This window comes from Mesoplodon mirus, assembly GCF_964341445.2.
Source record: "Mesoplodon mirus genome assembly, chromosome: 16".
NCBI classification, from domain to species: Eukaryota; Metazoa; Chordata; class Mammalia; order Artiodactyla; family Ziphiidae; genus Mesoplodon; species Mesoplodon mirus.
In genome coordinates, this window is record NC_138992.1 from 36,174,898 (window position 1) to 36,246,986 (window position 72,089).

Here is a 72,089-nt window from a genome sequence, read left to right on the forward strand (position 1 = left end):
TCATCATTTCTAAAATAATCTGAGAGCTTATTACTCTTGTCAAAAACTGTCCAAGTCAGACAATTTCACAAAGCAAACAGAGAAAATTCCCTTGATCCAGAATTTTCAAGATGTAATGCTGTGTCTCACTCCCTCACCATGAATGGATTCAGAGTAGGAAAAAGTTAGGAAATTGGATCAGTTACCTTGTATCAGTAAAGCTATCAGAAACCTATAATGTGCTTGTGTGTTTGGCATAATTTTCTCTTTTATCAACACATTTCACAGCACATTCAGCTTCTTTTACACAGAGTGGAGAAAAGCTCAGTTCAACAGATGTTTTAACAATACTTTCAGTCACAAAGGCAACTACAGTTTGGCCCCTGCCTTCAACAAGCCCATTCTCTAATGAATGATAGCAATAGATGAACAGATAAGTGCTATCAGAGAGATGGGCAAGGACTCCAACGGAAAATCAAAGGAGAAAAGGTTACACAACCAGCGAGTAAGATCTCCTGGAAGTAATGTTATCCAAGCAGAGTCTCAAAAGATGAAAATCTTCCTTCCTAGCCAGGTAAAGAAGGGGTGAGAAAGAGAAAGTGTTTTACACAAAGGAAAACATAAGCTAAGCACAGAGGCAAGAAAACATCATAGTAAATTCTGGGAGTTATGTATAGTCTCATATTTCCAAAATAAGTGTCAGGGAGGTAGGCAGGGTATAGATTATTATATTCAATGCTAAGATTAATTTTCTTCTGTAGGTGATGGGGAGTTATTAAATGTTTTTTTAGGGAGAAGTAATCTGTTGATGTTTGTGTTTTAAATAGATGACTTTGTTGACTCTGGAAACCATACTGACACTGATATAGAAGGGGCAGTTTTGAGAAATGTTAGGAATAAAGAGAGCATGACCTAGTGGGATTAAAAGAGATTCCATGTAATTTTCAAAAGTAGTAATAATTGAAGAATGAAATAAAAAGGAAACTCAATAGGGAGAGAGTCAAGGTTTCAGAAAGCAGGAAGGTTAGGTTTTTTTTTGGTTTTGTTTGGTTAGTCAGTTTTATTAGAACTCCTATGAAAGATAAAGTAATTAGAGAACAGAAATGAGAAAATACAAAAATTTTAGGAAAGAAATTACCACATGGAAAATAAAGAAATAAAGCACTGATAGTACAGCCAGAAAAATCCTGATAATGAATCTGAGCCAACCAAAAGTCAAGTGCTAACCTGTACCAAGGAAACCCAACACACAAAGATCTTCATTAATGATACAGAGCTGAGGAGTAGACAGCAATCCTCCTGGTTAAGGAGATGATGTAATTATACTGAAGGAAATAGAAAAACAGATGAAAAATTACACATTTTAAAGAAGTCAGCCAGTAAGTAGGTGAAAACATAAGTTAGCTGCAAAGATCTCTGTATCTCCAAGAGATCTGGTATTCAAACCTCAATCTACTAGATTTTTTTTTTCTGTAAATGGCTGCCATAAAAATTCTATTGCCAGTCAGGCACTTTAAAGAGGAGGGAAAAATTTTTATTTGACTTTAAAATAAATAGAATTTCTTAAAATAGGACTGCATGGTTTCCTGTCTTCAAAACATTCACGACACCATCTGCATCTTTGAGGGTTTGGACAGGTATTTTTATTGCTTTTGTAGATGCTCCAACAAAATATCACACACACACCAAAAAATACTTTACAAAACTGTTTTAATTACTTATTCTTCCAAAATGAACAGATTAATGACCAAAAGAATCAAAGTAAAGTGGTGCTGAATAGGAAATCCAAACAACCAAAAGAAAAAAAAAAGAATACTGCAGGAATTGGCAGCAAAATCTTTTCTTGCTCTTGAAAAACAGAGCCAAAAAACTTAAGCTGATGTTGGATTATTGTGTGCAAACAGGTCCTGACTCGTTCACCAAGTGAAACAAAAGCTGTAAATGTTTTTCTATCCCTCTTCTAACATTTTGGGAAAGGTTCTTGAAAGGAAAAAAAAAAAAACCTCAATTTAATTAAATCACACACATACACACACACACACACACACACACACACAGGAGCACACTTTTTTCCCTCTTTAGGAAGAGTTAAACTACTTGAGTAACCCCCACTTATATAATTTTGAATCACAAAAAACATGAATTATCTTTAATGCTTAACAAAAGAAGGCTCCAGTCACTATAATGGGATCACTTTTTTTTTGATAAGGAAAACAATAAAACAAATGATAATTTGAAAAAAATATGCAGGAATCTATAGTGATATCATAAATAAGTAAAATATAATTACCTGAATGTGATCTAAATTGTTAAATTTAAATTGCTTTTGTACTTTTTTATCTTCAACTGGCTAAAATTCCTCTTTTGGGTAAAATATCTGTTGCTTATAAAAAATAATGCAATATAAATTTTATTTATCTGCTATAGGGCAAAATATAATTAATCAAAATTATATAATTCAAAGCACTTGCCATTACTCAAATGTCCCCTTATTATATGATTACATTTGAATAATTCAAATTGTCATAATACAAAATATGGAATTCACAATATTCAATCTCATAGGTTAACTGTCAATTTAAAGAATTACTTTGAAATTTATTTTCAATTATCCGGTTATAAATTTTAACTATTTTATATGTAAAACTTATAAAAAGGCAAATAAGTATAAAAAACAATAGACCGGATTTGGGGGAGGGGGGAGGATTCCAAGTAAGAGAACCATAGAAAATGAGAAGCTTCAAAAATAGATTTACAAAAAATAAGTTATTATTAGACTCTATTGAATTTTTAAAATGTGAAAGATAAAGTAACTGAAATTTATCAGTACATATGCAAGATAAGTAACATCAATGGCAGCTGTTACTATTAACTGTTTACTCTGTGTTAAGTACCGTGCTGGTCATTTTACATCATTTCATTTAATCAAAACCTTACATGAAGGGCCTCACGAACCGTTTATACATGTAGAGTGCTCTGAAATTTTCAAAGAGCATTCTGTAATTATTGCATATGATCTTCATATTATGCTATGAAATAGACAAAAGGCAAAAGCAATTATTAGCCCTATGTAGATTACACATAAGAAACTAAAAGGACAGAAGTCGGCGGGCAGCCGGGAAGGGTCGGAAAAAAAAAAAAAAAAAAGAAACTAAAAGGACATAAAGATTAAAATCACCGAGTTAGTAGAAAACAGAATTACAGACTTAGTTGTCTAACTTCTTATACTGAATCATTATCTACTACATAATATCAGAGAGGCTTAGAGATCCTAAATGATTTAGGAAACAGCTTAAAGTTAATCAGCAAGCACTCACTGAGTTTCTACATTGTACAAAACACTGAAGTATCTGTGTGATAACAAAAGAAATAGAAAAAGAGAGGAAAAATTGGAAAAAGAAAAAAGAGAAGATTCCATTGAAGAACTTAATATATGGCTGAGAACACATTAATTTTTAGAATAATTATAAAATAATATATCATTCAGTGCAAAATAACAGTTGTGAAAAATTACCTGATCTATTGGCGTAATTTAACCCTGCTCAAATCTGATGGTAATAAATTACGTATCATTTATTTATGTGGATTAATCAAATCTCAGAATATTTTATTGTACTAACCTAATTCTTTTGCTAAACAGAATCCCTATTATACAAATTATTGCTACAAAGAAAAAAACTAACAGCTAGAATATACCAGGCAATCTTTCAGAAATTTTAATTCTAACAATATTTGTTATAATAGAATGTTATTTCAGTTGAACATGTAAGGAACCAAAATATTTATCAACCTCCCCCAAAAGTTATTGAGTATGAATGGAAAAGTTTAAATTATTAATGACCATACTTAAGATAAAAATTAAGCAAACATTACTATGGGGAAGAAAAACTCTGTACTATTAGAAGGCAAAAAAAGAAAAAATGTGATATATATACAAATAATAGTTGGCTCAGAGTATTATTTGAAGAATGGTAATAAAGAATAAGTTAAAGAAAGTTTACAAGATATAGATCTTATTTTTTAGAAAAATAACACCTAATCAAAGTTAAGCTTCATACATGCAGACAGGCACATACAAGCAGTTAGGAGAAAGGCACTATCTGTTTGTGAGATGATAATTTCAAGATAAAATTATTTGAGAAATGAATACTGAGTTTAAAATAGTGGCGTTTGAAAAAAAGACAAGTCAGGACTTGATTCTATAACTTCTAAGAGAACTAACACATTGTTATTGTGGGTTTTTTTTTTTAAGCGAATGGTGACTTTTGCCTCTTCTCATGTATGTTTTACCTTCATCTTCTAATTACTAATAATTTTCTTCTAACTCCTTCAACAGTTCCATGCAACTGCTGTAGACAAACCTCACTGATACGGTAACATTTCTGAAACTAGACTGAGAACAAAGCACTCAACCAATATTATTTGAGCACCATCTATGTGCTGAGCACAGACCTAGGCACTGGGGAATAAAAGTTAAATAGAACAGAGTAACTGCTCTCAAAACAGAGTTTAGCTCAAGCTTTTCAAACTTCAGGTTGTTACCTTTTGGGAGTTAGTTAGGACTCAATTTAGTGGGTTTTGGACCAACTATTTCAAAAGAATAAAATAGATTAGAACAGAATTTAAAAACCCATTATACTTCACACATAGTGAGGTAAGTATTGTTTCATGAAAATTTTGTTTCAGTTATGTATATATGTATGTGTGTAATGAGTCATAACATAAATTTTTTTTTCATACTGTGGATCATAGTCAAAAGTTTGGAAAAAAAAAACAACTTTGTTTAGGAAAATACCTGCAAGAAAATTTCACAGAATGGTTCATCCTATAAGGATGTTCACAAGCTGGTAACTTCAAATGTTCCAGTCTATATTAACTGACAAGACTGAATAAATGTCTTACCAAAGAGGTAGTCAAGCACAAGCAATGTTCTTCTTTTGAAAAATGTTATCTTTATTTAGATCTCCTTTATTAAAATGTTCACCAGTCAATCACAATGTTATGCAGTTCCAACCAAATATTTTTACCATTAGTTAATACAACATAAAGTGAAATGAATATGATCCTTCCCTAACATGCTTGGGATTCAGAAGAGGGGGTTTGGGGACATAGTTATATTATCCCAGATGATACTCAGAAACATTATTCTCTGAGTTGATTTTTAAGAGTTATAAGTTTTCTTCAAAGATGGTAAACCACTTTCATACTAATCAAGGAGTGCACGGTATCAAAATATTTACATTATGAAATGCTAAGTAATTTAAACAGTCCCAACAAAAGGTTGAACGGCCAGTCATACCACACTTTTAGAGGCTGATTCATTCCAGCTAAACATATCTGAGCTCCACTGAGCTTGTTATGTTTACTTACTTTTTAAATTATTTAAAGGAAACTCCGACTAAATCCTAAACAACTTGAAGTCAGAGAACACATCTTATACAATGCATTGCATACACATAGTGAATGTTAGATGATTACTGTTGAATGCATTGTTGATATTTATTTTCTGTTTTCATTTTACCAAAATACCTGAATCAATGTTCCAGATATATTGAGAGATCTCTTTCCATTGAGAGAGAGTCCCTGGAAAATCTAAATCCATATGAACAATGCCTTTGTAATACTTAAACAATTAAATCCAGTACGTGTTATGGGAATTATTTTGTCCTAGCAAATACAGACACAGATCTAAATTACAGAAGAAGAGAGTTTCAAGGTCATTGATCTTACCCTTTCTCAAGGGGGAAATCAGAACTTAGAGAGGTTCAGTGATTTACACAAAGTTATCCAGATAATCTGTGCATGGCTAGAATAGAACTCAGGTCTTACGATGCCCAGTGGTATCCTTTCCACTCTAACACACACTTATTTTCAGTCTGCCTCCATTTCAAATTTTTTTTTCATTCTATACTATGGGCAAAATACTTCCTAAGTCATCTAGGGATTTAAAAAATTAAGACAGTCCTTGGTATCAAGGACTTTAAAAATGCAAAATATACACAAAAATACTTTCATAGATTTATGGGGAATTAAGTTTTCACAAACTACTATAATAATTCAATTCAAATCTCATATCCTCTGAAAAATCATTCGTAACCACTTCAGACTGAAATACTATCTTTGGTAGTAGAAAGAGCACTAGATAGGCAATATGAAACGTGGATTTGTGTTGTGGCTCAACCACTAACTAGATATTTGAAAAATAATTATTGAACTTCAGGTTACTGATTTGTAAACTAGGGAGCGGGTGCAGAAGTAAATGAGCTTTAAAGGCTCCTTTCAGATCCATGCAACAACTGTCTGTACCAGCCCAGCCCAACTCTACACCTTAAGGTTGTTGTAACTGTCCAGGACTCTCACCTTTCCCTTAATTCCTCCTTCTATTCCAGTGGCTTTCTGGCCTCTTTTTTCAGGCTATCTCTTACCCCTTGAGAACTAAACTCTCTTTCCCTGGTTCCAATCCTCAGTGCTTTCTAAAGAATTTGGTTTGTACAGATCCTCTGGTTCTTCTTATGCCTGAACATGTCAGGAAAATACTCCTACGTCATCAGCCTCTGGCCCCTGGAATCCAAGACTGAGTACCTGCCCATTTGCAGGGACACCCAACAGAGACACCAAGTTTGAGGCGTCTTTCCAAGTACTGGTTTGAGATATTTCTCCTATTTTTATATCAGTTGTTATTTAAATACTTTATCACTTAACTTTTTGTATGTTATACAGATCCACAATCCCCAAAACTCTTGAGGTCAGATACATTTTGGAAGTCAGAATTTTTCAGCTTTCAAAAAGTAATATAGCACATATGTAAAGCATAACACCGTCATAATTAAAATCATTAATATATCTGAAGTTAAACATATGAATATTCCTCTTAAGTGAAATAAATGAAGAATATAAAAAGCTTCACATCAGTTCAAGTCAGGTTTTCTACCAAATGAGTTAACCTTGGGTTAGATTTTACTGCCAAATATGTTACAAAAAGGGGCTTCCCTGGTGGCACAGTGGTTAAGAATCCGCCTGCCAATGGTCTGGGAAGATCCCACATGCCGCGGAGCAACTAAGCCTGTGCGCTACAACTGCTGAGCCTGCGCTCTGAAGTCCGCGAGCCACAACTGTTGAAGCCAACGTGCCACACTACTGAAGCCCGCCCGCCTAGAGCCTGTGCTCCTCAACAAGAGAAGCCACCGCAATGAGAAGCCCGCGCACCGCAACGAAGAGTAGCCTCTGCTCGCCGCAACTAGAGAAAGCCCACGTGCAGCAGCGAAGACCCAACGCAGTCCAAAGTAAAATAAATTAATTTTTTAAAATGTTACAAAAAAACCAAAATAAGTTTTCTGGGATTTCAGAATTACACATAAAAGGTTGTAATCTAATAAATTATGTGAACCTTAGTATGACTGTATATATCACAAAGGTAGAGGTTATGTCTTTTAATTCTTCATATTTCTAGAAAAGTACACAACACCCAATAAAAACAGTTCATGTTTATTTGAAGAATTCTTCACTGAGAGCATACCACATGCCAAAACTATACTCAAGAGTCATGAGGCATTAAAAAATCTAACAATACCTAGAACCTGCCTTCAGAAGCATTACAGTCTCAAGGAGAGCAAAGGATAAAACAAATGTTAAAATGTAAGTCTGTGATCAGTGCCAAAATTACTGATTCAGCAGTAAGGATGTCAGAATTGGGAGTAGTAAGTTTAAATTTGAAAACTGTAATTTATTTTAACAAGCGCTGTCAATATCTCTCAACTGTCAAAGTGGGCATAATGATTTGTAGTCTGGAGAGGAAGTACCGTGTAATATAGTAGGAGAATTCTATTAATCACTAAAGCCTAGATAAAAATCACTGTAACTTTTGCTTTAGATATATGGATTTTCAGGCACAGTTTCATTCACACTGATTCCAGGAATAGACACTCATAAGGATGACTCTACAGACTTAAAAATGAAGGAGGGTAAGACTGTGGAGAATCAGCACCATATCACTACACAGAACTGCCCTAGATGAGACAGCCTAATTCTGTGCAGAGAGGAAATTATTTTTGACAAAATGAAGTTTGAATTCAACTGTTTTTTGTGGTCAATTGGGCCTACCTTGAAAGGAGTGGTAGATTCTGGTAAAAGTTAGTATCTTCTTAAGCCAAGAAAAAATCAGACAGAAATGAGACACAGTCACTTAAACCACACATTATTTGTAAATCTCTAAGCAACTTCAAAGATACAAGTGATCTAGTATTGGTTGTAATATATTCAATTTATTTTTATGATAGAACTTATCTGGCATCTTTTAAACCAAAATGTTAAATATTCCTCAGAGGTGATAAATATGATTATATCTATTTTACAGATGAAATCCTTGAACCTGGTGATACTGAATGGCTAAAGTTCAGTTAGATAATCGGTACATTATAATAAGCTTTAAATACAAGAATCTTAATCCAACTTCACTAACCACTAGAATTAACCACTAACTACCAATAACCAAACTTAGACAAAGCAATTTGAAAATTTATTGACCTTTTTCCCCAATATATATATAACTATCTTAAGTGGTCAAGGAAGTCAAAATAATGAAATTGATTTGTTCATAAAAAACACTTCCTAAGCCTTACATGTCAATTCTTTCAATATCCGGCACATAAAGAAGAACTAGAATAAGCAAGCTATCAGACAAGAGGTAAAGTCCATTCTGTTCTTTCTTGTCACATCCCCTACACAGTAAAAAGCAGCAACATTAAAGCAGTAACATGCCAGTTTGAAATTTATAAGCCAAATAATGATCACTTGTTTCAGATAGGACAATTGATTATGACAAAGAAAAATTATCTTTGTATTATGATTCTCCTAAAGAAGCTGAATTCATTATCTGATATCAAGTGAATTGTGAAGTATTTTTAGAAGATTTTTTTTCTATCAACTGAATAAAGAAAAGGAAACATTCTACCTAGCTGTCTAAATGGGAAGAACAACCTGGCAAAGACTGTTACTGGCAAAAATGAAAGGAAGCCTATAAGTGATATCAGATGACATCTTCTATGGGGTTATTTTAGTAGTGATACCATCTGACATCTTCTATAGGGTTATTTGGGGTGAGTGTGACATTTTCTTAATGAGAAGATTAGGAAGTTGCCCCAAAAGAGCCTTATATAATGCATAAGGCCAAGGAACATATGGATAAAGAGTTGCTGGAGAAGTGTAAATATGACTCTTGAAGTAGTAAATGAAGGTTAAACATTAACAGCTGGTCCAGGGGAAATGAAGAGGGAATAAAAGTAAGCTGTCTGTTTCAGACTGGTGTTTCACTAACCAGTAAGTCATCTTTATCTGTTTTCTATTTTAGGTCACCTGGCCAAAATATATTACATTCCAAAGTTTAAGGAAATAACTCTTAAAAGTTGCTTTCATGTAGTTAAATTAACCCCCAAAAAAGACATTTTAGGATTGTGACTTTAAATTTTGAGCTGCATAGGGTTTTGTTTTTTTTCCCCTTTTTAAGAAAGCAGTACCGGGCTTCCCTGGTGGTGCAGTGGTTGGGAATCCGCCTGCCAATGCAGTGGGCATGGGTTCGAGCCCTGGTCCGGGAGGATCCCACATGGTGTGGAGCGGCTGGGCCCGCGCGCCACAACTACTGAAACCGTGTGCCGCAACTGCTGAGGCCCGCGCACCTGGAGCCCGTGCTCCGCAGCAAGAGAGGCCACTGCAGTGAGGGGTCTGTGCACCGCAGCGAGGAGTGGCCCCCGCTCACCGCAGCTGGGGAGGGCCTGCACGCAGCGACAAAGACCCAACGCAGCCCAAAGTAAATAAATTAAATAAATTTAAAAAAAAAGAAAGAAAGCAGTACCAACCAACAAGCACCTACTATATAGCACAGGGAACTATATTCAATACTTTGTAATAACCTGTATGGGAAAAGAATCTGAAAAAGAATAGATACATATATGTATAACTGAATCACTTTGCTGTACACCTGAAACTAATAGAACATTGTAAATCAACTACACTTCAATTTTTTAAAAAAGCAGTACAATTTTAGCTGTAAACATATCACACTACTGCTTCTTAAGGACTCACAATTTGTGCTTTTATATATTAAATCTTAGACTAGAAAAACCATCTATCCCCTCCTCCCCCAACCTTCCACTTCAAAATTATATCACAACTTTGCTTCTGCATTCTCTAGCTCAAAATCCATTCATTTGGTTCAGGAACACCAAGTCTTCCATGCAACTTGAAAATCAAGATATTACCAGTTGCTGATTACTCCAGTTGCAATGCAGAGTTAATTGAATTAAATGTAAGAATCAAATGTCTCAACAAACTTACTATTCAATACTATTCTGAAGAGCCAGCTTGTAGTGCTCATTCTGCAAGGGTATGGCATAAATTTCAGCCAGTAAGTGTATCTGTCCCTGGCACACTTCTGGTAGTAGTGCATACATAAAATTACTGGTGTGAAGAGCAAGAATTTTCCACTGAGACCAAATCATATTCTCCCATTGAGATTAAATCATTTCCAATTTTGGAAGCTGAATAAATGAACTTAAGAAGCTCCCTTTGCCTCAAATCGTGTTTTAGGGGTAAAAAAAAAATAGTTGCTTATGACTCGGGTTTTTTTAAATCTTGCCATTCAAGTGCTAATTTTTTCCAGTGTTAAAAAAAAAACTAGAAAACTGTAGTAACACAAAATGTTAATCAGTCCTCCATTCTGGAAAATATATACAATGGTATTGTTATATCGTACACCTTGTAGTCTGGAGAAGAAGTAGTATGTAATTTGGTAAATGAATTCTGTTAGCCATAAAATGTTATACTGAAAATCCCTATAACTTCTGTTCTAAATATAAGGTTAATGTTGAAAGTTGCAGTAAATATAATGCTATGTCATGAAGTAAAAAATTATAAACTACCCCTAATGAAAATGATTATGACCAATACTGAGCATGCAACTTATTTTGTTAGGGCAAATATATATTTGCTTATAAATTTTACCATAAAACTTATAATCAAGTTTTGTAAATTCATATTGAATAGTACATGTATATAGTTTTGGTTTTATTCATTTAGTTAACATTAATGGAATACATGGTACAAGGCATTATGCTAGGTAAGATGTCTCTACCCACAAGAAGCTTAAAGTCTAGGAGGCAAGATTAAAAACATACACAAATAGGAAGCAATTGGAATAGATAAAAGCTGTAAATAATGAGAGACATACAAAGCACCAGGAGAGTTTACAGATGGTAGAGATCAGAGAACTTCACAGAGGATGTTTAAACCATAAACTCTTCCTTTTCCTAAAAATTCATGCAGGTTTTAAGTTTAATATCCTGAGGTCCTGAAATAGTAATTTGTTAACTAGAACAGGTTCACTTCCAAATCACACCATGTAAAATAAATGATAGTTTTTTAAAATAGAGGCTTTGTTTGGAAATTAGTTCTTCCATATATTAGACTAATCATTAACAGAATAAAATGTCTTTTTATAGCCCACGCATTTTAGTCATTTTACATTTATAATCACAGCTGAATAATTTCCAAAATGGCATAAAACACTTTAAAAACCAAAGTCCAGTTGTACCAGTTTCTACCAACAGGCAGATCTGAGACTGAAAATACATACAGATTAAGGCAGCACCATTCAATCCCTTCATAGCCCCATCATCTGTACAGAACTCAAGAGTTTACACTGGCCATAAACACGATGAGTTCAGGGATTTCCTTGTACTTCTGATCGGAGTTTTCAGAAGATTATTCACTGGTTTGATTTGGTCCTACACTTATGACGATAAATTAAATAATACATTTCATTGTTTTGCATAACTGCTCCAATTCTAGTGGATTCACTAATGATTCACAGATCACTACATATTCGCAAATAATAAGATTTTTATAGTTTGATAAAGGCCATCCCAAACACAATATTTTTATAATTATACTGATTTTCAATTATATATTGGAATTAACTTCTTTTTTTTTCTTTTATTTATTTATTTATTTATGTATTTTAAAATTTTTTGCCTTAAAACAAATTTAATCAGTTATACATATACATATGTTTCCATATCCCCTCCCTTTTGCGTCTCCCTCCCACCCTCCCTATCCCACACCTCCAGATGGTCACAAAGCACCAAGCTGATCTCCCTGTGCTATGCGGCTGCTTCCCACTAGCTATCTACCTTATGTTTGGTAGTGTATATATGTCCATGCCGCTCTTTCACTTTGTCACAGCTTACCCTTCCCCCTCCCCATATCCTCAAGTCCATTCTCTAGTAGGTCTGTGTCTTTTGGAATTAACTTCTTTTTGTTCCTGTTACTGATATGTGATCTTACAGATAGCAATAAGCTAAAATAGTTCTGTATAAACCCTTATTTCCAGAAAAGAATTTGAACCAAACCCTACAAATGAGTTTGTCTTATAAGAGTGTTAGATCCCTAGGATCTTTAACAACTGGCAGTGATAGGCGAGCCCTTTGTAAATAGTCAAGAATCAGAATTTCTGCCTTACATCTTCCTTTTAAAACCATCAGCGAATCTGAAATTTTAAGATTTTCTACTTACAACCTCTTTGGCTGACATTTCATCCTGTTGACTAACCCAGCACACACACACACACACACACACACACACAAACACACCCATTTTAAAGTGGAGAGGGAGATGAAGAAGGAGCTGGTCTGAATCGGGTCACTCAACTACAGGAGCCCAGTCCTACAATACGAAAACGCCACCCCGAAAATCCTGTTATTCTGTTCTAATTCGTCCGCACAGCGCCTCCTGCCGGTTCTGAAGGCCGCCGCTTGCCGCGGGGTTGGAGGACTGGGGCCGGGCTGCCTCCCGGGCTCCACCGCCCTCCTCCCGCGGGCCAGCCGGGCGCGCTCCGACCCTGCTGCAGAAGGCGGGAAAACGCGGGCGGCCTCCAGGGTCCGGAGCAAGTGCCCACTCGGGGAAGGAACAGAGCCCTGAACGCTTGTGTGCGCCCCAATGACCCCGGTAGGCCTCCGCTCCGTCTAGGGCGAGGATCCAGGATGCGGCGGCTTCGGCGTGGCCTCTACTGCGCACCCACGGCAGGCCCGCCGCCCAGGGCTGCCCCCACGCAGTCCACACCCGACGCCTCAGCCGGGGCCCTCGGGGGGTCTGTCCGCTCGTGCTGACCGTCCGCTGCCAGCCCCGGGCTTCCCCCTGCCTGGGCCGCGCGCCGGCCTCTCATCTGTGCCCACGGTTCCCGGACGCCGCTAGCTCCCGGCGTGGGGTGCGAGCCCTCGCTGCCGCGAGCAGTCGCTATTCCCGCCCGAGTCAGTTCTTCTGCTTTCCCGCCACCTCCCGCGGGGGCCTCCCAGGCGCGTTCCCTTCTCACTCCCTCAATGCGGTTATCAACGAGTCAGCACAGAAGTAGCACAAGCAAGCGTTAACCGAGGAGACTCGCGCCCGGGCCTGGTCTCCCGCTGGGCACGTCCGCAGGTTCGCGCGTTTCTCCCAAATCTGGGCCAGCGCCTAGGTCGCCGCAGAAGCTTCCCTTCCGGCCCGTGGTCAGGGCCGCGAGACGCGGACACCCGCGGTCCCGGGGCGCGCGGGGCCTTGCCGGGGTCGCGCCCACCTTGCTTCCGGCCTGCGCGCGGAGAGGAGGGCTGTCTAGGAGGGTGACCACTTGGTTCCGGCGGAGGCCGTCGCGCCCCTTGTTCGGTGTAGGCTGGAGAGCTGAAGGCTTGCGCACAGCTGGCCGCGGTGTGAGCGGCGATGCCGCAGCCAGACGGCGCTTGACCCGGCGGGAAGGCATCCCGGGAGCGTCTTCGGGGGCTTGAGAGACTTTCCTAAAGGAAGAGGGCACTGAGGAGAGGCCTCCCGGACACAGACTAGGCCTCTCCCTCCCCGCCTGCCTCCCTCCCAACCCGTCCGTCTGGGATCTCCTCGAGGTGCTTCCCTGCCCCGCCCTTTTACCCCTCTCTCCCTCTTTCCTCTCTCCTTCCTCTTTCGCCACCTCCCCTCCCTGCTCTCTCTCCCACGTCCCCTCCAACACTCTCCCCCTCCTTCTACCCTCTGCAACCGTCTCCTCTTCCGACCCTCTCTCCTCTTCCCCCACTTCCGCTCTCGCCTGCGTCCTCTCCTCCCGCGCCCCCCACTTAGATCTATTTGGCACTCACCACCTTTCATAACCTAATGTTTCTAAGTTTATATGGAAGTAAACTCTCCCCGGATATGAGGCTAATATCATCCTTTAACTACAGTACATAATACAGTTTCTGGTATACAAGGGGCGCTGCATAAATATAGAATAAACTCTTAAAGGGAAAGGAAATGGATCTCCACACGCAGGAGTTTTCCTCCGTTGGAAAAGTCGAAGGTCCTTGTTCTCCATCGATGAAACCGGAGAGTTCTACGTTGGCTAAAACACAAGACCATCTATCTCTGACCCGGGCACTGCCCAGGCTCTGGAGACTCAAAGGGCCGGGGCTGTCTCTTGCCTGTGGCGCACGGGGCAGTGAGAAACTGGGGACAGGGGTCCAGGCCCCTAAAATGCCGCATCGTCGAGCAGGTCGCGCAGACGGGTCCCGCCATCAGGGCGGTGGGAGCGCCCTGACCCAGCCGCATCCCGAGCCCCGAAGCTGAGAACCGGCGCCCAAAGGTAAGGCCAGCCCAGCTCTCCGCAGTCTCTTCCTATTGACCAGTTCCTGGAAGTTGTCTCGCACCAGGCGCTGGAGAAGGGCGTGCCTCCGGGTTTGGAAGACGGTTCTGCTGCCCCCGCAGGCACGGCCCTGGCTTTCCCTCTGCTCCTCACCTCACTTTTTGGTGAAAGGCTCCAGATGAACAGTGGCTCTGTCCAGCTCCAGGCTCCTGGTATCCGCGAGTCTGGAGTCCCTTGGCGACATTTCTTACTCTCCCAAGGGCAAGATATAGGGAGCCACACCCCAGCCCTGAGCGTCGAGCACGTGGCTTCTTTCTGCTCTGTGTGTTAAATATGTATTTGTATATATATATATATATATATATAACATATATATATGTTTATATTATATATATATATTCTTGCATAAACAAATGTATTTCCTGTGGGCACAAGTGGAGAGAGTCTTCAAGGTAAAAGAGATAGTCAAGACTGGAATTTGGGGGACTTAGAGCCACAATACAACTCTTGCTCTCAACTGGTTAAGTCAACTGTCTTTGGGCAAGTCACTGACTCCCTCTTTCCTTGCATTGCACCATTTACTAGATAAAGTTGTCAGGTAAGCCATATGATTCCTATGCTCTTTTTCCAACTCAGAGACTCTCCCCCGTAAAGAGGCTTTTTAAAAATTTTGATGACCATTTGAATTAGTTGGTTTTGCTTTTCTTCTTTTTAACTCTTTTTATGTCTGTTACATTCAGAGAAAGAGAGGTGAGAAACAGCTTAAGTTAAAAAGGAGAAAACATTCACAGAAGTCTGAAAAAAAGAGAGAAAGAAAAGAAGTGAAGAGGTCAATTAATGTAATAACAATAATTTTTAAAGTATCCAGTTTCTTTGGTGAAAATAAAACCAAACAGAACCCCTTAAGACTCAGTCTTGGTTCAGGTTTACAAAAGAGCACTGAAGCTCAGGTTTGTAGAGGGCAGGGTGTGTGTTGGCTTGGTAGGTCCCAGTCACACTATCTCATCTCCCTAGATTGCCAACTGGAATACTCTGCATCTTAACTGCTTGTTCCATACGGTGTGTCTAAAAGCTGTTGTGTCTTAATGTTCCTAGGGTGAGTGGTGGAACCTGGCCATAAGTAAAATGGAGAAAAAAGGACCAGGTGGGGAAGAAAGAAATGAGATTTAAGGAATCTCCAGCAATGTGGCATCTTAACTCAAATTTTCTTTAGCTTCTTAGGTTTACATACAACTTAGCCAAGGGTTGAAATCTCTCTTCCTGAACTCATTCCTTCATAAACCAACAAACAGTCTGTCTGCATCTGTTATGAACTAGGTACTAGGGGTTAGGTGCTGGGGACCCTATATTGAAAAACTTTGGGGTCCAGTTTACAAACTAGTGAAACAGATGGGTGGTATGGAAAGTACTGTTACATAGCAATATATGGGTGTCATGGGGGCATTAAGAAGAAACACCAGAGTCAAGATCAAGGAAAAGCTCTCCAGAGAAGTGCCCCATGAGCTGAGCTTTAAGGAAAGAGTTGAAAGGGGGGCACTTGGGCAAGGGGGTGGCAGAGGGGGGGAGGGAGGAGGGAGGAAGGATGGGCATCCAAAGGACATGTCTGAAGGCCCAAGGCTAGAAATATCTTCCTTTAGAGAAGTACAAGTAATTCTTTAAAGCAGATACAAAGCATAAAGATGAAAAATAAAGGAATAGTGGGAAATACAGCTTAAGAAGCAGGAAGAAGCCATATCTTGAAGGGCCTTGTGTACTGAATTTGAACTTGGTCCTGAAAGCTATGGGAAGCTCTTGAAAGATTTTAAGTGGGAGACAGATGATACAATTTGCTTTTTAGAAAGATCATTTTGCCAGTAATGTTGAGGGCACATAGGAGGTTGAGTAGATTGTAGGGAAACCAGTTAGAAGACTATTGCAGTAGTGCCTGATAGAGGTGATGAGAGTCTGAATTCAGGCAGTGATCGTGGCTGTAGAAATGACATTGAGGGAGGACAGGGAGAGAGGGAGGGACTAATAGAAGAGATAATAAAAAGAGACTTGGGAGAACCTGATGACTAACTGAGTGTGAGGGATGAGTGAGAATGAGGAATAGAGAAAGATTCCCAGGCTTCTAGGTTAGGTATCTGGAGATTGGATGGTGCCATTTACTGAGAGAGAAGCCAGAACTAGAACAGAAAGACGATGTGTTCAGTTTGGGACATATTGAATTTGGTGTGTCTATGAGACATCCAAGTGGAGATGTCAGATAAATGGATATCTGGGTTTGGAGTTCAGCAGTGATCAGGGCTGAAGGTAAAGACTTATAAATCACCAGCATAAAAGTGGTAGCTGAAGCCCTGGGTTAAGGAAAGTGCCTAGTTAAAAAACAAATTTGGGGAACACAATTTAGCAGGCTATCCAAAGAAGAGGAAGCCTTCAAAGATATTAAGAAGGAATGTCCAGAAAGGCAGAAGAAAAACATAATGATAAGTGCCATTTTGGGGAATACCTATTGTCTTCTAGTCAATGGCCTGGGACCTTTATATACATTATTTCACTGAATTCTTATGGCAACCCTAGAAGGTAGATGTTTTTAAACAGAAAAACTTAAGTTCTGAGAAGTTAAGTAATTTGACTGGAGTATGTTCAGCCTCTGGAGTCAGATGAAACCTAGATTGAAATCCCACCTCCCAGTAGCTATGGAATGTGTGCAAATTTGTAATCTCTCTGAGTCTCAATTTCCTCGTCCACATAGGACACAAATAGAACCTACCTCTGTGTATTGTTGTGAAGATTAGATGAGATAGCATATGTAAAGTGCCTGGCGCAGAATTAGTACTCGATACCTGATAGTTATTATCCTTAATAATAACCATAGCTACATATAACTATGCTAACAAGTTACTGTCTCTTCTTTAGCTCCTTGGCCTGAAAATGTACTCCCAATTCTCACCTAAGGTCCTTAGTGTACAACTGAGACCTGAGCCAGGCTAAACTATTATAAGGCTTTGCTAAAGACTTGGGCATAGCTAGATGGGAATGAACAGAGAGAGCAACGTACAACTTGATAATCTGAAAGGGTGTCACTTCATCTTAGGATCCCCTACAGGGGTACTGCCTTCCTGCCTAGCCCTTGGAAGAAGCCATTTTTCCATACCACCAGGGAGCATCATCAAATAGTCAGTATACCTAAAAGTCCAGCAAGAGTGTGATCCCACAGGGAGTCAGGAGTTCTCACCCAAGTCCAAGACCCACCTTCCAAGATCTTGATATCGGTCTGAGGAACTGCCCCTTCCGGATGATTGATACGGACATGCTCACTTTCTTCAGAGAGCGTCATGTCTATCTCTATGAGTATGGCTTTACACTATGTCCTCAACAGTAGAGCCTTATTAGAACACAACAAAATAAGCCCAACATTCATATGAGGGTTACACCCTTTTCATAATTCCTAGAAAAGATGAGACTTCTTATACAAACTCTTCTTAATCTTTCATAACCCTTCTTCTACTCAAAAGTCACTCTGAAAAGTGAGTTTGGATAAAGCCAGAAACTGACTATAGTCCAAGTATAACAACAAGACGTATAGCAAAAGGGACCTACCATATGGAAAGTAAGAAAAAGGTTTTGTCAGTATAATCGAGAAAGAACCATAAATTTATGTTTTCAAAATTAAAAGATGTAAGTAGATATAAGAAATGAATAAATTATTGGTTAGTGTTCACTCATGTGTTTTTAATCCTGTAATATGATTAGGTATTTCAAAGTATAGAGACTTTTGATCATGGCTTTAGTAGAATTCATAATGGCAGTTCTTTTATTTGTTTCTTCACACTTGTTTCAAGGAATGTAGAGACATATTTTGCCCTAGGGCTCCAGTCGGTTTACCTCTAAGGTAGGGATTCTATGCAGATTTTTTGAGGGCTCAGCACAGAGCTTCAGTAAGCAAGAGACTCTAAGTTGTGGTCCAGTTTGCAACATTCTAAAGCCATCTCCATTAACCATTTTTATGGTAATATTAACCTGTGAAGCATAGAAAAGCTGAAATGTATTTCATTGACCCACAACATCCATTTTTCATGGGAAATTATGCTCTTTAGGTTAAAAATTTTAATGGCATCTGTCAGGATGGCAATAGGTCTCCCCCCAAGAAAAAAAGAGGAGAGTTGTTGTCAGGGCAGTATGGGAAATACTGGGTTATACTTTGTTAATCAGATCTCTTTCCTACTAGGCTTCTTAGAGCCATGTTGACTGTTAAAGTGCATTGTGAAGTTTCAGATGTATTTGACTACAAAATTCTTTTTGTCCCAGAGAGTCTAAAGAGACTTTTTTGTCATGGATTATGCTTTAAAGGAAACTTACTTGTTGTAACTATCTGATCATTACTGGGATAGCATGCTTGCATTGGAGAAAGTCTTGTGAATGCTCCCTATTCATTGAAATCCCATTTACCTTCTCCAGTGAGTATCCATTATCCCCTCCCTTCCTCTCTCTCTGACTAGGGAACCTTCTACATATTGCCATAGACACAACATACTTGGATCATAATGTTTATTTACTTATTCATGTTTTTCTTTTCTTTGTCTCTCATACTAGATTAAGACAGTGCCTGACACTTGGAGATACTCAAATATTTGTTGAATGGCTGTCAAATGAATGAGAACTATTGGAATAAATTCAGTCAGAGGAATTTCTTGGTTGCAGATATGTCTCAGGGATTTTCATAGGACCTCAGGTTGTATAAAAGTAAAAAGGACGCCCCCATTGACACACCCACTAGGCAAACACCTATTCCATATTCTTTCGTCCAGGCAAACTTAATCATTACCAAGAGCTCCTGTGAGTGGAACCATAGCTGTATAATTCCATTGGATTGTTTCCATAAGGTTTTAGCTCGAGAGAAAACATGACTAGGGAAAAGGAATCCTTAATTACATCTTAAAAATATGATCAAAAGCAACATTTAAGAAAAGTGTTTCCAGGGAAGAGCTGAGGATGACACCCAGTTTATAATAATTCGTTTTCCCAAACCTCAGAGCATGTGATCAAAGCTGATATACATTATCTCAGGCTTGGTACCAGAGTGACTCATTTTTTCTTACTTTTTTTGCAGTTATTATTTGGATGAATTAATAGATGAGGAAGAGCCAAACCTGGGCCAACCAAGTGTACACTGTAAGGGTCCTGCTGCCTGATCTGTAATAATTTCTTTTTTTTTTTTAATGAAGAAGCTGTGGTCTTTGGCAGATTGAGATACTATCACGCAATTCAGGCCCTTTTAAATCAAGATAGGAATATAGCAAGTTAGAACTTGCAAGAGGAGGACAATGGAATCTCCTCAGTAAATGTGTAGGAGGTTGCAAACAGATTTGTTATTAGGCAAATCAGTGTGGTACAAGTACTCGTGACGAACTGTGTGCTCAACACTGGGATCATTCAGTTAATCTGGGCCAAGGATTTAAAGGATTCATACCCAGTAAGACTTCAGCTCTAAGCAGTTAACCCTCCTTCCTACCATACCACCAGAGAAGGAAATAAAGCAACGAAGCTTCTAGTTCCCTCTCCCTCCTCCCATAAGGTGTGCTAACATTGATTCATTGGTAATTGTTGACATATCTCCCAGGAAGACTGAAAATTTGCTGAATTCATTGACACATTTGGATGAGAGAGATGAGAACTTCTTAGTCTAGAATCTAAGTAAAGAAAGAATAAGCAATGCATTTTCCTGAGGACCTGGTGGTGTGGTGATACCATTCCCTAACAATTCTAAACATTTTACAAAGTGCAACTCAGACATCTCATCTGTTTATGTAAGAGGAATTCTCCTCCCTCTCCCCCTCCCACAACTTTACAGCTTAGGGGAAGTAGAGGACAGGATTGAGGGCAATCATTGGAAGGTGCAAAGAGATGGATTTTGAATTGAGCATAAGACTTTTCTAACACTTGGCATTATATAAGAATGGAACCTGCAACTTCGTAAGATAGTGAGTGCTCCTTCCATTAGTAATACTATATGAGGGATGGACAAAGTCATTTCTAGAGTTCCTTTCCAATCCAAAGACATCTATCTCTATTCTTGAAGCATAATGAAGACCACCACTTTGAACATAGGCTAGCTCTCCTGACTAGCAAATTCGTGCCCATCAGCTTTGGTCCTTAACTTCTTTGATAAGTAATGTTTCCTTCTTCATTGGTGTTGAGAACTGGAGAGGGAGGTGGGGTTGAAATAAAGCACCTTCTGAGCAACTAAAACATCTTGAACTGCATATTCACTGTTGCATATTTTACTACTAAATTTAAAAGTTGCTCTCTCTTTTCAAAAGGAGGAACCATGCTGGAATAAATACTCTTTGTTTACCAGAACTGTGAGATCCCCATAATGAGAAGAAAGCTGATTGGGAATCATCATATTACTCTACAAAACCATTTTTCAACTGATATTTACTAATAGTCTTCTAAGAAAGGCCTGAAAAATGAATTCTTAATCTGATGTTTTCCAACCCTATTACTATTACAGCATATATTATTTTTAATATCAAAGAATAAGATTTTTTTTGACTTATGTAGCGAGGTGGATGGACCTAGAGTCTGTCATACAGAGTGAAGTAAGTCTGAAAGAGAAAAACAAATACCGTATGTTAACACATATATATGGAATCTTAAAAAAAAAATTGGTTCTGAAGAACCTAGGAGCAGGACAGGAATAAAGACACAGACATAGAGAATGGACTTGAGGACACAGGGAAGGGGAAGGGTAAGCTGGGACGAAGTGAGAGAGTGGCATGGACATATATACACGACCAAATGTAAAACAGATAGCTAGTGGGAAGCAGCCACATAGCACAGGGCAATCAGCTCAGTGCTTTGTGACCACCTAGAGGGGTGGGATAGGGAGGGTGGGAGGGAGATGCAAGAGAGAGGATATATATATATGTATTGTTGATTCATTTTGTTATACAGCAGAAACTAACACAACATTGTAAAGCAATTATACTCCAATAAAGCTGTTAAAAAAACAAAAACCTCTCCTTGCAGGGAATTCCCTAGTGGTTCAGTGGTTAGGATGCCACGCTTCCACTGCTGGGAGTTTGATCCCTAGTTGGGGAACTAAGATCCCACAAGCTGCATGGCATGGCCAAAAACAACAACAACAATAACAACGACAACAAAACAAAAAGAATAAGTTTTTTTTATATAACTTTAAATTGGCTCCTGACTATTTTAGGCATAAGTTAAATTCTTCTAGTCTTTAAACCCTATACTAATATACATGATTTGACTCTATCAATTGTACTTTAACTTTTTTTGTTTTTTAACACTTATTGGACACTTATTATATGCCAACCATTGTGCTAGAAGCTTTCACATAGCTTGCATTTGGATAAATAGTTCTAGGACAGTGAGTTAGCAGAGGAGTTTAAATTACTAGTTTATATGAAGGCTTCAGAGAATTTGTAAAGCTAAACAGTGCATGTAATAGTAATTACAATAATGATAAATATCTAGGGTCCATATTGCAGTTTATATCTTTCAAAACACTTCACTGTACACTCCTGTACTTATTGGATTTTCTTCTCTGCTTCACTGTTTTTTGGGTTTTTTAAAATAATAGCTTTATTGAGATAAAATTCATACACTATAACTTTACTGATTCTTAACCCTACTTAAACAGTAAGAGGTAAACTTGATGTCAAAGAACAGACAAGAGTCCATGTTTCACTAATATTTAAATTCAAGTATGTTTTAAAGACAAATTAAGAAGAAGAAAGTATTTTGAGGCAAAGTTAGAAGGACAAAGTTTGAAGAGAGAACAAAATGTCTGAAAAATGATATAAGAAAAGAAAGGTTGATGATATAAAGTATATATATCGGACTTCCCTGGTGGCACAGTGGTTAAGAATCCACCTGCCAATGCAGGGGACACAGGTTTGAGCCCCGGTCCAGGAAGCTCCCACGTGCACCAGAGCAACAAAGCCCGTGCACGTCACAACTACTGAGCCTGCGCTCTAGGGCCTGCGAGCCACAGCTACTAAAGCCTGCGGGCCTAGCGCCCGTGCTCCACAACAAAGGCAAGCCACCACAATGAGAAGCCCACACACCACAACAAAGGGTAGCCCCCACTTGCCCCAACTAGAGAAAACCCGTGCGCAGCAACGAGGACCCAACGCGGCCAAAAATAATAAATAAATAAATAAATAAATAAATAAAGTATATGTATCAAGGGAGTGCAGCGGGGGGGTGGGGAATGTGAAGTCTGGAAACTAAGTTTGGTTTGGTAAATATCAAGAGGGCTGATCAGGAGTTTTGAGAGAAGATGGGACAGATTAAGAGACCAGCCAAGTTAATTTGGAAATAAGCCAGCTTCACGTATAATAAGCTAAGAACTATCTGAGCAGATTGGTAATTCAAGGAAGTGGCCAAAGAAAGCTTGCTGCACAGGGAGCAAAGATAAATCAAAATAGACTGATTTCTGAAGTTTAACTCGGGATAAAAATAACTTTATATATTTTTTTGCAATATGAAACAAAGGCAAGTGGCAGATAGCCTATAAATTAAAGATTCATGCCGTGTTTCTGCATTCTGTGTTTTGAGTCCAGTCTAAAGTGGATGATTCACTAGGAAAACCACATTGAAAAAAATGTTGCTAGTTTAATACTAAATAGTCTATTTTAAAAGCCAAATGTAATTATAGGATCCAGTTAAAACAATGCTTTTAAAAAATCACATGCAGAGAAGAAACAATGTATTGTATTTGAACTTAAAATATGACCTCTTAAATTTTACCAACTGTTCCAAATATAACTGTAGCTAGAATTAATGTAATGATGATCAGATTATTTTGTATTCATTTTAAATGTTACAAACTTAAAAATACCCAGTGGATTTTTCACATTAGAATTTCACTAATTGTACTTAGTGTTCTTTATGAAATGAAATTGCTGTTTTTACTCAAGGTGGATTTCAAGCACAATATAAATTAATTCATGCCACTTTAATTAGAGCATAATTAATTAACTAACCAAACAAATAGTATTATTATTATTACTAAATACAATGGAAAAATTTCAAGCTCCTTTAAGTTTTTAATCACTTCGTACTACTAATACATCATATTTTCACTTTTCAACCAAATTACTCTTTTTATGTTATTCTGAATAATCAAGCAGGTTACTTTTGTTAAACCTGTTTGAATCAGAGTGTATATGTAGGTTAATTTAGTCATAACTGAGATTTCAAAAATTACCAAAATTCTGGTCATTTGTTAATTTAAAAATTAGTTTACCTTTTTAGCATTTTACAAGTTATTTACATTTATGTACTCTTAGTAAAAAGAGAAATTGAAAACTTCACTCATTCAGACACTTTGAGAATGTTAAGATACCTAAATATGTAAGAAAACAACCCAACATTTAAAAATCTTTTTTGAATCACATATGTCTCTGAAAACCTGATGAAAGCTACAGCTTCCTCTTCCCAGAAAAAAAATACACGTGTGTATATGCACGTGAAATTTTGCTTAAATTTCACAGTTTATGGACTCTCTGAGATCTGCCTATGGACCCACTAGAAGTCCATGAACTCTGGGTTAAGAACTCTGCAATAAACCTACACTTTGCTTTGGCAAGATGGAAAAGTTATCATTAGGAATGATTGTTTAAGCTCTCGTTCTTTAGGGGCATGTATCTGAAATGAATGATTTTTTTAAAAAAATCTCCCTAAAAAACTTTGGCTCAGTTATCCCTCCTGTTTAGCCTTAAAATGAGGACCAATTTCCTTTGGGTCAAACCCCAAACTCTTAGTGTCTTGACTTTCTAAATGCTTGACAACTATAGACACTTTAATGAAATCCAAATGGGTGAAATTCAACACTTCATTCTGATGTTCTTTACAGATGTTCTTAATAAGGACACTGAAGAAGTCCTTAGAAGCCTAGCTTCACACATCAGCCAAGGAAAGAAAGAACTCATTGGAAAATTAAGATAATAAGTAATTCTGGAGTCTTCCTGTACCAGTCAATATTGAGCACTTACAGCATAACCCTATAATCAGCTTCGTAGGGAAGTATGTAGTGACAGGGGTAAAGTCTGCTGATAGACTCCTGGGAAGCAATAGTGTTAGACCATACTATGTTCTGTTGTTGACTATTTAAGTTCTGCTTAGAATAATTTTCCCCATAAAGACTTCATTTCTATAAGTGACTGGTTTTTTTTTAATGAATACAGGAAGAAGAAGCTGAAGCAATTACCTTTGGTCATCATAATTTTAAAACAGTTATTTTAATAATAGATATGAAGATAATTAATAGAAACTATACAATTGCTGGAATTTTATAAGTAGAATGGATGTCTTAACACCACGTAGGTAGATTAGGTCACCATAATCATTCTGTTCTTCCACTGCATTTACTTGCTAACAGTGGATAGAAGCTCACCTGAAATCTGTCTTCAAAGCTCTGAATAGAATAGTTGCAGTCTGGAGAATTATTTTCCTGTACATTCTTTGAGACTATCTGGAGAGAAGGATTTGCACACTTAGATGGACACAAAAACTTACATGAAACATTTTTATCAATAAATTTGCAACTTTGAAGGTGAAAAAAGGCTCAATTTGTCTGACAAAATATTAGTGTTATGGGCCCTCTTCTTAGAACTTTCAAGAGCAGTGTTGACTTTATAGGAATGTGTGGAAGTGAAGCACATCAACCTGAAAAGAAAGATCAGAAAGAAAGGTACTCAAGGATTTTGCACTAGATTAGTCAGAGTTCTGAATTCTGATCCAGAAGCTGTCACTCTTATTTCCCACAGAGCCTTAGGCAATTCACTTCACCCCACTACCATTCACCTCTTTCTTCACCCATGAAATGAAGATAATCCTGATCTACCTAATAAGAAAGTTGTGTAAATTTAATGTCATGTTCAAAATATTTCAATAATTTTAAAGCTTATTTAGCTAAGTTTTAGCATTTGATAAATTTGTGCCTTTTGCCTTATATCTTCAGTTGAAGGTGGCTACAAAACAAGTGAGACATTGTCAATGAGTTTGTGACTAACACCATGAATAATTAGAATAAGTTAATAGGTGACAAGGGGAAAATAGAAGCATGTGGGAAGGCAAAGAAGGAAGGCAAGGTTCTAGAACTGTCTTCCACCATGGGAAAATCACTTAACTTTTCTTTGCCTCAATTGCCTCATCCTCAAATGAAATAAAATACTCCATGTTGTCCTTAATAATACCTGTTTTTGTATATTTGCATGTGTATATTTTTATTTGGCCTCTCTCCAGTAGAATGTAAGCTTTAAGGGCGTAGAGAATTTGTCTTTCTGGTATATCAGTGTATCTCTAGTTTCACAGAGTAGCTGCTCATTAAATATCCAGTATTAGATGGTTCCTAAAGTACCCTTCAACTCTAAAATCTGATTCCTTTTTTTTTTTAGAAAATGTGTATTATGAAAATTTCCAAGCATATAGAAAAGTATAGAACCTAATATAATAAACGCCCCTACATGCATTACTCAAATTTGCCGTCTTCACAATTTTTATATTTGCTTCTGATTTTTTTAAAAAAATATCATAAATACAATTGGAGTCCCCTTCAATGTGTACCAGTTCCCAGTTTCTTTCCTCTTTCTCTTCAGAGGTAACTACTATCCAGAATTTGATGTTTATTATTTCCAAGAACGTTTTATACTTTTACTACATTTATATAAACTACATATCATGTCTTCAAACTTTATATGCTTGTTATTCTGCAACTTTTTTTCATACATTATGTGCTTGAGATTAATTCATGCTGATACATGTAATGCTAATCCATTTTAACTACTATTCCATTATGTGAATATTCATGATTTATTTATCCATTTTCCTGTCAGTAGACATTTATGTTCTTTTGACTTTTTCCTATTGTAAACAATATTTTGAACAGTATTCTCACCCATGTCTCTTTCTACAGATATGCTTGAGTTTCTATAGTGGAATTGCTTGGTTGAAGGGCTATGCCTCTTCAAATTCGCTTGTCTAAGCTACAATATCTGATTCACTTGCCTATATTTTTATGGAGGTAGTTGGTCTAGTTATTTCCCTTTTCCTTTTTTTTTTTCTTTTCACCTGGGTAGGAAATGAAGTGTTAACCAAGTTGACAAGAGCATCATCTTTTTATTTCTGACCTTTTCTATCTCTAGCCAGACAGAAATGGGGCAGAAGCCTTAGAGAAGTCAAGAAGATTAACATAAAATAAGGAAATTCAGATGTATCTAGATCAGAATCACATAAAAACATGGCCATGTCCTGTCATCACATAATGATATTTACAACACAGCACTGTCAATGTGCGATGTTGCAAAAACACAGTGCCACATGGTAAATATTGCAGACGCCTGTGAATAAGTCCCTCTGAAAGCTTAAGACTATGACCCAGTTCACAAGTGAAGTAATTTTTAGGATAGAGAAGCACTGACTTTTCAGACCATAGCAAAATAATGGGAAATGTTAAATTCTGACCCATAGTACTAATTGAACTACTGTTTTAACACTGTTCTTAAATAGGCAAAGTATCTTAGTTTAACTTGACGTTCCAAATTCTTGATCCTGTGCAATTCATTTTGCCTTGAATTTCAGATGATCTATTTGGAAAGGTAGGATATAGGAAAAGTTTTTCAGTCTGTCTCTACAGTTAAACAGCTACTATATTTCAAAGGATATTTCTTCATTCAATAAATATTAAAATATAACAAAGAAAATGAGAGCATTTGTATTATCTACTTAATGTAGTTTCTTTGTCATAGATTAATTTTCTTGTTTAGATAAAAGATGTAGGGCATGAACAGTACACTTTCACTGAGAAGTTTGCCCTGGTAAAAAGACAGGAGCTATTACATTCTATCTTGTCAATGATCCATGGATAATGGGTCACCAGGGGATTTAAGAACTGTATCTTTCAGTTTTTGCCAGGGAGGTATATCAGTGTGCACTGATGTGAACCATAATATGACACACCTTGAAGAATCTTCAAAACCCTCAGGCACTCTCTCAGCTGCTGTCATTAAGATATGGGACTAAAGGTTGTCAGTTAAAGATGGCATTTTATAAATAACTTCAGTAACAGAATGTTTTTTCCTATTTCTCCATATTAAATCCTAATGAAAGAATTAATCCTCAGGTTTAAAAATCCTTAGAGTTTTTTTCCATTACCTTAGAAGAATACCTATTTGTGCTGATATTGAAAAAAAGAACCAATATAGATTGTTTTATTGTTAAATGGGATGGGGAAAGCAAGTTGCAAAATAATATTATAATGTGATCATATTTGTGTGTGTATGCTTTTAAGTATGTGCTTACATTTGCATATCCACAACAAAATGTCTAGAAAGATATACGAGAAATATTAATAGTGGCTACCTTTGGGGAGTGGAATTAAGAGGGTCATTAATGAAGGAGGGAAAAATAAAAGACTTTTACTTTATACCCTTCTATAATATTTGAATTTTTTTACAATAAGCATGACTGTTTTATCATCTGAAAAATAATAAATACATTTTTTTCAATTTAAAAACATTACTTTCAATCAACAGTCTTCTAAAGAGTCTCTAAAAGTTCAAGTGCTGGACTTCCCTGGTGGCGCAGTGGTTAAGAATCCACCTGCCAATGCAGGGGACATGGGTTTGAGCCCTCATCCAGGAAGATCCCACAGGCCACAGAGCAACTAAGCCTGTGTGCCACAACTAATGAGCCCCCGCGCCACAATTACGGAAGCCCGTGTGCCTAGAGCCTGTTCTCCTCAACAAGACAAGCCACCACAGTGAGAAGCCCGTGCACCACAACAAAGAATAGCCCCCACTACTCCACAGCTAGAGAAAAGTCCACAGGCAGCAACGAAGACCCAATGCAGCCAAAAAGAAAATTAAAAAAGAGTTCAAGTGCTTTAGGAAGACAAATCATATAACATTTTTAAGTAGAGCTTAATTTGCAAACCCACATTTATTTTTACTGAATTAATAAAATAATTTATGGGAGTGAAGTGATATGGTTTCTTGGTATTTTCTAGCTTTTGTGAAGTCAACAATACTTACCTAACAATGCATGTATGCTTACCTCAATCAGAACTATACATCCTACAAGCTAGAGAAGACCTTATTATGTGGAGCAGATTTTCATTTTATAGGTGAGAAACTGAGTCTCAGAGAGGTTAAATGTCTTGTCTGTAAACAGTTCCAGAGCTTAAAAAAAATTAAATCCATCTTCTGACTTCACGTCCATGGCTCTTTCCATCACAAAATGGCCTCCTGCTCTAAAATGTTAGTGTAATGGAAATATAAATAATCCAAAAAAAAAAAGAAAAACCCAATTTCATTTAGCTCTGATCTTAAAACCAGCATACACCCACACCTCAACACCTAAAACATTACTCATAGCAAATTATTGCTCTTCATACAGAAGCCGAAGTAACAGGTCATCTGGTGACAATATTTCAATATGCCAATTGAAAAAAGAAGTAAAAAAGTTCTCTGTGACTGTCTCATTTCAATCAATTATCACATTCTCTTTCTTCTCCTGCTTCTTAAATTAGTGAGTGGATTAACTGAACAAAGAAAGACAAAAAAATAAAACATCAAAGCAAAAGGTATCTACTCATGTAAAAAGGAAAAGTCAAATTTGTGGACAGCAGCAATAGAAAAGAAAAAATAGATGGAGAGACCATGGAAGAGTAGTAGGAACCAAGAAAGAGAAAAAATTGACAACTTCCAGGACTGAGAAAAAAAAAGGGGGGGTTGAGATTTGTTTTATGTTTCTTATGGTAGGCACATAGTAAACGGCTGATGGATAAGATAAAAGGGATGATGATGTCTAATGCAGAAGTTCTCAGTTTCTAATACATGTAAGAACTACCTGAAGTGTTTGTTTAAAATACAGAGTCCTGGGTCTTTATCACCAGGAATTCCAACTCACCCACTGAATTAGAGAGGGCCCAGAAATAAGTACCCTGGGTAATTCTAATGATCACACCCTGGAGGAACACTGAGCTGGAATTATTGGAGCTCTTAAAGGGGAGGAAAAAAAGGACCAGGATACAGAAACCTAGAGAAGAGAAAAGATAGGAAAAGGATGTTTGAATAGAAATCAAGGAAGAAAGAAAAGAAAAGAAAAGTTAAAGTAAATATGTAACTAAATTAAAGGAATGGTTTAGAAGAAGCATGAGGGTGGATGTGAAAAGTGACAAGCAAAGACTGGTCAGAAGCAATAAAGCAAAATGAAATATAAAAATATTGAGGAAACTAAGGCTTTATCTTGGACTTTAAAAATAACCTTTATTACTGTTTTCCTTTATAGCAGTAACATATATTCATTGTGGAAGAGTTGAAAAATAAGAAAAGGAGAAGGATGGACCCTTAATTTGTTACTTGTGAATAGCTCCTGTTAACATTTTGGTATATCTTCTGCTAGTCTTTGTTTCTGCTTAGTCTCTTGAAGGTTTTGTTTGGTTATATAGTTTACCCCACTATCCAGAAGTAGAGCCTTCTGAGAAACCTTTCCTAAGAAATGGTGTAAAGCAAAGAAGCAATTACCTTAGCACACATCTTGCTAATGCACACACAAAGTAAGTTAAGATAAAGCACAGATGCTCGGAGACAGAGTTCAAAGCTATGGCCGCTTGATGCTGAGATGCTGAGTCTAGTTCCTGGAGAAGGACCTTGGTGGTGCCACTCTCCCTGCTCAGGGTGTGGCACTGCCTTTATAACAGCTCCTGCAAAACAAATGCTGAATGCTATTTTCTCCTTTTTTTCGGAAAAGTGAAAATCCTCTTCGGATTTCTTTCCAGTTAGCAAGAACAGGTACTAATGTCGGTCTTTTGTGAAAGTGAAGTGAAGTAAAGCGAACTTTCAAAAAGCAGGGGATACCTGTATATACCATTAAATATCCTGCTTTTATAACATAAGCATCTTCCAACATACGGTTATTAATGGAAACTTCATTTTTAACATCTGCTTAATATTCACAATAGTCAGTTCTCCTTTCTTCCTTGCTAACAGAGCTCAGGTCTTTCAGGCAGTCAAGAACTTCTGGGAATGCTGGCACCATTTGGTGCACAGAAGGTGAGTTTTATGTAGTCTAAGTCAATCACGGTGTAATTCTATTTCCCTTGTTAGTGATTGGCTAAGGAAGGAGCAAGCGACCTAATTCTGGCCAATAAGATATGAGGGCAGGTCTACAGACTGGATTTATGGGAGAGATTCTTAGTTCTTAAAAAGTGGTTAACAAGAAAGAGGTAACCCCCTTTTCTGCCTATGGGATGTGTGTGAGAAGGAAACACTAGAGCTGGTGGTTGGCACTATTGCATCCATCTTGTGGCCATGAAGGGAGCCAGCTACACAATGAAGATGAAAGAAGAGAGAAGTAGGAAGAATTGGGCTCTGGATGGTCTTGTCACTCCAATCAGTCACACATCCCTGGACCCTACCTGAGACTGCTTGTTGGGTCAGAAAATAAATCCCCTATTGTTTAAGCCCCTTTAAGTCAGATTTTCTGATTCTTGCAACAGAAAGCATCCGAACAGATATAGTATTATAACTTCCTACACAATTTTCCTCTTGTAGGCTACTTGTGTTACTTACAGTTTTTCACTATTGCTTTTGCCTTGGATAGTTTCAAGAAATAAAAAAGTTACACAGCCTAGATAGTAATGTAATTTGTGTTGGGGGGAAGAAAGCAAGCAATAAGAAAAGAAACAGGAATGAACTTGAAATATCTCAGGTCATCAAAGCTGAATCATTCTGAATCTCCACTCCCTTTATTGCTCATTGCTGTCAGCAGAGGTGGTTATCAGTGGCAAGTTACATTTCAGAAGGAAAAATTGGGAAATACAGTCTCAACATAACACGCTATTAAGGGTGAACATAAATAATCCTCCGAAATACAAAAGCTATTCCTGTTTGCAGTGTTACATGGTTTCATCAACTTTTTCTCTTTATTATAATAAAATTACTTTGGTAATAAGAAAGGCAGCCCGTTATGCCATGGTTATTCACTTCTCATGTTAAAATTTGCTGTAGATTCTACACTGTGTTTAATCTGAATGCACCTAGTCTATCACATTGACAACATTCAATAACTTATGTTTCCCAAGGGCCTTCCAGAATCAAAACTGGGGCTAGGGTCCCTGACTGAACATGATTTAAGTGAAGAAGTTCAAATGTCTATGCTAATATCTGACAAATGAACAGTAGAAGAAACCTCCAGTAACTGCCTCTGGTTTCATCACTAGTAATGGTTGGGCCCATTTATAATTTGAGATTTTAAATATGTTTACTTTTTAAATATTTAGTTGTCTTAGAGTCAAATTTTGGAAAGCTTCCTCATGTAAGAGAGGATATGCCTGTCAAAGTAATAATTTTAATCAGTACAGTTATCAAGCTCTAGTAGTACAAGGACCTACATTTCAATATCAGCATCAATAAGTACACCTAACGCACATTCAGAATTTCATATTAACAATTGATTACAATGTAATTCATTTATAGAACTTATTTTTTAAATCCCCCACATAGATTACAAAATGAGACTAAAGTCACAACTAAATACTTTACTGTTGTTCATGAAGTTCTTCAGCACTGTGGTTATGACTCGTGATATTTCCCACTCCTGGTCTCTGGCCAGGAGTATTGATTCATGAGTTGACTATGGTAGAGGGTGTAAGGAAAACACGGGCTAATCTAATTCTCAGATAATGACTCTTTTCTAAACCAAACCCCCCCCCCAAAAAAACAGCAAATCAATTTCATAAGCTACAAGATATCATTTCCCCCATGATGTCTCATAAGTTTGTCTCATGTAAGAATCATTTCCTGCATACTTGGATGTGTAAAGGAGAAGAAAACAAAACTCAGAATGTGGAGAGGAACCCACTGTTCAAAAGTGTACCTGTCATCATGAAGAACGTGGCAAGAGTCTGCTCTGAGACTGGATCCTTTCTGAATCTAGATGGACGCTGGGTTTAAGAGTCCAGATTGAAGAGGGCCATTAATTTAAGCCCTATTATAGGTTTTTAAATTATCTAAGTAGTCAAGATTCCAAAAATGTGCCACTAGATGCAGAAAGGCAGAAACTGATCATGAAAATCATTGGAAACTAGCACAGGGCTTGGCACATGAAAAGCACATAATAAACATTTGTTAAAGAAATAACTGCATAAATAAATTATAAATAAATTTACCTGAACTTTTGATAGCGTGTATATGGGAAGGGAAACTGCTTTCTCCACCTTCTCTGTTTTTCCTCATTGACTTCTGATTTCCATTTTTTTCAATAAAAATAAATGGAGAGGAAGAGTATTCTGGTTACACCTATCTGTATTTCCCTGTGACAGGGACTTCAAGGGTATGCCTAAGCTTGGTATCGAGCAAGGGTCAATCTTTGATAATTCGACTGAACCCTGTGCTATGGAATTGTGTCGCTGGTAGTCGGTTGGAGTGGGTGGGGCAGTGAGGCTGACTACATGGAAAAAGCCTGCTGGATTAGGGGAGCTCTAGGGACAGTCAATGTGTAACCCTGCCCTAAAGTATTCAAATCTTCTGTGCCAAGGTGGGCAGGATCTTGAGGGAGTAGGGGTAGGGAGGTCACTGAGTTAATTCTGTACAAACAAAAGAAAACAAACAGTTTCATTCCTCTAAATGCCACACACACATGCATCCCCACATTCCATCCCTGCCCCCCCTCCCCGGTGAAGCCTTTGGGCCCATCCCATGTTGGGAAATGCATTTGTGTGAGCATTAGACACACAGACTTAGTGGGTGGACATTTTGTTGGAGAGAATTGATCTCTCATGAGAAGGAGAAGTGACTTCCAGCCAGCACCCTGCAAACAGAATAAGCCCTGAGTCAGGAACACTTTTTGAAACCTCCTCGTAAGTTGTTTTGAATAAGGCACAGGTGAGAAATTTTGAGTTTAGTCCTCAAATCGCTACCTACTCTTCTGGGGGATTCTAAGGTACAAACATAGGGCATTTTGTCTGGTGTCTCCCTGATGATGAAACATGCCATGCCCACACAAATACACAAATGAAAAAAAAAATCTGAGGATAACTAGTTCATCCTGTTGCTCAGTATTAAAGTTTGCAAGAACAGGGCCACTGGGCCACAAGTTCCTCCAATGTTCCTTCTTGAAGTGAAATTATTTCCCTTCTGGACTCTGCAATAGTACTACTGTTTGTCTGCATCCAAAGCCTTCCACTCAAATCCTACATGGGGTTGTCATTATATTAGTGTCATATTCCACCAGAATCATTTGGGAAAGAACTGAAATGCCTCAGAAGGTGATTACATATTTGCCATGAGCTCTATACACAGAATAACCTGTACTTCTGGCATTTTCCCAGGGACAAAAGGCCAACCAGTGATGGAAACCTTGCTAGTGACCTAACTCAGTTTGCTTTGCAGAGAAATACGAACCTTCTAGAAAAAAAGGTCTCCACCCTTGGGAAAAAATATTTTGTGCAAACATAGCTGAGTAGTCTCTCCTTTCTGTTCTTGTCCCCCATCTTCTGAAGGTTGTACCTGCCTGAATTCTTCTGTAGAAGGATTTTAGACTTTTCCCCCAAAGGTGGGGTAAAGTCTCTGTCTATAGAGCTAAATCATAGTGTTCAAAGTCTAATGGCAAGAGAAGTTGCCCATCATAAACTATGACAATAGGTTAAGGACTTCTAAAAGTGAAGCGGTGGGAAGCTCCCTTCTCTTCTTTTTCCTTATGCTTCTTCCCACCTTGTGTTTTCAAATGGGTCAGCCACTGGAGTTGCCTTCTTATTAATAATGATTATTATATTGCTTTTATCTGAAGGAATAATACACAACGAATTAAAATAAACAAAAGGGGAGGAAAAACCTCATGGGTATCAATTTTAATATCTTCAAAAAGCAGAAAGACAGCACAGTTGACCAATTCCAAAATGCCACAGTATGAAAAGGGAAGAGATGAAGTTTCAGTAAGAGAACTGTGAGAAGTCTTACTTTTGAAACCTCGGGATAAAGAATGCCCTTCAATATTTAATATTTCAGAGACATGCCACTCTTCCAGAATCCAGAGGAAAAACAGAAGTCAAATAGCAAGGCACTTTTGCAGGAGTGTTGAAACAAACAAGAAAACATTTTATTTTTGAAAATACAGTCTTTAAAGATAAATTTGGTTTCCATTTTCCATACCTAGGTGCATCCAACAAGATACAAAAACAGACAAAACAAAACAACGAAACAGAGACCCACGACATTATGTACAGAGCTCTAAAATGAGCTGTGAATATCTACAAGAAACTAGCATATGCTCTTTGTGAAAGGATGTACTTGTGTGGCTTTCTACAGTTCTCAGTCCTTGGAAAGAAGAGTTAATCCCCTGGAGCTGCCGGTGTGGCTGCAGCCGGGGAAGAGCTGGGGTCAGTGAAGGGTTGGGGGTGGCCCCCCCGGGTGGGAGGCGTGGAGAGGTGTCTGGGGAGGGGAGCGGCGGCGGTGGCCCGGGACAGATCCGGGGCTTCTCTAGAAGTCCTGCCGCGGGGTGTGAGTCAGGCTGTGCCGCCGCAGATCACAGTTTCGCCTGAACACTTTGCCGCACTGCTCGCAGCTGTAGGGCTTGATGTCTGTATGGGTGAGAAGGTGAGTTTTCAGATTACTTCTCTGATTAAAGGTTCTTCCACATGTGGGGCATTTGTGTGGAGATTCCTGTTCAGATGTGAAGCAAGCAAAGGATTAATCCTTCACACCACCACGGCACCCTTCTCAATAGTTTCTGTCTTATCGGTATCACAAGGTTAACAGAACACGCGCACGACAACAAAGAGGAGACTTGCAGGAACACATCTGTGCTCCTAATCCTCCAATCACAAAAACACACGCCCAGGCACACACAGGGACCGGATTACACTGATAACCGCCGGTGGCCACTGGCGGTGGGCTTTGTGATTTCCAGCTCTTTACATTTCATCACCATGTCATAGGCAGGAAAAGGGGGAAGGAAAAACTCTAATCCTCTCTTAAGGAATGACATTCTCTCGGGTAATAAGGCTCCTCTTTGGTGGAAAATTAAACTATTCCTCAATGTTCTGAAAACTACAAATTATGAGGCCCCTGGGAGAGAGAACGTATGGGATTTCACCATGCCTCCATTATCAAAATTACCTTTATTTCCTCCCAAACACGAAAGCTTTAAATGCAGGGCACATCAGGTGAAAAAAATAATAATTCTAAAATTAGGATTTTAGAATAGTGAGAGTGGCTTGTTCTTTAAGAAAAACACATGAATGTTTTCTGTTAAATAAAATTAATTTCATGTATAAAAAAACTGGGTGCTGCTTTCTCCACCTAGAAAACTGATCTAAATAGAGCCTTTTATGAGAAAGACCCTGCCATTGAACACCTTTTCTAGAGCAAAAATGATAAAACAGAACCAGTCACTGTTTTAAAACAAGAAAACAAACTTACCTGCATATGTAAAGTTTTGTGAACAGCCAGAGTCCTAGACTGACAAAATCCTTTCCCACACTCCTGACATTTGAAGGGTTTTTCTTTGGAATGGATATACCTGAAAATCAATATAAGGTTTCACTGAAATGGCTTTAACACCACGGTGAGGAGTTTCTTTTGGCAATTACTTTAAACGAAGTCATGAGGAAAAAAAGAAAAGAAACAGGATTTCCATTATTTATGTTTTTACATCCCCCCCACCCCCCCACCCCGTGTAATTCTGTTTATGGTTAACCTCAACTAACAGACTCTTCAAAACATTCACCGGACGCCGGCTTTATCTACACTTGATCGCCCTCTCTGTCGTATTTTGGAGCTCTAAATCGTGCCGAACGAGCTCTTCTTGGCCTCTACGGTTTTCTCTGGGATTTAAACTGGTCAAATCAGAATATAAGGCAAGGCCAAGTTTAGGGGGACTAATTTTAGCGAACCCCTTAAAAGCCGCGGAGGATCGGTACAGAAGTCCTACCTTGGGGTAACAACAGCAAGTAGAGTCCAGGGAAAAGATACCCTCACCCCCACTCCTGGGAAGTTTTTACTGGATGAAAACACTTACATTATAGTATTTCTTCAATTGCCTTTGATTAATGCATAGTTGAAGATGTGGAGGGAATGTGAAGAGCTGTTTCTAAATTCAGTGATCTCAAGACCCCCGCAAATAAGTTTAAAGAAAGGTCACTGTGGCAGGCTCTCGGGCGCACCTGGGGGCGAGTCAGGGAAGGGAGGGAACCCAGTGGAGGTGGCCGAGGAGATTTCCAGAAATGGTCCTATCGCAGGCAGGACCTACACCCACCATAGAAAGGTCTTCGAGGTTTCTTGGTTCTACCTGCCCCACCCCCTAAGGTCGACCAGGTGGAAACTGGAAAACCGATCCCAGGACCAAGGCCAACCCAGCAGACTTTAACTACCTAAGGATGGGGTGGCCCTCCTGCATCCCAAACGAGAACAGGCAGCAGGGGCCCCGCTGAGGAAAAAGTTAAATTTGGAGGGTTGGCTGTGGCTGGCTGGTTGGGGGGGGGGGGCTTTGGGGGATATATTCTAGTTCAAAGGGGATTTTAGTGACGCTTGCATTGTCTGTCAGGATTCGGTATTCTGGATAAACTGTCTTTCCCTCCCCAGGCCAACCTCTTTCCCCACCTTACCTGTGATCCCGCAAATGATCTTGCCTCCGGAAAGCCTTGTGGCAGATGTCACACGTGTACGGCCTCTCATCTGTGTGGGTCCTCTCGTGGATGAGCAAGTTGTAGGATTTGGTAAAGTGTCTGCCGCAAAACTTGCAGATAAACTCTTTTTTCGTTTTGGAGGGCAACCTCCCTCGGGAGGGCTTTCTGTCCGGAGTCAATTTACTGAGGCCCGAGATGGGGCTACCCAGCCCCGGGCTCAGCTTGGTCAGGTCTCCTATCTTAGGGGGATCCTCTTGCGTAGCGGCCACGGCCAAGTTGGCAAAGTCAAAACGGGGCCGGTCCTTGTGCAGGGCTGGGAGGACATGGGCAATGGCTCCCTGCTTGGGGTGGAAGAGGTGGGTGGTAAAGGGCAGAGCCGGGAAGGGGAAGCGCGCGTCCACGAGGCCCTGCGCCGCCGCCATCTCGGTGATGGTGGAGCGGGTGATCTCGTGCACGTTGGGGTACCCCAGTGTCCAGTGGTTCATGTGCATGGTCTGCACGGCGCTGAGACCGTACAGGCCCTGCAGGTGGTCCACCGCGGCGGGGAAGGTGTTCACGGCCTGCAGGAAGGAGTAATTGGTGAGCTGCAGCGATGGGTGGAGCGGGATGGGCGCTGGCAGGGCCTTGCTCCCCATTTTCCGGGGTGCTGAGGGGCGGAGGTAGCCACCCTTTTTTTCCAGGACTCAGAGGCGGGTGGGCGTGGGGCTTCGGCGAAAACCCAGGAGGACAACGGCACGCAGAGAAAACCCTAAAAATGGCCGGGGGAGAGAGAGAAAGTCGTGACTATTATCCAAGCCTGCTCCGCGTCTGTCCCTTGGCGCCGCGTGGGTTACAACACCTTCCTTCTAAGTCCTCCTCCCTACCCACTCCGAGATCCCCAAACCGAGTGGTGAGGGAACCTCGGAGAGCCTGCCCGGCGGGCGAGTCGACACCAAGCTCGAGCTCAGCCCCCGGGGCCAGGGTGTCAGGCGGGGCAAACGTGGTCCCCGGCGGCGAGCGGGTCGCCCGTGGGAAAATCGGATGCCAGGCACGCACTGATTCGAGGAGCCGAACGCCCGGGCCGGAGAGAAAGAAAGGTGGGCAGGGGCTCCAGCAGAGGCGGCACCCAGTCCAACCCACCCACCCCTACCCGATCGGGCGAAGCTTGGCCATCCGTGACACCCCGCTGTGCCAACGCCCACAGGCCCGGGCTGAGCCTCTTGCCGCCGTGCCTCCAAGCTCCCCGGGGAACGTTGGGTTGTGGGTCTGACCCGGGCGTGAGGGCCTGGCTCAGCCGGGCGGCTCCTAGCGCTGCGCCCCGAGCCCGCTGACCCACCCCGCGACCGCCGTTCACCCGGACCGCGCCTGGTGTGGTGGAGCGCAGCCGGGGGCGCTTTGCGCTCCTGGGGCTGCGGGTCCCTCGAGGGGCCCGCCTCGCCCGGCGCTGACCTCAGAGGTTTTCTTTTTCCTTCCTCTGCCTCTGTCCCATTTATCAGCGGTGACGGGCCACGGGAAAGAAAAGTGACACCTCGGAGGCCGGTGAGGCCTAGAATCACCCCTTCCAGCTTCCCAGGGGCCGTCTCCTCCCCCCCCCCACCTAGATCCCTTCCAGATGGTTCAGGCTCAGTGGGGTGTTGCGGGGGTGGAGAAAGTCCCCGATCCAGGACCGAGCGCCAAGCTCTCGGGAGGCCCGGGCGCTTCTCGACCTGGCATCAGGAGAGACTCCTACACTGGCCAGGCCCCAGGAAAAGAGACGAGAGGAGAGGCGAGAGTGTTCCCCGGGGAGGAAAAGGGAAGGCGCAGCAGGGGAGCCACAGCAGATCGGGTATGGTGCGCCTCTGCCTGCCTGGAGGAAGCTTGCTTGTCGGCCTGGAGTTGAGTGCGACGTTGCTCCTGCCACCGGGAAGCCGGCCTGGGTCTGCGGCCTGGGCCTAAGCAGGGCGCACGCACATGCCTGTCTCTGAACACCCAGTGCCGACACAGAGGTCTGCTTTCAGACCCAGTTTCCCGGGGCACCTCATCTGCTTTCAGGGTAGGCCCACCTTCTCCCACTACCAGCCCCTTTTCAGCAGAGAGTTCTGCCAGCTCTGCGGCCTGGGCCTTGCCTCTGAAGGTGGCTCCCCAGGGGCTGGGACTCCCAGTTAAGTGCTTTCCCTAGAGAGGGGCAGGCGGGCCTATCTGAGCCATCAACTTTTATGCCTGGCTTTTGAACCCAGCAGGAAGATGGGAGAGTTTGTCCAGACTTCCTTGCCACTAGCCCTTTCTGCGCCTGAAATGCTCTTCTCTAGCATGTTGTGAAGTCTTGCCTGTGGCTCTATCTGGGGGCAGGCTTAGAGGGCTGCGCTAATGACACAGCGCTCTGGCCAGGCAGAATCCGGCCGCCTCCGCGAGGCCCACACCTTCCCTCCCTCCTCCCCTGTTTGGAACGGCGTGGAGACAGGGATTTATTAATGAACCGCTTCTGCCCAGTGGTATGTGGTCTGGGAGTTGAGGCCGGGAGTTAATGAGAGGTGTGTAACAGTCAGAGGGTCTCAGTCAGACCGTTCAACCGAAACTGTAAACCTCCATTAGTAATAAACTTTCCCACCACAAATCACAATTCATTTTTGTTCAGTGGCAACCCTCAAGCCCTCTCCTAGAGAGGTAGAAAAAAAAAGATTCTACAAACATCCCTGGTAATCTATTTGTTTCCTCTTCCATTAAAAGTCATAAGTTATACCTTGATTTCCTTCTTTTTGCATAGGAGGATTTTCTAGAGATTCAAAATATTATTTTTCCCCTAGTATTAAAAAGTGGCCTCCCCACATAGGAAACCGAAATTATTATTTGGGTGTTTTCCCAGGCTGGATTTCTTAGAAATAAATACAGGAGGCAAAGTGCAATTCCCACCACGTTCTCCGTGTATGTACGTGCATGTGTGTGGGGTGTGTTATCGATTGAAAGAATATCATGGCCTGTGATTTTGATTCCAAATGCGCAAAGTGAACTCTGCCATAAAGGTTATACGTTAATTCTGCCAGCAGAAACTTGAGTGCCATCTTCCCTCCCTTTTCACCAAATGGTTTATAACCCAAAATTAATGCCTCTTTTATAATTCAGCTTCATGGTGGCACAAAAGTGCTATTTCACAGTGTGTATTCATTTTAATTTGCAGGACAAATAGTTTCTTCATAGAAGAAGAGCAATCCTTCACAAACAGAGCAACCCTAAATATCCAGTAAACATTTTTGCCATAAAGAATTAGGGAGTTTAGATTTCCACTTTCCTGCTGAGTAGCTGGAAATGTATGTCAAAAGATATTTTAAGTCAATGCAGAGATCTAAAGTACTTTCGTTTTGTCTAGAGCTGAGCATGTAGTTCTCACACTCAGTTTCAGGCAATAACAGCCATCATCTGTTGTCACTTCTACAACATCCCGTTTCAGATTATTGGTTACTTTTAATTTTGCAAGGAAGGAAACTTAAAGCAACGAAAAGACATAAATATTTCCGTGGAACTGAGACTAGTTTTCTTTCATCAGCCTTCTTCCCAGGAATTTCCAGACATGTACAGAAGTTTTGTAAAATTTAGTTCACTGGCTGTCAACAAGTGAGAGGTGTACGTACTAATTTCAGTTCAGTGAAGCTTTCAAAACACTGGAGAAAAAAAGAGTGGTAATTTGATAAGGAGGCTCGCTCTTTGGTAATGTGTTATTACACTTTGTTATCTAAAAATCGTATACAGTCAGGGGTCATCTGCTAACACCTGTGGGTTGGTGTCTGAGAAAAGTGACTGATGGACCCATAGGCTCGCTGAATTTCAGCCCAAGCCGCAATAAAATTTTACATTAATCAGGAGCTATACTCCAAGTAGATCTAAGGAGATCATTTTTAAAAAAAATAAATAAAATTAAAATGGCCAGATTGGATCAGGTGAACAGAGAGAAAGGGCCGTGAAGTTCCTAACCCCTTCGCTGCGCCTCTGCCTTCCCAAGGAGTTAATTAAATTAAGATGCCTTCCGCATAATCTGGGTTGTGTTTCTCTCTGCTCCCTCGCTCCCCCTGCATGAGTAATTTTCTTGTTCTGCTCAGGACTGCAGTTTGTTTAGCAGAGAAAGTAGCTGTCTGCGCCTTTTCGCTCCGGGAAACTCCAGCCCTCTTTTGTTCCCTGCTAACAGGTAGGGAGACAGAGCCAGCGCACCCTCCACAAGCACCTTTTTCTCCCTCCTCACCGTACAAACACAACTCCTTGCTCTGTTGCTACTTCTCGGGAATCCGAGTGTTTAAACCCCAGGGGGATTTGCCTTCTGCCCCCTCCTCCAGGACTAGGGAATGGGAGGAAAATCAAAAGGCCAGCACAAGGTTGAAGAATTATCTAGGACTGAACTATCACTTTCCTCTTGAAACGCGCTGGCTCGGCAGGCACTGTGTGTCGCGGCCCGTCCGCTCTGCCGCGGCTGCCCCGGGACGGGTGGACCAGGAATACTATGGCAGAGTGGGAAAGAACATGAGATTGTGGGGTTTTATCTCAACGTACGTAGATCAGCTTTTAGAAGAAGCTTTGCTGAGTGCTTAGATTAAATGTCGCAAAACAAAACTAAAAACAGTACGTGAAAGCGTGTGTCGTTGCGTGTTAGCTGGGAGTGGCGTGCCTGGGATCCGATAAAGTGAAAAATACAATGCCCCGGGAGCGCGTCCGTATGATTTCTTTTCACAATTTCTGAACTTGTGGCACGCCGGACCGAGAATCCGAGCGCCCCCTGCACCCCCTGCAGCCTGCCTTCCTTAGGGTGGCTGCAGCCCCTTCCCAGAGCGGACACTCACCTCCCCCAGAAACGTCCGCCTGGGCAGCGTCACTCAGACCTGGTCCAGGCAGTGAGGCGCACAGCTTGGAAAGGTCATTGGGTCCACGCCGGACAAACTTCTTTTTCCGCGCGGAGTCCCGGGAGCCGCGGACATGATCTGGAGGACGACGAGCAGCCAAAACGAGAGCGGATCCTCGCCTTCGTCCGAGTCAGTGGTCGTAGAATGTGTAAAGACCCAGGGTGGTTGGAGCCCGCGCTCAGCGCTCGCCCGGAACCTCGCGCCTCCGCGAGCCTCTCGCCGCGGACTCGGGGTAAGGTCTGAGCCTGCAGCCTCGCAGGGCCATCACCCTCCAACAGCGAGCACGCCGAGCTCCGTCCCCGCCCGCGTCCCTCCCCAGGCTGCTCGCGGCCCGGAGACCCGGGCTTTAGTAGCGGCCCCGCCTCCCCTTCGGGCGGGCGTCCCGCAGCCGCGCTGGGCCCCCAGCGCCCAGGCTCCGCCTCCGCGCCCGGCGCCCGCTAATGGTCCACTCTGTTTACTTGTGTTTGGATAGCAACTGAGTCTTAAAGGCACAGGTTTGCTCGAGGTTTCCCTGTTACAGAGGCAGCGCCAAGGTGACTCAGTTCAAAACTCACACACAAACACAACGTCCACCCCCTTCCTTCTCGGTGCCACTTTTCCTTATAATGTTAGAAACTGAACAACTGGCTTTCTGCCTCCCGAAGACCCCGCAGAGAAACTCAAAGGGCATTTTGTAGTTTTACTTGGCGCGCTCGCCCCGTTAATTTCCACATCTTAACACGTTTAACATAACTATCTTATTCGTAGGTAAAATCAATCACTTTTAGATTGTATTCTCCAGCATATATCACCCTTCCTCCAATTTTAAATAATTTTGTACATACTTTTGGTCAGTTATGACTGTATCTGTAGTCTGCTTTCGCCTGCTGTTTTCAAAACGAAGTTTGTTTATAGAGGTGACAATTGACTAATTTCGTAATTACTGCAAAGACATATGTGGGATATCCCAGGAGAAATTTCTTCCAAAAGTTAAGCTTTAATCAGCCAATGTACATTTCATAAACAGTTAACCAACTTGGTTAAAGGGGTGGGCATCTGCAACCCATTGGCAAACAATAAAGAATCCATCTGGAATGGGTGAAGAGCAGTCATTTAAAATATTTAGAAAAATACTATGCTAGCTTCTCAAACGTGTACATCTTCATTCCCAGCAAAAAACAGAGTTCATTGTTCAGTTGCCAGGAAACGTAATCGAATTTGAAGTGTAGTGATACATTTTTCAGGTTCTTCTAAAGATTTGGTCCTCTGTGAGTGTAATTGCAGGATGCACTTCAGCTACTCTGGAAGTAGGGTGACCGAGTGACAGAAAGGGGATGACATACTCTCATTTTAAACAGCCTCTTTCCAGATGAGATCTGCGTGAGCAGCACTGAGCAAAACGCCCTTCGTCCCAGACGAGTTCGCCAGAGGCGATTTACATTAGCCCCCTGCAAGTCCGCACTTTGAGGGGCGCAGATCTTCAAGCCAAGAGGCTGTACAATTCAAAGGTGTTCTGCCAAAATGTGGTTTTGGATGTGCCGCCCCAAAAGACAACTAAAATAATCTCAGTCGTGCGGGGAAGTGGACAAATACAAGCAGAAGACTAAAACCTGTCAAAAGGTCAAGCTATGATTGGGAAGCCAGGCAGAAGCTACGGGATATTATTATTAGGATAAAATCCCTTCCATTTTATTTATGCAGAGGTAAGTAGAATTTCTCGTTCCTTCGGTAAAACATAATTCAGAGATAGCAGATCTTTTCTTTTCTTTTCTTTCCAATTTCAAATTTGCAAAGGTTAAAAAGTGAGCTTGGAATGAAGACCCGAGTGTTTAATATCCTTCAGCATTGAACTGCTTCAAAGTAGACTTGACAAACAGCGTGGAAGTAGCGGAATGCCTGAGTTCAGGACGTTTTTTAAAAAAACGTTTTCCCTAATGGATTCTATAGGGGTGCTTTCATTTTAGCGCTCAGTCCTGAGCCCCAGCTACGGGGATGCCTGCGGTCCCCTCTCTCTAACCGCCTCATTCCTTCCGCAGCTTTTCTCAATTTGGAAGATTTGGAGGGAACTTTCTCTTCTTTCAGACCCCCAGGACACAACTCCCGGGGTGGTGACCTGAAGAGTGTTCCTACGCTTCATATTTCCTTTTCTGCAAGTGGAGGAAACTCCCAGCGGTGGGTTTCACACCTTCCCACCTTGTGTGTGTGTGTGTGTGTGTGTGTGTGTGTGTGTGTGTGGTGTTGTGTGCGGAACCGCCTGCTCTTCCCGAGGGTGAACATAATTTCCAACCATTCACAAGCTGCGCCCTCTTTCCGCAAACCTCCTTAGCCCGGGTTTTTCCATAAACGTGTTTACCTCGCCCACCCCAGCCTCCGAAGTTCCACAGTGGAGTCTGGGCCACGTCGGCCCAAGCGCTGCAGCCGCTTGAAAGGTAGGGAAGCTTCGGCGAGCTCCGGGCTTTGGGAGAAGCCTCGAGGTGCGGCAGCGCCTCGGCAGCCTCCAGGCCCGGCCACCGCAACGGGCAGGTGCGCGCCCCACGCGGAGAGCAAGCTGGAGGCTGGTCGCGGAGCCGCACCCTTCTCAGGGCTTTCCCGGGCCACCTCTGAGGCCACTCGGGCCGGCCCTTGAGTTGCTCCACGCTCAGCCCGAAGCAAGCCCCCTGCCCCCGCCGGCGTCTAGAGAGCACGCTCTTTGGGGCCCACCCAGGAGCAGCCTCCTCGGCCGGACTCCCCGGGCGACAACGCCTAGCAAGGAAGATGGGCCCGCGGCGAGTTGTGGGTCCGGGTGCGCAGAGCCGTAAGTCCTGGAGCCTACAGAGCGGCCCAGCCGCGCCCTGGGGGGCTGAGTCCCTGCACCGCCGTCCCACTCCCCCTGCGCCCTCCAGGAGCAGCGCTGCGGTTCACGCCGACGTTTCCGCCGACTGGTCATCTGCTGTTCTCGCGGCTCTGGGCTTGCGACACCAAGGACGCTTCCAGGGAAATGGCTAACAGACTGTCGAGGGGAGCGCGAGCAGTTGCAGCCCAAACCCGAACCTCCCCTGGAGGACCGGACGCAGGACGGGGAGAGGACAACGGAGGAATGGGAGGAGGAGGGGGCTCGGCAGCGTGGGCCCCTTCCCCCCTACCTCCCACCCCCACCCGCCTCACCGGCCCACCCAGGAGGCTCTGCCAGATAAGCCACGAACAGGTGTCAGACACACACTTCCCTGAGGTTGACTCCGAGCCTCTACCAGTCTGAACCGCGCGCTGCGGACATCCTAAAGACGTTTGCCCTTTATGTCACAAGTTATGGACACACCACCTTTTAACAGGGATCTCAGCTGCCATTGCCTGTGAGGACTGAGGACTCGCCTCCCTTCTCTCCAGCCTTCCCTGCCTCTCCAGGGCGGGGACCTTTTTGCATTTGAACTTCCCACACAGTTTGCCGCTTTTCGCCGGAGCCCGGAGGAACTGAGAGCCCAGCTCTTCTCTGGGCATGTGCACTCCCGCCCCAAAGTAGTGAGGAGGGCCGCGCAAACCTAGAGGAGGGTCGCGGGCACTGGGCTCAGAACTGAGGATGTGGAGGCAGGAGACTAAGAATTTTGTCTTTTAAAAAGTAGGTTCGGGACAGAGCTCTACAAAGGGCTGGGGTGGGAGAGCGCGGCAGCAGGCGGGAGCTCCGCGGCCCGCGGGAAGAGCCGCAGCGCCCCCTGGAGGCACAGCCCGAGCACTACGTGGCGCGGGCGCCGGGGATAGTCACTCAGGCGGCTAGCTCCCGAGGTGACTGTCCGGCTGCCAGAGACTCTCCCGATCGCTGGGTTCCTTTCACCTCGTCCTGGGCTCCTTGGCCGCGGTGGCAGAGTCGTGTGCGCGACACGGGTGCTGGAGAGAGGGCCTGGCTTGCTGTCAGGGCCAGTAAGCCGCTCCAACCCCACCGTTGGGGCCTTTGTGAGCATCCCGCGCGTTGGCCTCCCAGCGACTCCCCTCCTGGCCGGTTTTTCCGAGACGGATCTTCGGACTCACGACGACGCCCAGGGCGGCTCTGACTTTCGCAGGGCAAGGGAAAGACACTAGTTCTGACCGCCGCTCAGGGAGTTCGCGGCGGTCCGGTGATCAGCTCAGATTCTAGAAGATTCCAAGGCCGCGGATGTTGTCCCTGCGGGAGAGGCAAGAGAGGTGTCTCAGGGACCCCATTTGGAAAGACTCTCCCACTCCCCACGACTTACCCCTCATCTCACCCAGGTTTTGAAGCCCTATCGGGAATGGATCCCTGGGCGGGCTGTGCTCTCCTTAGGCCTGAGAGAGGGAAGATGCGCGTCGCGAGGCGCGCCAAGAGCGCGGGAGCCTTCCGGGGTCTGGGGGCCCGAGGACCACCCGCCACCTCCAGCCGTCCCCTCCCCGGCCCAGCCACCTCCGGGGTCGGGCTGGGCGAGACAGCCTCAGGGGCCCGAGGCCGGCCGAGCCTCTTGGGCTCTTCCCTAGGGGCGGAGGGGGGGGCAGGAGGGCGTGTGGAGCCCAAAGGCGCCCACCTGGTGCCCGCGCCCCTCGCTCAGCTTCGTTCCGCCGGAGGCCTCGGCGGGCGCCCTTCCACCCACCAGCTTGCGCTGCACCGAGTCACAGGGAAAGAGAAGCCACCTGTGGAGGCTGAAGACCGGGTCGGAGGGTTAGCTTCGTGGCCAAAGCCAGGGTGGGCACGCCTGGGGGCAGCCCCTGCCGTGAGCCCGGATCCCGTCCGAGTTTGGCTTTCCCGGGGGAGGTCGTCGGCCGCCGCCGCAGCAAGGCCCACACGAGGCCGCCCGGCGGTCCGTCAGCCCCTCGCGAGCAGGAGAGCGGCCCTGCGCCTTCACCCGCCCGGAGTCCCGAGAGGTCTCGGGGCGGCAGGCGGCGGCAGCGGCGGGCGGGCTCCGGCACGTGCTGGGCGAGGGCTCCCAGGGTGCCCGGGGGCACGACTCGCTTTCGCCTTCAGTGCCCCAGGGAAGCAGATCTACCGCTGTTGGCCTCGCCAGAGAGAGCCAAGTCACTCCCTATGCTCCCGCGTCAAAGGACAGCTTCCAGCTCACGGTGCGCTTCGAACGGAGCCCACTGGTGTCCATGACTAGGAAGACCGGGTTTACGAGAGGTTTCCGCTGCCGAGGACAAGACCCAGGCTCCTCCCAGGAGGAGAGCCCGGCGGATGGTGCTCCTTTGGGGCAGTTCCACCTAGGCAGCGTGGGACTGGCCCAGCCCTCGCGCTGCGCCAAGAGCATCCTCAGAAAAGACTGCAAACCTATTTTTAGTTGGTTTTCGCTTAAAACAAAACAAAACAAAAAACTACGTGCGAACTCTTAACCATTGGGAAAATTCTAACGAAAATCTTGATTTCCAGTGAGCTCCTTTTCCCACGCGGCAGTGAGCTGGCTGGAGCCGAGCAGCTCTGCTCTCTGTTGTCTGCGGTGTGTTTTTAAAATGCCGGGCCTTGGATTGCCTTGGAGTTTCCATTTCTAGATGCAGAGGTCGTTTCTCTGGGACTGTGGAATCGGTCCAGAGTTACCGTCGTCAGGTGTGGTCCGGCAGCATCAGCAACTTCTGGAACCTGTTAGAAATGCAGATTCTCTGGTCCCATCTACTGGGTCAGACACTCTAGGAGTGGGGCCCGGCGATCTGTGTTTGAACAAGCCCTCCAGGTGATTCGGATGCACGCTAAAGTTTGAGAACCACTGACCTAGATCAAATTGACTTTTGGGGGGCAATCGCCTGTGTGCGTGATTAGTCTTTCCGGCTCTCTCCCTCCCTTATTCCCTCCTTCCCTTCCTTCCTTTCTCTCCACAGAATGCCCGTGTAAATGTCTGGCCTAGGGCGGCTAATTCACTCATTCACTCATTCATTCATTCCCTCATTCATCTGACTTTTTCGGAGGCACCTCCCGAGTCCTTGGAGACAGTGCTGAGATAATGCCCAGATGCATGCAGGAGAGCAAGGAAGAGAAAGCGGTACGGATGCCTTCCCCTTTCATGGTCAGTTTTTTTTGTTGCTATTATTATAATCTAATACTAGATTTAATGTGATTTCAGGGAATATCCCTGTTAGGACCAAACAGGAGCAACGCACCCCATTTTAAAGTTTCTGACCGTGACTGCCTTCTTCGCCCAGGTTGATGTTATTCTTTTCCTGTTTTCGTCACGTGCTAGGGACTCTGTGTCTACTCAATACACTTCCACACACACCTTGACATACACGGCCCGCACCTTACCTGCCCTCCCTGCACTGAGTCAGAGTGCTCCGTGCCTGGGGTGTGGGAGTGTCACAATCGGTGGGCGGGAACGTGTTTGGACCCGGGCTCAAAGTCTCTGAGCCCTTGGATTTCCCTGAGGCTGCGTAGGGAGATCTTCGGACACCTGAAACTGACACACACGTTTGCTCACGGCCTCTGCTGCGCGCTGGCTCCCATCTTGCATCCAGCTGTCCGGAACTGACCAGGTTCCCGAGGTCAGGTGTACCCGGACATTAACGTCGTGATCCTCAACCTGCGGATTTGTCACGTTAGGATTGGGTCAAATCCCCTTAACTGTCACTTGGTTGTACAAAATCTGTTGTTCCCCCTCACAGAGTGAAAACTCCGAATGAAGCCTCGCACTTTCTAGTTTTCTTATACCAAATCAATCTCCCTTAAGCTTTCACTTTGCACTTTCTCTTTAGAACCTTGACTTGAACTTCTGTCCCCAGCCAGGCAAAGAGCTGCCTCCACTGGACCATTTGCTTCCCACCGAGATTTTCTCATTATAGGACAGTGAGAACAGTGGAAAGCGCTGCCTCTTAAGCAGTGGCGAGATGCTTAAATATTGGGACTAACTGGAAGACTCTTGTCGTCTGTTTTCAGTCAAAAGAAAAGTTTCATTTTAGTGTGCCACTGCAGGGAAGCCACCGAAAATGCACGCAAACAAAAATGAATTTTCATATTACCCTAGTCATAAATTGTCTATAAGTACTCAGCTCCACTTTGATAAAGAGTTGCCATTTTAGTATGACCTTTTCTTATGGGGATTTTCAAAATATAAAATGTATAATGGTCAGGAACATGATAATCTCTTTACAACCTGTGATCATATTTCTTAACAGGATTTTGCTTTCCAGTGCAGATGGTTTGACATAGTAACATTCAAAGCAGCCAGCACTTAAGAAATGCCAAGGCCAGTATTTGAATGCAGATACAAGTTTTAACAAAGGAAAATGTATATCCCTGTAGCTGTTTGCCTGTGAATATTCCCCAGAAGATTAATACACTATTCTTGAATCTAAGCCAAGTCATCAAACGCTCTAAAAAGTCTGTGAGGTGCCAATTCATAAGGCACATAGAATTCCTTGTCACCAAATATTTTTGAGTGTCTACTATGTACCAGGTACTAGACAACTGTGTTATTGTTTGAGACCCTGAACTTTCATCCTGACTTGGGGTGGGGCCAAGGGCAAGGAAGGTGGGATTTTAAAGTTGGTTTCCTCTGGTTTTGTTAAATTGTTAAAGTATTTGTACTTAATAGCAATCTTTAAAACACTTACTGAACTTTCTCTTACATTTTTAAGTCATTTTTACAAGTCAAGGAGAGAAAGTCAGTGTTTGAGCCAGCTCATTTATTGGAAAATGAATGCCAGCACAGGCTTAACTTTTGGCTTTCCAACTGGAAGACCTTAATATCATGACGACATTTTACAATAATGTTATTTCCATCATGCCAGGTGATAATTTAGCTGTAGAGCCTTATGATTGGTGACCATAGCTCACTCAAGCCTGTTTTCACCTCCTGACTCTGTAAGGAGCCACAGAAGGAAAAACACCCTTCTTCCTCTGGCACCCTTGCTGGAGGGAGGGGTAAAAGAAGTGGCAGACAGCTAGGTTGGCCCCATCCTTGTTGTTCCCTGGGAGAACTTGGAGCAGGACCAGCTCAGATCCAGTTTGCTTCAGGGAATCCAGGTCTTAGAAGAAGTGATGAGCTCTTTATCTTTGCCTCTAAGCACAAAACACAGACAGCTTCAATGGATCTGGAGACAAACCGATATGAGATGCTGAGAGACCCCATTCTACTCTTCCGCTCTGCACTGTGTCACAGTGCCTGGTCACACTGCATGTCTTAGCCACATGCTCCATGTTTACGGTGTCCAACCCTTCTTCCCACGTTCTCCCCTCTACACCCTCCCCAGCCCATGCCTGGCAAGTGGACCTGCCTCCAGGAATCAGACTGGGTGGATGCTATGATGTCAGGACACCAGGCAGCCACGTTTCTAGCATGTTAGACCATGCCTGCCTTTTCCTTTCCCTGGGAAAGTACACAGAGTGCAAGTTGTCTCCCAGGCTGTGAGACACACATCCAAATGCCCTATGTGGTGGGCCCACCCAGGCCCAGGAGAGTGTGGAGGAGAACACGAGTGTGTCATATGGGTGTGTTCACCCATCCTGTTCCCCTCTGTCTCATCCTTGACCACATTCTCTTGACAGGCCATATGACCTGGGAATGACCTGTAATACATGAGGAGCGTTGGTTTGTAGAACGCTTGCAGAGCAAGGGAGCAATGGCAGAGTGGGATTTTAGACTTGTTAATTCATTTAACATGTATTTATTGAAGATGTTTAGTATGGTTGGCCCTGTGGCAGGTGCTAGGGATACAACAGTGGATAAGGAGCTGTAGTCTAGTGGGGAGACAAACAAGTAAATAGTCAATTATGATATAGTATGAATTAGAAAGCCTGGATCTAATGTACCTAGTTAATAGTTTATTATCTTGAATAAGTCATGCCACTGGTTGGAGCCTCAGTTTCTGAATCTGCAAATTAAGAATATTCTGAGGGTTAAATGACATGAATGCATATCAATGCAAAGTTATGATTTTTTTCTTGCCCATTAACATAACCTCTTCAGCACAAAATTACTCTTGTCACCCCTTCAAGGATTTGGAGAGAAAACTGAGGGGAAGAAATTTGACCCAGTGTCTAGTATCTAGTTGTCAAGACTATAAAAATTAAGTCACTGCAACAAGTATTTCTAGAGAAAAAGTCATCTGTCTTGACAGTAAGACTTTTATCAAGATTTATTTTTACTGTTGATACTAAAAAATAGGAATATTGGACTGGGCATTACATTTTTTTGGTACTCTTTTGTTTTATTTTATCACAATTAGAGAATACCTGGAGTAGATCTATGATGAACAGATCTTTTAGGCTTCAAAGCTATTATTTTGGATGTTACTCTTTAATGAAACAATGATGCAATTAATTTTGAGATGTCATTGACATCCCATGAGGTTTTACCAGGAAGGAGATTGTATCTGTTAGAATACAATTGAGCTGTGAGTGTCAGAAAATCCAAAATAACATGGATTTAAACCACAGAGAAGTTATTTTATCTCTCGCATGAACATAGGCAAGCCATAGTCAATATGGTGTCTAGCTCCTTGATTATCAGGTACTTGGGCTCCTTCTGTCTTATTGTTCCACCAACTTCAAGAAATGACTTTCACCTTCCAGTCCAAGATGGCTGCATTCCAGCCAGCAGCGAGGGAGACATGCCCCCACTCTTTAAGGAGATTCCAGAGAACCAGAACGTAGTCACACAGCCATAACCAGCTGCAAGGGAAGTTGGGAAAAGTAGTCTTTCCTCTGGGTGGCTGTATGCCTAGCTAAAGTTCAGGCTTCTATTATTAAAGAAGAAGCAGAGAATGGATATTGGGGGGATGACCAAGAGTCTCAGCCACAGGATGTCGTGATCTGATGCTTGATCCTTTATATATGTAATCTTACATGTGTTGGCACCATAATCACTGTCACTGGTTCTGGATAACCTTCCCTGTCCCCTTTGCCGCTTTTATGGTTCTAAGCACCATACACAGTAGCAGGATTATGCTTTGGAACCCCTCAGCGTTATTGCCACTACTTAATTACTCTTGGTTGTGGCTGCTGGTATGTGACTTTCTGCTTAGAGTGGGGAGGTGTGAACAAAGGTGGGTGAGGTTGGGAGACAAGTGGTGTTAGGAGCCTGCCTGGGGACATCGTGGGGAATACCACGGGTACCCCATGGCAGCATTCCCTCTGTGGGCTGGGCCCTGGGTGTCAGGCAGGCCACGTGAGTGGGCGTTCTGCAGGAGTACTTCATTTTTTCCCCTTGGCACATGGGATGAGAAATGAGACAGAACACACTAGAGGAAAAGTGGAAGCCCTGGATTCCTCCTAGCCCTGTCACCATATAAAGCAGGCGTGGGGGGCAACTGTAGAAGTGAGGGTCTGCCTTTTTATAGTCCTGGCAGCCCGAGGCTGAAGCAAAAATGTGCAGCTCAGGTTGCCCTGAGGGGCAGAATCAAAACTACAAGCAGACCCTCACATAGCAGAGAAGGCCCTGCTCAGCTAGAGCCCAAGGACAATATCCAAAGATAAGTGTGGAGAGACTTAATTACCATTTAAAGTTGTCCTGGCCTGACCTCTCAGCCTGGTTAACTTTGCTTCTGGGCCTTATCCTCTGTTAATACAGGCTCTATTCACCCCTCCAAGCCTAGGAGGATACTTAGCGACAAACATGACTTTCTAGGTATAGAGAGAGGTGGGTGGGAAGGGCCTGTGGCTCTCCATTCTCACTTGGGGTCCTCCTTCAGGATGTTGCTTGGCTACGGGCAAATCTGAGCATGGAGGTTACATGCACGGCGTTAATGCCAATGTGTGGGGAGGAGGATTCTTTCCCTGCAGAAACATCTGGAGTGACACTGAGGACATACTTATACACATTTACACGAGCCCTGGGGGATTCCCATGCCTGAGAGAACTGGCTAGATAGTTCCTATTAAACATTTATTTCCTTGAAGGAGGTATTTTATATTCTACCCTGTAATTCAATTCCTTTGGCTCCCCACCCTGCTAAAAAGGAAAAGAACATACAGTCCAAACAATTTTTAAAACCAAGTTATTTTTCCTCCAAATAGTAAATGTGCATAATTCGTGCAGCTTTTATACACATCTGTAAGCTATGACTTGTTTATACCAGCTCTTACAATATTTTAAAAATAAAGTATAATGTTTTTCAGTCTGTATACAATAGGTTTTTCCTTTATCAACCCCCCACATACAAATGTATTTCCCCCCTTTAGGGTGTAACTACGTGTCTAAATAGTAATGTATACAATTGATATATAGGAAGGACATGCATGTTTTACAGCAAACATACCAAAAGGATGTATGATACTCATGCTGATTCCTTAAAATACAGTAACTAATAACCTGCAGAGTTAAAAAAGGCCACCTAAGTTGGTTTGACCCTATTCTATGTACATGGGTTAAAGGATTTAGGATCACGGAATGAGAAAGTGTTCTAGAGACAACATAGTTCAGTCCTGTCATTTTACCTGTGTGGTCACAGAGGCTCAGGAGGAAAGTAATTTTCTCAAGCTCCTGACTTTTGCACAGCCCAGAGCTGGGACTACTGATTTCAGAAGGAGCTCTTTCTGTTATACCTCACAATCTCTAGGCTGAAGGTACAATTTTCCTCCAGGAAAAGATGTTGATTTGATCCCAGCAGCCTGTTTTGCCACACGAAGCCTACTAGTACCAGAACTCCAGCCTCAGCCACCCTCCAAGACTTAGCTTTTCAAAATATGGTTGGAGGACCAGCAGCTTTGGCCTGACCTGGGGGCTGGTTAGAAATGCAGCCAGACCTACTGAATGAGAAGCTGCATTTTAACAAGCTCCCCAGGTAATTTGCCTGTAGATTAAATTTAGGAAGAACTGCTCCAGGCCTGTGTCTCCACTGCCACATTGTTTCCTTAGAGACCCATTTAATCATTTTCCTCTAATGCATTAAGAACCCTGGTCATATACTAGACTTTCTTTATAGGTGGATCTGGGAATCGAGATATTTAAAGCTGTCCCCTTGTGACTGGCCTTCATGGGTCCTTAAATTGGCTGTTTGAGAACAAGTCATCTAAAATGTTGTGTTGGAATAATTTAGAATAGGTGAACCTTGGACACCAGCAAGGATTTCTCCCTGCTATCTGGTTTTTCTCAGAAAAACTCAAAAGCCAAATCACAAAAGCTGTTTTTCTATTGACTATATCTTCTCTTTTATTTCTTTCCCTTTCATTGGCTTCTCACTTGCTCCCAATTTGGGAAGATAAACTCTGAGTCTCAAATGTCCTCTTCCACTTCCCCCTGTTAACGAGGAGCTAAGTATCCCAGAGGCCTATTTAGACCATTCTGAGATCCACTCATCAGATTGATCTGGCTGCCTTATCTGATATTCCAATGATCACCAGAATTGATTTGACTAATGTGGTTTGCTAAGTGCAAGTCTCCACCTATGTCTTCATCCCTGAAGTTGTGATTTGGTCCCAGGGAACAACATTCCCAGAGCAAGTCAAGGCTAAGTCAGTTAATGAGCTCCATTTTTCAGAGTAAAGGAAAGCACTTAACCATGGTTCCCAGCTCTGAATTTGTGGTGATTCCAGCAGAGGGGATCGTTGTATATACAAGAGTGTAATCTATTTCAGAGTTATTGTTTTTGTTCTGAAGGGTTCCTCTCATACGGGGCAAGGATTTAGGGTGGGGACAGTCAACGAAGTTTTTTTATACTTATAAAAGGCTTTTTACCAAAACCCACTGCCTCTCCTGGCTGTTCACTGTTACCTCATTACAAGTGATGTTACCTGCTGAGTATCTGGGCTTACCACTGACCATAGCTGAGACCTGGCCATTATTTGCTCAGATGATTTACTCCTCTTTTTTTTTTTTAAGTTACATATGTGCAAGATGGATCAGGCTGGGGCAGGCTGGGGGTGAGGATGATTATTCCACCAAGGACCATGTGGACTTTTTCAGCATCGTACTACTTCCATAAGGTAGACTTTATGAGCTGTATGCTTGCATTTTTGTTTTCTGACTTATTGTTCTCTATCCTACAATTGTTCTATTAATTTGATAGTATATGGTTTCAGCCAAACATTTGTTCCAAATTCTGCCAGATTAAGGGAAAGTTTCCAGACGAAACCCTTCCCAGGAACCCTCCTAAGTAAGCAGAACTTTATCCACCCAGCCCCTGCACTGTCTCCTAAGGGGCCTTCAGAAGCTGAATGGGGTTCCTCGGTGGACCCCAGCTCAGCTCATTTTAAGATATGTCTCTCTGTGACCAGGCACATCCATGGGCAATTGTGCGACCAGCTCAGGGGCAGAAACACAGGTCAGAGAGAAGCAGCTGATTAGGAACCAGATCTGAGGGCTGGGAAATGAGTAGAAAACTTGGGGCGTCAACTCCTCTCCTGGGCTGAGCGTTTTCCTTCAGGCGCTGTGTAGGCCGATTCACCCCATAAAGGCATTCACATTCCCCTCTAGTAGTCTGCTTTTGCAATGCCCTGGGGATTTGCATGAGTATAGAGGTCACTGTCTCTGACAATTAAGCTTTAAAGTTAATTCCCAAGATAAATAGAGCAAATTGACACCACTTTGGTTATAATTTTTCTTGCTTTCATACTCTAAAAGACAACTGTGAACCAGCTGCCAGACTCGGTTCCTGGAAATTCAAGAAACATAGGCATTGTATTTTCTACCTTTCTAAATGAGGCAATTTAGGGCCGTCAGAAATAACAAAATCCATGTGAAAGTCTTAATTTTACAATGTTGCTTGCATTTCTGAGAGGACAGAGAACCTTTGTTTCTTTTTTTTTTAAAAAAAAACTATATAAGTAGTAGTTTCTTTTTAAACTGGGATGATACAGGGTTGTAATCTTTTTAATTCAGACCTTACAGCAGGAAAGCTGGGCTTACTTGTGAGCCGTATTATTCAGTAACACACTCTGCATGGAACAGGGAAAGTAAATAACTGAACACATACTTTATAATTACACGTGGAGGGAATTCAAAGCTGCAGTGGGGAGGGGAGTTTGGGGGCCTGGGGCGGCAGCTGCAATTTCTGACTTCTCCCCCATACTCTGAAAGCATGGGAGGGATCTAGAGGTTAGAAACCCCAGTAGTAAGGGGAGTTGAAGTGCACTGAACAGAAAATGAAGGTTCTGTCTCTCTGGGCCTCAGCTAGCAGGAAAATAATTAGGATTTATAGAATAAAACGTGTGCCTACTCAGGGACTCGGGACACCGCAAGATTTTAATAACTTTCCTGAGGAAAACGATTCCATTGTCAAATAAACTTGAGAAAGGTGTATACAAGATTCCCTACTGGACAATCAAAAGTCATGTTAGCACTGAGAGGTCCTACAGAAGAGACATCTGTTTAACCCCGCCTTCCCATCCCTATTTGATTTCTAAATTTCCTTTCGGCTACAACGTTCTACAGTTTCTTGCTGACCAAGCACTTTCTGATTTCCAAACTAGTTCATTTGATGACAGGGAAAAAGGTGATAATTAATTCAGATGTTAAAGATTGGATTATACCACACTCAAAAAGTAGAGGGATTTAATTGTTCTCATTGTCAATGTAAACTGAGAGCCTGTCATAATTTAATTATGGTAGCCTGATCTTTTAATTGCCACAGTTACTCATCAGTTGTGTGACCTGAGCATTCACTTAACCTCGGTTTCTCCAGTTTTGATCTTTGAATTAAAAATCTTTCCAGACCTAAAACTTGTCCATGTGTGGGAGTATTGATTAGAGACTTTCAATAGTTCATCCAGCTGTTAAACCCTTCCCCATTCATTCTACCACATAATCTCTTCGTTAGAAAAGTAATACCAGATACTGAAGTTGCTGGAAAACCAAAGATTAATGAGGACTTACTATGTACCCAGACGCTGTTGTAAGAGTTTCACTTGTATTAGCCCCATGGTTGAACCACAGCAAGGCCCAATTCTCTGTAAGCCCAGGAACCTAGAAAGGACACATTTAACTAGTCAAAGGTGGAACAAGTATAAAACAGACTAGCTATTCCTGAGGGACCAAACAACCAATCACCCAATCCCCCAACCTTTTAAAAGGAGGCATGTAAGTGTACTGCAAAGCACAAACATTGCAATTATCTCGCTTTTTATAGTTTCACAGGTGTGGCCTTTATGTGTTCAACCAGTCTACAGGTTATTTGCAGTGTGCTATAAACCCAGACGTTGATAAGGCAGATCAAACATTTTCTCCTCATGAGGCGATAGCCCCATATTGCTTTAACTTTAGACCTCTCTCCGGGGGTCAGTGGACTACATCTGGGGAGGGATAGTCAGTATGTCTATAGACCATCCCTGAGGCAGGGCTCACAACTGGAGCCACGGAAGACCACAACAATTGTACAAATGTCATAGGATGCCAATGTGTTCTTAACATCCTGACTCATCTCTTCTGCTCTCAACTTCCCCAATCCTCCCAGTGCATACGGAAGTTCCCTACAGACAAGCCTGTGTTAGTCAGGACTCTTATTTGCAAATGACAAAAACCTGACTCTAACTAGCTTAAGCAATAAAGGGCGTTTCCTGGTCCCTGTAACTGAAAAGTCCATGGGTTGAACAGCTTCAGGCACACCTAGATCCAGGAACTCAAGCCACATGATGAGGGCCTCTTTTCAATGTCTCTCTCTCTCTTTTTCTCTCTCCTACTCATAATATAAAGCCTCATTCTCCTCTACTGCAAACAACTCCCATCCTGAGGCCTGGGAAGATGGTCATTTGTATCTCCAGTATACATAGTCCTTGTAAGTTTACAATCCCAGTGGAAGCAAGGGTGTCTTCCCTTGCACATCAATAGCTTAAACTCTGGGACAAAACTGCCTAATTATATAGTCTTTCTCTGCCACCTAGAGACAGACTGTGTGATCTTAGACAAATTACTCTATACTTATCTCAGTTCCTTTATCTGTAAAGGGGAGATAACAGCATTACCTTATTGAATCGATATGAGGATTAAATGCATCTGAAGCATTTAGAGCAGTTCCTGGCACATGGTAAGTACTCAGTAAATGCCAGTATTAGGAGAAGACCTTCAATAGAAGAGATGGGTCAGCTGGTGCCATATGCTATCTGTGGAGAAATCAGTGTGGGAGGGGGAATGAAGTGATCTGATTGGCCAGACCTGAGTCACATTCCCACCCGTGTGCACTGGGGAGGGCAGTACCCAAATCACATTGAGTCATGGAGAAGTCATTCCCAAAGTAAGGACTGTTGGGCAGACAAATGGCATATGTCTACTACAGGGCCAACATCTGGTCTAAACCTGACCAGGACATGAAAGAAACAGGCAGCCTCAGCCCTGACTTCCAGTGTGATTTGGAATAAAGTTGAATTATCAGCAGGAGCTCACACTCAGAGGCTGAGCCCGGGCCTTAATGTAGCCCCAAAGTGGAAGTGTCATCACCCTCACTCTCTAAGAACTGGGCCTATCTAGATGTCCTGATTCCAGCTCAATAGCTACTTGGTTACCCAGCCTTGAAATTCTGGTTCTGTATATACCTGGGACACACCATGAATTTCATTTTGCTTGGCCATGGCCCTTAGACAACCTGGTCTGGATTCTGGTCCATTGACCTGTGTAGATCACCCACACTACTACCCACGGCTGCTGCCTGGATCCTCTCGGCACCTTGCCTTACCTACTGGTTTGGTCGATACTCGCTCACATGGGAATGTAATTTATTAGCCAGCTACAGAACTGGTACTGACCACACCTCAGCTTGCTGCATCCTGAGACGTTGTGCCTTAGATATCCTGGGGTCAGTTTCCTCACGGTTTCACCTCTGTCCTCGAACTTCTTCCTGTGTTGCCCCAAATCCCAACATGTGTTGACCCCATTTTAACAAGATCAGGCTACACCTTACTTCTCAACAACCTTGCTCTTACAACTGTATTCACAATGCTGTTTCTTCTCTGCTGGTCATTCCTTCAGGGCTCTGGCTCTTGTTCAAAAACCTCTTCTCATGTCCCCATCCGTATTACTGGGTAACATAATTAAAAAATTTTTCTCTTGAAAAGAGCATTATTTTTAGTGTCTTAGCCTAGGGCACTAATATGGAGGCAACATGAGGTGCGTAATCTTGAGTCTCCATAAATGACATCTTGGGTAGGGTGGAATGTTCCAGATTCACTATAGATGCATTAGCAGACAAGTAGTTCTGTAGCTGGCTGATATATTACATTTCCATGTCAGTGAGTAGGTATTTATCTTACAACTAATGATTCCCCAAATATAAGAACTTCTAAAGAGCAGATAAAGGCAGCTGCAAATGTGATCTCGGAATAAATATCAAGAAAGGAAACACAAGCAGCCTGCAGAGTTCCAGCTGCTCTTCCCCCAGTGCTTATCTGCGTTCTTATGGTTAGGCACATTTTGAAGTTGGAAGGCACATTTCCAACAGCTCTTGCCCTTATACATGGTTCTTGAAATCTTACAGACATTCTGGTTCCTATCAAAATAGTAGTCACCATCACCAAAATTATTCATTTCCTCCTCATCCTCTGTTCTCCCTCTGGCCCCTCTTTGGTATCTGCATCCTCCATCCTGATGCTCAAGATGACAAATCCTAATTATGGGGAGTCTGTGACACTACATACTTCAATACGAGCTGCGTGGAGCCAAAGTTAGCCTGTGATTTATGTGATCATTCTATTCACTGGGGCAAGCAAGGCTTTCTTAATCCCATACCTTTAATCCTTGCCTCCTCCAGGCCAGTCACATTTCCATCTTATTGTTGCAGCTGCAGTGAGTTTCTTGAAACAAAACTGCAGTTTTCCAGGGATGGTAATTCCATCTTCCTGAGCTGATTCAAAGATTAAACAGAGTGCTTTAGAGACTGCATTCTCAGCAAGCAGCAAGGGCAATCAAAAAGTGGTGTTTGGGCCAACAACAATACAAATTTCATATGGAAAGGGGAACTGAAAAAAAATCCTTAAAATTAGAGGCATTTGAATGAGTTTAGATTCTTGACATTGAATGCTATGGGGGCTGCCTTCTATAGCGTAAATTGCTAAGGATTTTATATCACTATTTCCTCAAAACCTGGGTCCCTCAGAAAAATGAATGAGTGAAGCATACAGTACAGTTCTGCTGCCAATCTGCTCAATGATCTTGAGAGAAAGCCCATGAACTTTTTGCAGAATATTCGTGTATTGCTCTTTAAATTTTCAAAAAGCATCTTTTTATGCCTTGTGATACTGCAGGTCTGGATGTTTTATTTTGTAGCCTTTAACTGAAAGATAAATGACTACTAACCTTAAGCCTGCCAGAAAAATTAGGATTATTGAGCCAAAAGATGGATTAAAAACTTTGTCTTAGGGATCGTCAGGAGAGCTATGGCAGCCTGGTGCACAGGGAGAGAGGGCAATCGGAATCTGATGGATGGTGCTCTTTGGAGAGCACCCACTCTGTCCAGCCCATCTGACCTTCTTGTGGCTACCCTGGAGAAGGTTTGGAAACTTTGGAAGCTTTGGCAACATGATTCTCATTGCAGGACAACCTACCAGTGGACTCTAGCTTTGAAAAACTGGTCCGAGTAGTTTCTCTCCTCATCTCTTCCCTCGTCCCTCTCCACTGTATCAAAACTGGAGGATTGGGCCTCCCTGGTGGCGCAGTGGTTGAGAGTCCGCCTGCCGATGCAGGGGATACGGGTTCGTGCCCCGGTCTGGGGGGATCCCATGTGCCGCGGAGCGGCTGGGCCCGTGAGCCATGGCCGCTGGGCCTGCGCATCCGGAGCCTGTGCTCCGCAACGGGGGAGGCCACAACAGTGAGAGGCCCGCATACCGCAAAAAAAAAAAAAAAAAAAAAAAAACTGGAGGATTTTGTCCTCTTCCTTCTGATTGGCATCACACTGTGTCACCCACCAGCAACAATCCTGAGGCATTTTGTGGCCACAGGGCCCAGCCGTTGGAGGAAACCGTCCCGGATTCTACTCTCCTATGGGAAAAGAAAGCTGGGTTCACCCCCATTCCCCTGAACTCTCACAGCCTCTCACTACACCTACTGCTTTCTATGGACCTCACTTCTAATGCTGACTTTCCCTCTTTTTAGTCATTTGACCTTGAGCCAGTAAATTAAACTCTTTGTTCCTCTTTTCTGGCTTTTACAAGGACGGTTGCCTCCATAGTATGATTTAAAGTTCTCATGCCCAAATATAAACCCTACCTCCATGCCCAAAATTCAGTCTATAATGCTTCATTCCTCTATCTCCACCCCCTGCCCCCTCTTTTTTAAAAAAAGGAATCCTGGGAAGGAATCCATTGGTTTCTGAATAGGGTGATGAAAGATGAAAATAGTGGCTTCATGAGCCACCTGGGCTTTTGGAAGGGGAGAAAAGTATGCATAAAAGAAGCAAGGATCCCCAAGAAATAAACTGTACTAATTTCACAACTGGACCCAGGGCTGCCTGCTTACGCAAGCTTGTCCATTTCTTTTTCCTGTGTACATAAAGTCTTTATATAACTAGATAGGGTAAGCAGAAATTCAGTTTAGCAGAGAAACAGAAGCAGATAATGTTTGTTTATTGACAATGGAAGCAATCAGCCTTTGTTCACAAACAGACAAGGGTTCTCCCTGCTGTCCAAACTGCAGTCTGAGGAGGCGAGGGGCGAGGCCTGCCAAGCGAGGGGAACACTCTCCTCAGAGTTTTCAGGGGCAACAAGAGCATCCTTGTCTTCATGCTTCCCTGCTTTCTTGACATGAGCTCTCTGGGCCCTCCAACCTCCATAAGCCCCATAAGAAAGCCTGACATATCTTTCAGGGTACCATGGATGGTTTTAGTGCTAGGGTTTTTCTTTTTTCTTATATCATGAATCTAAACAACTTCCAAAAGGAAGAAAGGAAAAGGAAAAAGAACGGGCTAGCTCAACATAAAACCATTGACATGCCTCCAGATTCTCTTCCATCACTGTCAGCATATGCACGTGAGTTTCTGCAAAGCTGTAATCTGTGTATACACACAGTTTCATGTTCTGCTTTTTTCACTTAACTTTATTCCACATATGCATTTCCATGACTTGGCTGGTACTCCAAACTGAAAATTTTTTTTTTTTTTTTTTTGGTACGCGGGCCTCTCACTGTTGTGGCCTCTCCCATTGCGGAGCACAGGCTCTGGACGCGCAGGCTCAGCGGCCATGGCTCACGGGCCCAGCCGCTCTGCGGCATGTGGGATCTTCCCAGACCGGGGCACGAACCCATATTCCCTGCATTGGCAGGCGGACTCTCAACCACTGCGCCACCAGGGAAGCCCCCAAACTGAAAATTTTTAATGGCTATAAAGTATTCCCCTTTTTATTTCTTTATATATATTTTTGCAGTACGCGGGCCTCTCACTGTTGTGGCCTCTCCCGTTGCGAGGCACGGGCTCCGGACGTGCAGGCTCAGCGGCCATGGCTCACGGGCCTAGCTGCTCCGCCGCATGTGGGATCTTCCCGGATTGGGGCACGAACCCGTGTCCCCTGCATCTGCAGGCGGGCTCTCAACCACTGCGCCACCAGGGAAGCCCAGTATTCCCCTTTTTAAAAAAAGAATCCTGGGAAGGAATCCATTGGCCCCTGAATAGGTTGTTCACAGATCTAGGCTGCATGACCATTCATTCTCCTACCATGGGACTGTAGGTAGTTTCAGCTCACGGAGAATCAATCTTTGTTTGAGGAAATGTCCCTGGGGTTTCTTGGGCCATTTTCTCAAGTAGTGCTAGGTTTCAGGCTTATTTGTTTCTATGATTTCTTCTGTCACCGTTCTCATTTTGTGTTTGCATGAGGATGTTATTTCTAGATGTGGTTGCTTTAAAAAATATATTTATCTTCGCCAGCTATCAGTGCATTTGTTGAAATGCAATCAAGGCCCACTCTAAAAAGCAAACAAGTGTTGCCACCTGTTGATGCAAAATTCATTACACTTGTTTCACTTGGGCCCTGCTGAAGATCAGCATGCAAGGAAGAGAAAACTTATTATAATTCCACAAACTTAATCCCCAGACTTATTAACATAATATTTGCATTTTTTCTGTTCTTTTTGTTATGTTAGACCTTCTTCTCTCATGGGTCATTGATTGTAAGCCAGTATAAATTTTGCTTCATTACAATTTGCATTAGATATATTTAAAACTTTTCCATTTGATCAAGGCTCCACATTTTTTTTTAATTTAAAAGTTCCAAACATCAAACATTTTGAAAACCCATGGATAGTATGTATCCTAGTGCTCTAAATGAAATGATGTCAGCAAACAGCCAGAGTTTGTCAATCCTCAGCAGAACCAATTTTCGCTAATTCAAAGATGAAAAATAGCTTCCATATTTCATAGAAAGAGTTCCACTAATAAACATAATAGAGGAACACCTACTTTCCTTCAAACTTTAAAAACAAATGAGTATGTGTGCATTAAGAAAATAGGCAAACAGCATGCACTTTGAAAAACCATAATTTACATAAATCAAAGAGCAAGAACCAAGGTTCACAATAGTTTGTAACCAATACCTTATAAAATACTATTCCTCTAAAATATTCAGCTAAATAATACATTCTAATCACAGCCCTCACTCAGCAACCAGCAATGCCTTGTATATAATAGAAGCTCAATAAATGATTCCTGAATCACTTCTTATTCATTTCTTGATTTGTTAGTTCACTCATTCATTCATTCATTCAATAATTATTGAGCTTTTACTATGTACCAGGTTCAGAACTATGTACTTGGGAATAACAAGATGAATAAAACACAGTTTCTGTCCTATTTATCTAATGTGGAAATTAGAAAAGTACCAGTTATGAAGTATTTGATTGTAGGGAATAGAAAATAGACTAATTGTGGCTCAAACATTACAAATGTTTATATCATCTCACTTAACAAGAAGGCTAGAGGTAGGTGGTTCCAGGGATGGTTCAGTGACTCAGTGATGGCTAAGGACCTGGGTTATTTTTGTGTTTCTGCTCTATAGACCTTAGAAGTTGCATTTTCCTCCTCAGGCTTGTCACTATTGGTAGCAAGATGACTGTCAGAGTGTTTGGATTTTCAGTCTACATTCAGAGAAAAAAGAAGGGAGAAAGAGCAATACCAGTAAGTTCTCCAAGTTCTCTTCTTTTGTCTGACTTTTTTTTGCTTTTTAAATCAGGAAGCAAATTCTGTCCCAGAAGTACCCAGCAGACTCACGCTTATGCATTATTGGCCAGACCCCTAACTGCAAGGGAGACCTTCCAACCTCTATAGTGGGAGAGAGAAAGGGAGAAGGGGTTTAGAAAGGGCTCCTGGCTACCCAGCTAAGGACGTCTCCTGCCGTAGGAACCTGGTGTCATGTGAAGTGCCGCCAGGCCCTCAGAGGCTGTGGTAACTTGAAGAGTCAAAATTCAACATATCCCTTCATTCAATAAAAATTTATTTGAGGATTTTCTCTGGGCTGGATCCCAAAAACATAGCTGTGAATAAGACAGACAAACTCCTTGAAGAATTTAAAGTCTAGAAGGAAAAAAGACGGTAAACAAATAACTGCAATAAATATGAGTTTATCATCATCAGATACTAATGACCCCATTAGCATTTAACCCCAAATCCAATCTTGCCGGGCCCCACTGATCCAGGAAGGACCTTACTAACTTGATATAGGTGGGACTCATTTTTTTTTTTTTTTTTTTGCAGTTCGCGGGCCTCTCACTGTTGTGGCCTCTCCCATTGCAGAGCACAAGCTCCGAACGCACAGGCTCCGGACGCGCAGGCTCAGCGGCCATGGCTCACGGGCCCAGCCGCTCCGCGGCATGTGGGATTTTCCCGGACCGGGGCCCGAACCCGTGTCCCCTGCATCGGCAGGCAGACTCTCAACCACTGCACCACCAGGGAAGCCCAAAGGTGGGACTCTTTTAATCTAATACAGCCACCCATCCACTCAAGCCACTGACCCATTTCAAGAGTGTATTTCAAACACAAGGATTACAATCAGGCCTTTTTGCAATTTCACAGGTGTGCTCTCTGCAGGCTTTTTGCATTCAACTGGCACCTCCCAGCTGTTGACACTGTATTAGGGACCCAGGCACTGACAAGGTGGATCAGTTCTTCGAGCGAAGTTGTTGCCCTTTGCTGTTCTAGCTTCAGCCTCTTGCCCTGTCTCTCCATCGACTGGAGGATGTGGGCCGGCAGTGAGCATGGCTGCAGGCCAGCACAGGAGTACAGGGGGCTTGCTCAGCGTACACTGGTGACACTTGGACAAACTGGAGCTGATGGAAAAATCAGAGCGCAACGCTTCAGCCCTGGGAAACACCGTCGATGGACTTCGCCAGGCCCAAACAACGGCTGGGCCACTTGTGGCAACATAAAAGGCTGACATCCTGGCCGTGAGTAATGTGCTCTTGGCAGCTGTTAAAAGGGGCCTAAAACCCCACTGGCTCCTGGACCCAGCCGGACAGGCCAGGTGCAGGCTGACAGGAGAGCGGTGTTGATTCTAAAGGCCAGAGATGTTATTTTGAGGTTTGACTGTTTATGTCTCATTACTGCTAATTTCCATGAGTTTGCAGGCCTCCGTCTGTCAGCCCCACCTCGGGTGGAGAAATCCATCTACACATGAAGGCTATTCACTAACCCATCCCCACCCCCAAGTTTTTGTTTGGTGACAATCACTTCTGGGAATATGATCTTCGTGTGGAGGTTTCTCAAGAAATTTGGGTTTGTGGGCCCCACTGCCCTGAAGTCTCTCACTGGGTATGAGCAGGGCTGGCCTGGGACACATTTAAACAACGTTTACCTTCTACCCTCCCCTTAGAGTGCTTGTGACTATTAAGACAGTGGCCTGTGCAAATACATAAAAAGTATGAGCTTCCTCTTCCACGGCTAGAAAATTCAAAGGAAAAGGATCAGATCAACAAGACAAAGAATATGCAACATGCAGGACTAAATTTGACAAGAAATGTGCAGGAGACAAAGGGCTCCATTCCCCTGGGCGCTTCTGGTCCATTCCCCATGCTGCCCTTTGACCGTATGGACCTTCATCCCACATCGCTCCTTCCTGGCCCCTGGTTGTAACTCTTCTGACAAAGACATGCTTTGGGTTTTTATTATGGAAAAATTTAAACATATACAAAGGAAATCGAATAGTATAATGAACGCTCCTGTACCCATTCCATGCTGCTATTTCTAGATTATGTATACTTCTCCTCTCCCTCCCCACTCCGTTCTTATTATTTTCACAGATTTTAAAATAAACTTTATATACATTAAAGTGCACAGCTCTTAGCTGTACAAGTTTGACAAATGGATACACCACCCATGTAACTTATACCCCATTACAATATAGAATTTCCAGGTCCCCAGAAGTTCCCTCATGTACCTTTCCAGTCAATCCCCCCAGGCAGCCATTGTTCTGATTTTTTTTCTTAAACCTCAGTGGGGTTTTTTTGGCCTGTTTTAGAAGAACTGACAAAGATTTTTCTGATCTGTGTCCTATCTCTGACCTCTACTCTCAGTTTCCTAAGACAGGAGACAGCTTATCTGCTGAGACAATACACCCCTATCTACTGGTAGGTGCCAATGGATGGATATGTTGAGGCTCTCAAGTCTAGTCATTTCACAGAGGTCTTTGTTGATATAGGTATTATACCCAAAGGGTCCTTCTTCCAAGGTGAGGGCTTGTGGCCAGCTCGGTTGGAAGAGACCACTCTTATTCCCTAGGGGTATTGTGTGTGAAGCTAGCCAGGGAGGGATACAGGATCTCTACTGTATACTGATACTGTACAAATATACTGATACACAGGCACATCTTGCTTGAGAGATCTTTGCTTATGAACAGTCTCTACTTCCTCCCATCATTGCCAGGGCTTATTCTCACTGTTGTGGGCCCATCTGCCTGAGCCAAGCTCCCCTGACCCTTTCTTCTGCTTGGCTGTAACACGGCTATTCCCTCTTACTCTGAGATGGGTCCTGACATGGCTGACAGGCACCAGGCCCCCTCCTCATTTTCCAGTTGTAACTGAGGGACGGGTTTGAACATTGGAGAATGCCACCAACACAAAATTTAGATTTTTTTTTCTATAGTTGATATTCAGTTGTTTTCTCTGAGGTAAGATAGCTACACTTTAATGACGTTCCTGGTCTGATAGTGAAACTGTGCCTCAGCTGAGCATCTGTTCTGTGCCAGGCTCTCAATCAGCTTCTAAGATAAGTTATCAGTAAAATGGTGCCCCAAATAGCTGGCTTCCGTAAGTTGCTCAGTAGGGCTTTGGCCCTTCAGATGAACTAGGGCTTGCTTCACTGGGGAGAATTGATAACATTGCTATCATTATAACTATAATATGTTGAGCACCCACCGTGGCCAGGTGCTTTATATACTTTATCTGTACTAGTGCTTTTTTTTTTTTTTGTGGTACGCGGGCCTCTCACTGTTGTGGCCTCTCCCGTTGCGGAGCACAGGCTCCGGACGCGCAGGCTCAGCGGCCATGGCTCACGGGCCCAGCCGCTCCGCGGCATGTGGGATCTTCCCGGACCGGGGCACGAACCTGTGTCCCCTGCATCGGCAGGCGGACTCTCAACCACTGCGCCACCAGGGAAGCCCTCTACTAGTGCTTTTGAAGGCATCCATTTTTAGTCTTTAGAGGAAAAGAAGGAAACGCCATTTATGGTATTTAAATGTTATACCTGGCATCTCAGCCTATGATCTAAGTACTGTTATTATCCTCTCTTTACAGATGGTGAAACAGAAGTTTAAATGAGTTAATATAGTAAGGTCCTTAGAGCAGAGCCTGACCCATATAAACATTTCTTATATTATTACTAGGTAACTAACTCACTCAAGTTTGCATAGCTAGTAAGGAGCAAAGAAGGGGCCTTGTATAGCTGGTCCTTCCTCTACCCCACTACTCCAGGGATGGTTTCTGAGGTCTTGGACCCAGAAGATATGGTACTAAACTTGAGCTCAGTTCCTGGTATTTGGCAAGGGACTGATGGGACCTGGGATCTACAGTGGGATAGGAGAGGTTTATGTCAAGATGGATGAGGAGGCTGCCTCTGGATTCTGCTCCCTGGGAAGAAATTTGCATGCTGTCCTCTTAAAAAAGGCTTTGTTGGTACATCTGCCAGTTGCTCAGAGTCCTGGTCAATTAGATGGCTGTTAATCACAGATGTATCCAAGGCATTACGCACAGGAAATCCAATTAATATAAATATTTATTAAGTGCCTTTTATGTGCCGAGGCGATTAAATAGGTTCTCAGAAACGTGTGCATTTTGGCAGGTCTCTGAAATAATCTTTACCATGACCTCGATGCCCTGGCTTCCATCTATTTTCTGACTTCGTCTTTTGTTCGTCTCTGGTTTGCTCGCTGTGTTCCAGCTACACGGGCCATCTCCGTATTCCACTGACACAGCAAGCTTATGTCCATCTCAGGACCTGTGCAGATGCTTCTCCCAGATCTGCTTGTGGCTGGCTCCTTCCCTTCGCTCAGGTCTCAGCTCCAGAATCCCCATCCTGAGAGGCCTAACTAAGGTAGAGCCACTCCCATCTCCCTCTGCTTTTTCTTTCTTTCTTTTTTTTTTTTAAATTACATTGCTCTGTTTATTTCCCACCTAGTACTCATCCCAAACTGAAATTACTTTACAATTACTTAGGAAGCTGGCCGGGGGCATATTTAATGCTGAATCCTCAGTGTCTAGAACAGTGATCTCAGTTAGTACTTGTCACATGCGTGGTGGTTAATAATTGTGCATTCCATTTGGATAATGCTTTGCTGCCACTCATAGCCATGTGGTCCTCCCAACAACGAGAGGGGACAGGGAAGGCAATTGTACTTACCTTACAGAAAGAGAAACTGAGTCTCAGTTATGGAGACTGACTCTAGACAGGGTGCTTATTCCTTATTTTCCCTTTTAAATTTTTTGCATCCTTCCCTGTATGTCCAGCTCTAGGCTGGAAGCTAAAGTCTTAACGTTTACTTTATTCGAGGGAAGCTTGCCCTCTGGAGCTTGTGCAGGCTTGTGCCACAGCAGGGAAATAAAAAGTATATTTGAAACAGCAAATGAAGACTCTGCAGAGCTTCCAGCAGGAGACGTTGAATCGGCTGCTCCTTCGTAGATCTTTGAAACAGGAAGAATTTTCTTCTACCTTTAATGGTTTCTGGAAAAGCTATCTTAAAATAGAAGGAGTAAAATGGTCCTTTAATCCTTGATTTCTGTCACTGGAAAAGGCAGTATGAGATAACACTGGGGCATTGGGAGTGGGGGAGGACTGCTCCTTGTAGAAGAACTGAATGTGTATATGTGGAGGCGGGGATGTTTTCTCTCTGAGTGGTGGGTGCCCTGTGTGACAGAATGATGAATATCTCCTACCTGGGGACATTTAAAATAAGACTCAGTTTTTAAAATTACACACACACACACAATCAGTGATGATTATTATTTGCATTTCAAAAGGATTTCTCTGATGATACAATAATTATTTTATTGATAATATCCAGATAACTTTTGAGTATTTTAGATACTGTGTCAGGCACTTTTACATAGAGTCTCTTATTCAGTGCTCACAAACCTCCTTTGAGGTGGGTGTTTTATCTACACTATTCAGAGGAGAAACTAAAACTCAAAGAGAGGGTTTAAGGACCTTGCCTAAAGTTACAGAGTAAGTGGCAGATTAATTGGGACCTAAATCCAATGTTCTCCTAAAAATATGGTCCTAAATAGGTAATTGTCCTACAACACACAAAATACAATTCCATTTAATGAAAGATGTATTTCCCTTCAGTGTTTCAGCACTTTTTCCTTCAGTCAACCACTATTTATTGCCCTGTGTCACACATACGTCTTTCAGGCACATACTCAGCGTATCAGTGTGTTTAGCTCTTACATGCCCTGGAGCGTACAGTGCTGGCTCAAACATCCTGTTTTGAGGACCCATGTTTAGAAATCTGTTCCACTTAAAGGGAGATGAGGACAGTTTGAAAGAACTAAAAACAACTTGGTACAATTAACATGTCAATAGCAGCAGCATGAAGTGCAAGGTTGAGTAATTTGGGCCTGTGTGAACAAACAATTGAAATAATTCAAGCTCCTTGCTTTGTGAGTGGGGTGTGTGTGTGTGTGTGTACATGCATGCACAGAAGCCTACCTGACAAGCATATTTTTTTGAATTGGCATTAACAGAGCAATCAATCACCGACATAATTTTCACCTTAATTTATTGGATTTCCATAGGAGTACTTGGATAGAAAGAAACTGAAGAACTGTAGAATTTCAACACAGCTACAGCCTGATGAATCCAGCCTCAGTGTTTTTGAGCTAAGAACAGAGAGGCTGAAAGAAACTCAAGGTCTTTCAGTAAAGAAAGGCCCCAGCTAACAGCCTATGGCTGCCAACAGCGATGACTGTGGAGGACTCTGTGCTCATTCCTGGACTTCGGTTTGCTCCTAAGCAGAGATATTCGCCTGTGGCTGATTGGAAGATTCTTTCCTCAGGTTCAGGAGCACTGCAATGTGGAAAGGGATTTAGTTTAATGCCTGAGTGGGGCACCATGGTGCAAGAGGCTCGAACACTGAAATTCCTACGTGAATAGCTCCTTCCCCGGCATCTCCTGGGCGGCACACACACACACGTGGACACCTTGTCCTGAGGAGCCTGGATGAAGGCCAGAAGTTGTGCACAGCATGTGTGGGTATTGAATCAACATACCTGGTTATGACTCTCCAGGGACTCTTTGAAGGTTATGCAACTCCAGCTAAGAGGATGGGCTTTCCTTACTAGCTTTACACACGGGATTAACTTTTTAAAAAACAAACAAAAGTTTCTCTACTCTCTTTTCAAGACGTTTTTATGTCTTTGTTTCTGGCTAAGTAGTGTTTAGGGAAGGGAGAAAGAATTCTATTAGGCATAATAAAGTTTTTTCTAATTTTCATGGGCCAGACACTTAACTGGTGGAATATGAAAGAAGCATAAAGCAATTAAATATATTGTTGCATATTTTATTTATTTATTTATTTTTGGCTGAGTTGGGTCTTTGTTGCTGCGCGCGGGCTTTCTCGAGTTGTGGTGAGCGGGGCCTACTCTTCGTTGCGGTGCGTGGGCTTCTCATTGCGGTGGCTTCTCTTGTTGCGGAGCACAGGTTCTAGGTGTGCAGGCTTCAGTAGTTGTGGCGTGCGGGTTCAGTAGCTGTGGTGCACGGGCTTAGTTGTTCCGCAGCATGTGGAATCTTCCCAGACCAGGGATCGAACCCATGTCCACTGTATTGGCAGGCGGATTCTTATCCACTGTGCCACCAGGGGAGTCCCTATTGTTGCATATTTTAAAGAGAAAACTCTTATTTCTTTTCAAAATACAAGAGCTACTTCTGTTTAATGACTGGTGTTTTTTTTGTTGTTGTTTGTTTTTTTTTGCATTGACTTGACACCAAAATTTTTATTAATTTCGTTTAGGAAATAGTCAAAACTGTTTCTTAGGGTTACATAGCCTTAGTTATCCGAATGAAGTTTTTACCATTTATTATGTTGCAGGTGGGTTGAGATTCTTCTTTTCCCCTGGTCTCGTAGTTCCATATAGAAGGCTTTCCTTAAAGTAACATTCCTGATCTCTCTCTAGCCCTCTACCTCAGGTTTGTTTGGGCATAAGAACTGAGCCTTCATGGCTCAGACCCTTTGGACTTCACTTTCCTCTTGGCCCAGCTGCCTGCAGAAAACACGTCCTCTGGTCTGCTCTCCACGTAGTATAGTTGCAGGACACCATCCATCCTTGAGAGGAAAGCCTTTGGTTTTCCAACTCTTCCTGTGACCAGGCAGATAAGTTTAATTTGGGGGCAACACGTGAGTGAGTCCACTGTGGCCACAGATGTAAAGCCACATTCTCTAATCCAGCCTTACTAGGAATCAAGACAGAAGTTTTTTTTTTTTTTTTTTTTTAAAGCTCCCCATGTGACTCTCATTTGCAAACAGGGTTGAGAACTGGTTCTCAAGTCTGCCTACATATTGGAGATATTTGGGAAATTTTATTTATTTTATTTTATTTTTATAATAGTGTTTATTTTTACTTGTTGACAGTTTGCTTTATTTATTTATTTATTTTTGGCTGTGTTGGGTCTTCGTTTCCGTGCGAGGGCTTTCTCTAGTTGTGGAGAGCGGGGGCCACTCTTCATCGCGGTGTGCAGGCCTCTCACTATCGCGGCCTCTCTTGTTGCGGAGCACAGGCTCCAGACGCGCAGGCTCAGTA

At 42.8% G+C, this 72,089-nt stretch overlaps 1 protein-coding gene across 2 annotated transcripts; it reads right to left on the bottom strand.

The window, feature by feature from the left end:
- Positions 1-34,698: 34,698 nt before the first annotated feature.
- On the bottom strand, positions 34,699-42,417 carry OSR2 (odd-skipped related transciption factor 2). 2 transcript variants are annotated; one of them, XM_082601742.1, is made up of 4 exons: positions 42,029-42,417; positions 37,227-37,995; positions 36,043-36,142; positions 34,699-35,201 (listed from the first exon to the last, which is right to left on the bottom strand). In XM_082601742.1, the coding sequence occupies exons 2-4, from the start codon at positions 37,880-37,882 to the stop codon at positions 35,127-35,129; spliced, it is 831 nt and encodes a 276-aa protein (XP_082457868.1). In that variant the 5' UTR covers positions 37,883-37,995; positions 42,029-42,417; the 3' UTR covers positions 34,699-35,126. The 2 variants fall into 2 exon arrangements, with proteins under 2 accessions (XP_082457868.1, XP_082457867.1); XM_082601741.1 differs by having other exon boundaries at positions 34,699-35,283.
- Between the last annotated feature and the right edge of the window lie 29,672 nt (positions 42,418-72,089).

Bases quoted from the DNA above. Each gene is read 5' to 3' on its own strand.
- OSR2 (XM_082601741.1), bottom strand. From the start codon at position 37,882: ATGGGGAGCAAGGCCCTGCCAGCGCCCATCCCGCTCCACCCATCGCTG. The intron at 36,143-37,226 runs GTAAGGTGGGGA...ATTGATTTTCAG, and splicing joins GATCATTTGCGGGATCACAG to GTATATCCATTCCAAAGAAA. The intron at 35,284-36,042 runs GTAAGTTTGTTT...ACATCTGAACAG, and splicing joins ACAAAACTTTACATATGCAG to GAATCTCCACACAAATGCCC.